This window comes from Aegilops tauschii, chromosome 4 (genome assembly GCF_002575655.3).
Source record: "Aegilops tauschii subsp. strangulata cultivar AL8/78 chromosome 4, Aet v6.0, whole genome shotgun sequence".
NCBI classification, from domain to species: Eukaryota; Viridiplantae; Streptophyta; class Magnoliopsida; order Poales; family Poaceae; genus Aegilops; species Aegilops tauschii.
Genome location: NC_053038.3, coordinates 308,037,182 through 308,108,363, shown reverse-complemented (window position 1 = coordinate 308,108,363; position 71,182 = coordinate 308,037,182). Strand labels below are relative to the sequence as shown.

At 45.1% G+C, this 71,182-nt stretch overlaps 3 protein-coding genes across 8 annotated transcripts; 2 read left to right on the top strand and 1 right to left on the bottom strand.

Annotated features, from left to right (window-relative positions):
- Positions 1 to 21,071: 21,071 nt before the first annotated feature.
- On the top strand, positions 21,072 to 37,254 carry LOC109740601 (ABC transporter B family member 25, mitochondrial). Its single transcript, XM_020299658.4, has 20 exons — positions 21,072 to 23,538; positions 24,110 to 24,322; positions 24,868 to 25,054; positions 25,228 to 25,289; positions 25,607 to 25,650; positions 26,093 to 26,195; positions 26,358 to 26,465; positions 26,603 to 26,686; positions 26,787 to 26,847; positions 26,975 to 27,120; positions 27,494 to 27,610; positions 27,726 to 27,811; positions 28,798 to 28,886; positions 31,233 to 31,288; positions 31,424 to 31,504; positions 34,298 to 34,363; positions 34,477 to 34,569; positions 34,677 to 34,741; positions 36,514 to 36,649; positions 36,886 to 37,254. The coding sequence occupies exons 1-20, from the start codon at positions 23,266 to 23,268 to the stop codon at positions 37,027 to 37,029; spliced, it is 2,214 nt and encodes a 737-aa protein (XP_020155247.1). The 5' UTR covers positions 21,072 to 23,265; the 3' UTR covers positions 37,030 to 37,254.
- An 8,963-nt stretch (positions 37,255 to 46,217) lies between these two features.
- On the top strand, positions 46,218 to 50,417 carry LOC109740595 (uncharacterized). Of its 5 annotated transcripts, none has more exons than XM_045227839.2 (9): positions 46,218 to 46,347; positions 47,089 to 47,425; positions 47,498 to 47,564; positions 48,463 to 48,505; positions 48,610 to 48,708; positions 48,798 to 48,911; positions 49,002 to 49,293; positions 49,378 to 49,517; positions 49,606 to 50,417. In XM_045227839.2, exons 2-9 carry the CDS (start codon positions 47,113 to 47,115, stop codon positions 50,161 to 50,163), a joined length of 1,626 nt encoding a protein of 541 aa, XP_045083774.1. In that variant the 5' UTR covers positions 46,218 to 46,347; positions 47,089 to 47,112; the 3' UTR covers positions 50,164 to 50,417. The 5 variants fall into 5 exon arrangements, with proteins under 5 accessions (XP_045083774.1, XP_073352748.1, XP_045083776.1 ...); XM_073496647.1 differs by lacking the exon at positions 46,218 to 46,347 and having other exon boundaries at positions 46,929 to 47,295; positions 47,374 to 47,425; positions 48,843 to 48,911; XM_045227841.2 differs by lacking the exon at positions 46,218 to 46,347 and having other exon boundaries at positions 46,929 to 47,295; positions 47,374 to 47,425.
- On the bottom strand, positions 50,317 to 54,956 carry LOC109740596 (hydroxyacylglutathione hydrolase cytoplasmic). Of its 2 annotated transcripts, none has more exons than XM_020299653.4 (8): positions 54,717 to 54,956; positions 54,511 to 54,633; positions 52,424 to 52,585; positions 52,019 to 52,097; positions 51,836 to 51,949; positions 51,096 to 51,272; positions 50,699 to 50,800; positions 50,317 to 50,628 (listed from the first exon to the last, which is right to left on the bottom strand). In XM_020299653.4, exons 1-7 carry the CDS (start codon positions 54,911 to 54,913, stop codon positions 50,726 to 50,728), a joined length of 927 nt encoding a protein of 308 aa, XP_020155242.1. In that variant the 5' UTR covers positions 54,914 to 54,956; the 3' UTR covers positions 50,317 to 50,628; positions 50,699 to 50,725. The 2 variants fall into 2 exon arrangements, with proteins under 2 accessions (XP_020155242.1, XP_020155241.1); XM_020299652.4 differs by having other exon boundaries at positions 50,703 to 50,800.
- Positions 54,957 to 71,182: the final 16,226 nt, after the last annotated feature.

Genomic DNA, 71,182 nt, shown 5'->3' with positions numbered 1-71,182 from the left:
TTGCGATCTACTTTTCCTTTGCATTTATTTTCAAATCTGTTAAACCAAAAATACAAAAAATACCTTGCTGCAATTTATTCTTATTTATTTTATTTGGCGTTCAATCTATCAATCTACTACAATTTTATCTCACGTCCGTTTGCCTATCTTGAGGCGCCGCTACCCGAAAGGGATTGACAACCCCTTTTACACGTCGGGTTGCGAGGATTTGTTATCTGTGTTCAGGGGCTGTTTAAGTAGTGTTGCTTGGTTCTCCTACTGGTTCGATAACCTTGGTTTCATATCTGAGGGAAATACCTACCGCCGCTGTGCTGCATCATCCCTTCCTCTTTGGGGAAATACCGACGTAGCTTCAAGCGACATCATCAGTCTTCTTCTTGAAGATCCATTTATTCTCTATGGCTTGCCGATCATCGGGCAAGTCAATCAAAGTCCATACTTTGTTCTCATACATGGATGCCATCTCGGATTTCATGGCCTCAAGCCATTTCACGGAATCTGGGCTCATCATCGCTTCCTCATAGTTCGTAGGTTCGTCATGGTCTAGTAACATGACTTCCAGAATAGGATTACCGCACCACTCTGGTGCGGAATGTATCTCTGGTTGACCTACGAGGTTCGGTAGTAACTTGATCTGAAGTTTCATGATCATCATCATTAACTTCCTCACTAATTGGTGTAGGAATCACTGGAACTAATTTCTGTGATGAACTACTTTCCAATTCGGGAGAAGGTACAATTACCTCATCAAGTTCTACTTTCCTCCCACTCACTTCTTTCGAGAGAAACTCCTTCTCTAGAAAGGATCCATTCTTAGCAACAAATATCTTGCCTTCGGATCTGTGATAGAAGGTGTACCCAACAGTTTCCTTTGGGTATCCTATGAAGACACATTTCTCCGATTTGGGTTCGAGCTTATCAGGTTGAAGCTTTTTCACATAAGCATCGCAGCCCCAAACTTTAAGAAACCACAGCTTAGGTTTCTCGCTAAACCACAGTTCATATGGTGTCATCTCAACGGATTTAGATGGTGCCCTATTTAACGTGAATGCAGCCATCTCTAAAGCATAACCCTAAAACGATAGCGGTAAATCGGTAAGAGACATCATAGATCGCACCATATCTAATAAAGTACGGTTAACGACGTTCGGACACACCATTACGCTGTGGTGTTCCAGGTGGCGTGAGTTGCGAAACTATTCCACATTGTTTCAAATTAAGACCAAACTCGTAACTCAAATTCACCTCCACGCTCAGATCATAGAAACTTTATTTTCTTGTTACGATGATTTTCCACTTCACTCTGAAATTCTTTGAACTTTTCAAATGTTTTAGACTTATGTTTCATTAAGTAGATATACCCATATCTGCTCAAATCATCTGTGAAGGTCAGAAAACAACGATACCCGCCGCGAGCCTCAACACTCATCGGACCGCATACATCAGTATGCATTATTTCCATTAAGTCAGTGGCTCACTCCATTGTTCCGGAGAACGGAGTCTTAGTCATCTTGCCCATGAGGCATGGTTCGCAAGCATCACGTGATTCATAATCAAGTGATTCCAAAAACCCATCAGCATGGAGTTTCTTCATGCGCTTTACATCAATATGACCTAAACGGCAGTGCCACAAATAAGTTGCACTATCATTATTAACTTTGCATTGGCTTCAATATTATGAATATGTGTATCACTACGATCGAGATTCAACAAAAATAGACCACTCATCAAGGGTGCATGACCATAAAAGATATTACTCATATAAATAGAACAACCATTATTCTCTGATTTAAATGAATAACCGTCTCGCATCAAACAAGATCCAGATATAATGTTCATGCTCAACGCTGGCACGAAATAACAATTATTCAGGTCTAAAACTAATCCCGAAGGTAGATGTAGAGGTAGCGTGCCGACGGAGATCACATCGACCTTGGATCCATTTCCGACGCGCATCGTCACCTCGTCCTTAGCCAATCTTCGTTTAATCTGTAGCCCATGTTTCGAGTTGCAAATATGAGCAATAGAACCAGTATCAAATACCCAGGTGCTACTACGAGCATTAGTAAGGTACACATCAATAACATGTATATCAAATATACCTTTCACTTTGCCATCCTTCTTATCCGCCAAATACTTGGGGCAGTTCCGCTTCCAGTGACCAATCCCTTTGTAGTAGAAGCACTCAGTTTCAGGCTTAGGTCCAGACTTGGGCTTCTTCCCTTGAGCAGCAACTTGTTTGCTATTCTTCTTGAAGTTCCCCTTCTTCCCTTTGCCCCTTTTCTTGAAACTAGTGGTCTTGTTAACCATCAACACTTGATGCTCCTTCTTGATTTCTACCTCCATAGCCTTTAGCATCGCGAAGAGCTCGGGAATTGTCTTTTCCATCCCTTGCATATTATAGTTCAAGCCTTTATAGCTTGGTGGCAGTGATTGAAGAACTCTCTCAATGACACTATCATCAGGAAGATTAACTCCCAGCTGAGTCAAGTGGTTATGGTACCCAGAAATTCTGAGTATGTGTTCATTGACAGAACTATTCTCCTCCATCTTGCAGCTATAGAACCTGTTGGAGACTCCATATCTCTCAACTCGGGCATTTGCTTGAAATATTAACTTCAACTCCTGGAACATCTCATATGCTCCATGATTTATAAAACGTCTTTGAAGTCTCGATTCTAAGCCGTAAAGCATGGCAAACTGAACTATTGAGTAGTCATCAGCTTTAGTCTGCCAGACGTTCATAACATCCAGAGTTGCTCCTGCAGCGGGCCTTGCACCTAGCGGTGCTTCCAGGATGTAATTCTTCTGTGCAGCAATGAGGATAATCCTCAAGTTACGGACCCAGTCCGTGTAGTTGCTACCATCACCTTTCAACTTAGCTTTCTCTAGGAACGCATTAAAATTCAAGGGAACGGTAGCACGGGCCATTGATCTACAACAACATAGATATGCAAAAACTATCAGGACTAAGTTCATGATAAATTAAAGTTCAATTGATCATATTACTTAAGAACTCCCACTTAGATAGACATCCCTCCATTCATCTAAATGATCACGTGATCCATATCAACTAAACCATGTCCGATCATCACGTGAGATGGAATAGTTTTCAATGGTGAACATCTCTATGTTGATCATATCTACTATATGATTCATGTTCGACCTTTCGGTCTCAGTGTTCCGAGGCCATATCTGCATATGCTAGGCTCGTCAAGTTTAACCCGAGTATTCTGCAGTGCAAAACTGGCTTGCACCCGTTGTATGTGAACGTAGAGCTTATCACACCCAATCATCACGTGGTGTCTCGGCACGACAAACTGTAGCAAAGTGCATACTCAGAGAGAAAAATTATACCTTGAAATTTAGTGAGGGATCATCTTATAATGCTACCGCCGTACTAAGCAAAATAAGATGCATAAAAGATAAACATCACATGCAATCAAAATATGTGACATGATATGGCCATCATCATCTTGTGCCTTTGATCTCCATCTCCAAAGCACCGTCATGATCTCCATCATCACCGTCTTGACACCTTGATCTCCATCGTGGTGTCATTGTCGTCTCGCCAACTATTGCTTCTACGACTATCGCTACCTCTTAGTGATAAAGTAAAGCAATTGCATTTCATACAATAAAGCGACAACCATAAGGCTCCTTCCAGTTGCCGATAAATTTTACAAAACATGATCATCTCATACAACAATTTATATCTCATCACATCTTGACCATATCACATCACAACATGCCCTGCAAAAACAAGTTAGACGTCCTCTACTTTGTTGTTGCAAGTTTTACGTGGCTGCTACGGGCTTCTAGCAAGAACCGTTCTTACCTACGCATCAAAACCAGAACGATTTTTTGTCAAGTGTGATGCTTTAACCATTCAACAAGGACCGGTCGTAGTCAAATTCGATTGAACTAAAGTTGGAGAAACAGACACCCGCCAGCCACCTGTGTGCAAAAGCACGTCGGTAGAACCGGTCTCATGAACGTGGTCATGTAATGTTGGTCCGGGCCACTTCATCCAACAATACCTCCGAATCAAAATAAGACATTGGTGGTAAGCAGTATGACTATTATCGCCCACAACTCTTTGTGTTCTACTCGTGCATATCATCTATGCATAGACCTGGCTCGGATGCCACTGTTGGGGAACGTAGCATGTAATTTCAAAACTATCCTATGATCACGCAAGATCTATCTAGGAGATGCATAGCAACGAGAGAGGGAGAGTGTGTCCAAGTACCCTCGTAGACCGAAAGCGGAAGCGTTAGTTTAACGCGGTTGATGTAGTCGAACGTCTTCACGATCTAACCGATCTTAGTACCGAACGTACGGCACCTCCGAGTTTAGCACACGTTCAGCTCGATGACGTCCCTCGAACTCTTGATCCAGCAGAGGGTCGAGGGAGAGTTCCCTTAGCACGACGGCGTGATGACAGTGATGGTGACGTGATCCGCGCAGGGCTTCGCCTGAGCACTACGACGCTATGACCGGAGGAGTAAACTATGGAGGGGGCACCGCACACGGCTAAGAGAACAATTGATGTGCCTTTGGGGTGCCTCCCGCCCCCGTATATAAAGGAGGGGAGGAGGAGGCGGCCGTCCAGGAGGGCGCGCACCAAGGGGGGAGTCCTACTAGGACTCCTAGTCATAGTAGGATTCGCCCCCCCTCTTTTCCTTTCTTCACCGGAGGGAAAAGAAAGGAGAGAGGGAGAGGAAAGGGGGGTTGTGCCCCCTCCTCCTTGTCCTATTCGGACTCCCTAGGAGGGGCGCGCGCTACCCCCCGCGGGGGTACCTCTCTCTCCCCTAGGCCCATGTAGGCCCAATACTTCCCGGGGGGTTCCGGTAACCCCTCGGTACTCCGGTGAAATACCCGAACCACTCAAAACCATTCTGATGTCCGAATACTACCTTCCAATATATGAATATTTACCTCTCGACCATTTCGAGACTCCTCGTCATGTCTGTGATCTCATCCTGGACTCCGAACAAACTTCGGTCACCAAAACACATAACTCATAATACAAATCGTCATCGAAAGTTAAGCGTGCGGACCCTACGGGTTCGAAAACTATGTAGACATGACCGAGACACATCTCCGGTCAATAACCAATAGCGGAACCTAGATGCTCATATTGGTTCATACATATTCTACGAAGATCTTTATCTGTCAAACTGTAATAACAATATACGTTTATTCCCTTTGTCACCGGTATGTTACTTGCCTGAGATTTGATCGTCGGTATCATCATACCTAGTTCAATCTCGTTACCGGCAAGTCTCTTTACTCGTTCCATAGTGCATCATCCTGCAACTAACTCATTAGTCACATTGCTTGCAAGGCTTATAGTGATGTGCATTACCGAGAGGGCCCAGAGATACCTCTCCGATACTCGGAGTGACAAATCCTAATCTCGATCTATGCCAACCCAACAAACACCTTTGGAGACACCTGTAGAGCATCTTTATAATCACCCAGTTACGTTGTGACGTTTGATAGCACACAAGGTGTTCCTCCGGTATTCGGGAGTTGCACAATCTCATAGTGAGAGGAATATGTGTAAGTCATGAAGAAAGCAATAGCAATAAAACTTAACGATCATCATGCTAAGCTAACGGATGGTTCTTGTCCATCACATCATTCTCTAATGATGTGATCCAGTTCATCAAATGACAACACATGTCTATGGTTAGGAAACTTAACCATCTTTGATTAACGAGCTAGTCTAGTAGAGGCATACTAGGGAAACTTTGTTTTGTCTATGTATTCACACATGTACTAAGTTTTCGATTAATACAATTCTAGCATGAATAATAAACATTTATCATGATATAAGAAAATATAAATAACAACTTTATTATTGCCTCTAGGGCATATTTCCTTCAAATCGTACTCACTCCCTCCTTCTCGCACTTATAGAACACCCTTCTGGGATGTTTCGGCGAAACGAGGCACAACACCCGCCGCGTGCAGTGGCCACACTTGATGACCGTCAGCGGCGAGCCGATGACCTGCTGAGCGAGTGTTGAGCCCGACCGATGAGATGATGTGGCTGTGCCGCTGGTTGGTCGACAGTGAGATGCGAGCGTCGTGAGGAGGAGGGCTATTGAGATGCGGTGCAGAGCGGTCAAGGGGGTTGCATGGTTTGGTCCTTGTTGAATCACTCCAAAACGCGACGACACCAGCGATTGGGTGCGTCAAATCGGACGACGGCAGCATTGGACGTAGATCAGTCAGTTTTGGCGCCGGCAACGAGAAGCAGCCGAATCGAGGTGATGGGAGAGCGTGGCGACACTGGTTTAACTTGTGCTCAGAAGCACCTTGGATAGTAACATAATTCCTCCTGGACCAGTTTTGCATAGGTTCAATACGGAGTACATCCAAAAGGATATATAAATGTTGATTAAAACAAAATAGTGAACACCAAATTGTACGGATGTGAAAACTGAGAAATGGTTAAAACCAAAACAACATTTTGCTTTCCATGGTAGTTCAGTAGTTGTCGATAGAGCGGATAATATGATATGTATAATTATACTTAAGGTGGCATGGTATCCAACTAGAAAAAAGAGCCTGGAAAGGAATGGAGATGAAAAATGGACAACAGAAGAGAAGGCTTACCTTGGTTTCTATTTGGGTGCTATACATGTTTGTTTTGCTATCGTTTAAGTGTCTTACCATAAGAACAGACAACAAATATATTTATATTTACTATAGTAAGAAGATTGAACTTGCGATAGGTACTATCTATACCAAGCAAGCAAGACTAAGGTAACAATATGATTGTCAATTTGGTAAGCAGAGTAACTTTAGAAATGTATAGCAATTAGGCCTTAGAAGCAAGTGCAAGGAAAATGAAAGATTAGCTCGCACAACAATTTATGTTTTATTGCTGCTATTATATAATTGTATTTGCTGGTTCTCTCATTTGGACAATCTGCTCTCTGAATTAGAATGTACAGATCATTTATAGTACCCAAAAGTATGCCCTAAACTTATTCTTTACAATGAACAACAAAAAATCAAATATCAAGAAGTTATGGTAATGAAGCTAAACCACAACATCACTATGTTCTTGAAAGAACACTTGTAACTACAATGACCGTACAAAGGCATCATTTTAATCTGTTGTAGTACACAAATTAAGATTATGTGAAAGATGTATCCTTGCATACAAATATATACAACTTATAGTCAACACTATAATTTAAATTTAATTCAAATGACACAATAGGTTAACAACCACCAGGAGCAATATGTGGAAGCTGAGTATATTTAGCAATCTGTGTGAAGTTAGGATGCAAACCAGATAATAAGATGATCTGAAAACCTATATTTATAATAACACAATGCAAATCTGCAGATATTTTCTCATAGACTTCAAATAAGACAATCCTAACATATTCAGTTTTATGTAAAACTTGCTAATCCATGTGTTGCAAAGCATGATAACAAACATGCTCAATGATTTTTTTAAAGCACCACAATCAAAATAGCAAATACGACATATACAACCACCACCAACAACAGGTTACAAAAGATTAGGAGATGATTTCCGACATCCATAATCAATAAAATATTAGAATAATCATCAACAATCGGTTTCCACGGTAACTTCAACATCCATCATGGGCAATCTACCTTTTGTAAATAACAGTAAGGATCAACTCCATAAATAAACCAATAGTGCGTAGATATTAAGTGTGCAACAACACAACAAAGTCTTTCCCATGTAGTGATAACTATCTAACTAGAAGATACCCCGCGTGTTGAAGTGGGAAATGTGAGCAAAAGGAGAAAAAAATACCAACTATATTATATACATGTGATAGCAAATAAAAATGTACTAAAGTGGAAGCACCATCTATGAATTATCAGGTGCATCAGACGGTGTTTCGAACATTGACAATAAATTTTCAAGTCATCTAAAAGAACTATGTCTAATAACAGTGAACCTTTCATGTCCATACTTCACGCTAGCTAGGTTGAAAGGTTTAAATTTCATATCATCTTGAAAGTTTAAACGTATGTGAAAGTTTGTACAATCTAGAACACATTACATATTTCTTGCATCACATAATAATAAAATGAGTGTGTTACAACTGTTGATAAACATGCATAAGTAGATTCTGGCCATTACTAAATGTTATTGGTGAAGTATTGTCAGCAACTTGCAAATTTGAATGACAAACGTGAAGTCCTCAATTGGAAAAAACTATTTGGTATATCAAGTTTATTCTCGCTCTCCAATTCAGTCTAACGCTGCCTTTTTTTGGAGCAGATGGATGTCATATCAGACGGAAAAAAATGCTATTACCAAGTGCCTTAGGGAAAGGGGATGGACACTACAAACCAAACTTATTTTCCTACTACGCGTGCTTTATTTATTTGGGATGTGTACGGTTACTGTGATCTCTTATTTATGTATGTAACACTCAAAGGAAGAAAAACTGAAGAACAGAGTATATGACCACTACAACTGCAAGTCGTTATTGTAGTCCGAAGTTGGGTGTTTTGCATGACCACTAGGAAGGAGAGCACCGAACGACCATAATGGCTTCCTCCCTAGCCACAGAAGGTTAGCTTGGAAAAAGAAGGCTACCATTAATGCATCAAAAAGATGTCGTTGGAGGAAAGACAAACATGACGCCAACAACCCTGCTGAAAAGCTCACTGCAAGAGCTGGATCAAGTGCTTCTCTGTGCATTGGTTGTTAATACGTCTCCAACGTATCTATAATTTATGAAGTATTCATACTGTTATTTTATCGTTCTTAGATGTTTTATAATCATTTTATAGTCATTTTATATCATTTTTTGGGACTAACCTATTGACATAGTGCCAAGTGCCAGTTGCTGTTTTTTGCATGTTTTTTACATCGCAGAAAATCAATATCAAACGGAGTCCAAACACCGTGAAACTTTTTGTGGATTTTTTATGGGCTAGAAGACTCCCGATAGGCTAGAGCAGCACCTGGGGGGTGCCCCGAGGGGGGCACAACCCACCAGGGCGCGCCAGGCCCCCCTGGCGCGCCCAGGTGGGTTGTGCCCACCTCGGTGGCCTCCCGTACCCCCTCTTTGCACTATAAATCCCCAAATATTCCGAAACCCTTCGGGGTTAACCTAGATCAGAAGTTCCGCCGCCGCAGGGTCCGTAGCCACCGAAAACCAATCTAGACCCGTTCCGGCACCCTGCCGTAGGGTGGAATCATCTCCGGTGGCCATCTTCATCATCCCGGCGGCCACCACGATGAGGAGGGAGTAGTCCACTGATAACCCACAAGTATAGGGGATCGCAACAGTTTTCGAGGGTAGAGTATTCAACCCAAATTTATTGATTCGACACAAGGGGAGCCAAAGAATATTCTCAAGTATTAGCAGTTGAGTTGTCAATTCAACCACATCTGGATAACTTAATATCTGCAGCAAAGTATTTAGTAGCAAAGTAATATGGAAGTAACGGTAACAGAGGTAACAGTAGCAAAAGTAATATTTTTGGTGTTTTGTAGTGATTGTAACAGTAGCAACGGAAAAGTAAATAAGCGAAGAACAATATGTGAAAAGCTCGTAGGCATTGGATCGGTGATGGAGAATTATGCCGGATGTGGTTCATCATGTAACAGTCGTAACATAGGGTGACACAGAACTAGCTCCAATTCATCAATGTAATGTAGGCATGTATTCCGAATATAGTCATACGTGCTTATGGAAAAGAACTTGCATGACATCTTTTGTCCTACCCTCCCGTGGCAGCGGGGTCCTAATGGAAACTAAGGGATATTAAGGCCTTCTTTTAATAGAGTACCGGACCAAAGCATTAACACATAGTGAATACATGAACTCCTCAAACTATGGTCATCACCGGGAGTGGTCCCGATTATTGTCACTTCGGGGTTGCCAGATCATAACACATAGTAGGTGACTATAGACTTGCAAGATAGGATCAAGAACTCACATATATTCATGAAAACATAATAGGTTCAGATCTGAAATCATGGCACTCGGGCCCTAGTGACAAGCATTAAGCATAGCAAAGTCATAGCAACATCAATCTCAGAACATAGTGGATACTAGGGATCAAACGCTAACAAAACTAACTCGATTACATGATAGATCTCATCCAACCCATCACCGTCCAGCAAGCCTATGATGGAATTACTCATGCACGGCGGTGAGCATCATGAAATTGGTGATGGAGGATGGTTGATGATGACGACGGCGACGAATCACCCTCTCCGGAGCCCCGAACGGACTCCAGATCAGCCCTCCCGAGAGGTTTTAGGGCTTGGCGGCGGCTCCGTATCGTAAAACGCGATGAATCCTTATCTCTGGTTTTTTTCTCCCTGGAAGTGAATATATGGAGTTGGAGTTGAGGTCGGTGGAGCGTCAGGGGGCCCACGAGGTAGGGGGCGTGCCCAGGGGGGGCAGGCGCGCCCCCCACCCTCGTGGATAGGGTGTGGGCCCCCTGACGTGGATTTTTCTTCTAGTATTTTTCTTATTTTCCAAATAGATGTTCCGTGGAGTTTTAGGTCATTCCGAGAACTTTTGTTTCTGCACATAAATAACACCATGGAAAGTCTGCTGAAAACAGCGTCAGTCCGGGTTAGTTCCATTCAAATCATGCAAGTTAGAGTCCAAAACAAGGGCAAAAGTGTTTGGAAAAGTAGATACGACGGAGACGTATCAACTCCCCCAAGCTTAAACCTTTGCTTGTCCTCAAGCAATTCAGTTGATAAACTGAAAGTGATAAAGAAAAACTTTTACAAACTCTGTTTGCTCTTGTTGTTGTAGATATGTAAAGCCAGCATTCAAGTTTTCAGCAAAGATTATGACTAACCACATTCGCAATAACTCTTAGGTCTCATGTTTACTCATGTCTATGGCATAATCAACTAGCGAGCAATAATAATAAATCTCGGATGACAACACTTTCTCAAAACAATCATGATATGATATAACAGGATGGTATCTCGCTAGCCCTTTCTGAGACCGCAAAACATAAATGCAGAGCACTTTTAAAGATCAAGGACTGACTAAACATTGTAATTCATGGTAAAAGAGATCCAGTCATAGTCATACCCAATATAAATTAATACTAATGGATGCAAATGACAGCAGTGCTCTCCAGCTGGTGCTTTTGATAAGAGGGTGATGACTCAACATGAAAGTAAATAGATAGGCCCTTCGCAGAGGGAAGCAGGGATTTGTAGAGGTGCCAGAGCTCGGTTTTGAAATAGAGATAAATAATATTTTGAGCGGCACACTTTCATTGTCAACATAACAACCAAGAGATGGCGATATCTTCCATGCTACACACATTATAGGCGGTTCCCAAACAGAATGGTAAAGTTTATACTCCCCCTCCACCAACAAGCATCAATCCATGGCTTGCTCGAAACAACGAGTGCCTCCAACTAGCAACAGTCCCAGGGGGAGTTTTGTTTGCAATTATTTTGATTTAGTTTGCATAAAGCATGGGATTGGGCATCCCGGTGACCAGCCATTTTCTCGTGAGTAAGGAGCGGAGTCCACTCCTCTTGAGAATAACCCGCCTAGCATGGAAGATACGGACAGCCCTAGTTGATACATGAGCTATTCGAGCATACAAAACAGAATTTCATTTGAAGGTTTAGAGTTTGGCACATACAAATTTACTTGGAACGGCAGGTAAATACCGCATATAGGAAGGTATAGTGGACTCATATGGCATAACTTTGGGGTTTAAGGGATTGGATGCACAAGCAGTATTCCCGCTTAGTACAAGTGAAGGCTAGCAAAAGACTGGGAAGCGACCAACTAGAGAGCGACAACAGTCATGAACATGCATTAAAATTAATAAACATTGAGTGCAAGCATGAGTAGGATATAATCCACCATGAACAGAAATATCGTGAAGGCTATGTTGATTTGTTTCAACTACATGTGTGAACATGTGCCAAGTCAAGTCACTTGAATTGTTCAAAGGAGGATACCACCCCATCATACCACATCACAACCATTTTAATAGCATGTTGGCACGCAAGGTAAACCATTATAAACTCCTAGCTAATTAAGCATGGCATAAGCAACTATAATCTCTAATTGTCATTGCAAACATGTTTATTCATAATGGGCTGAATCAGGAACGATGAACTAATCATATTTACAAAAACAAGAGAGGTCGAGTTCATACCAGCTTCTCTCATCTCAGTCAGTCCATCATATATTGTCATAATTGCCTTTCACTTGCACGACCGAACGATGTGAAAATAATAAGAGTGCACGTGCATTGGACTAAGCTGGAATCTGCGAGCATTCAATAAACAGGAGAAGACAGGGCAATATGGGCTCTTGGTTAAATCAACAATAATGCATATAAGAGCCACTTCAACAATTTAATTATGGTCTTCTCCTATCGACCCCCAAAGAGAAGAAAATAAATAAAACTATTCACACGGGAAAGCTCCCAACAAGCAAAAAGAAGAACGGGAAATCTTTTTGGGTTTTCTTTTTAATTATTATTACTATAGCAAGAAAAGTAAACTAACTAAAAGCTACACTAATTTTTTTTGTTTTTCTTAAGGTTTAACAAACACACAAGAAGAAAGCAAGAAAAAGAAAATAAACTAGCATGGATGTTACAATGAAAGAGTATGAGCACCGACAACTAGCAATGAGTGTGTGAACATAAATGTAATGTCGGTGAGAGATACGTACTCCCCCAAGCATAAGCTTTTGGCCTAAGTTGGTCTATTGCCACGGATGGCCTGGCGGATATCCATACTTGTAGCCGGGGTCGTACTGAGATGCAGCAGTTATCGCCTCCTGAGCTGCAGCGTGGCGGCGAGCTGCCTCTGCCCTCCTCTCGTACTCATCTGCCTCCTCTCTGGTAATAACATATCTTCCTTTTGCCTGATAATCAAAGAAGGCAGGAGCAGGGAGAGTAATACGGACAGCACGACGTCTGTCAAAGATTAAGCGATAATGGAGAGGTGATTCATTCCTCTCAACAAATTGGTGGTGAACCATAGCATTAAAGTCTAGGTAAGCAGGAGGCAATTCAATATCATCCTCACGTATGTCCACACCAAGAAAATTAGCTAAGCGGGTTGCATAAATTCCACCAAAGAAATCTCCATTAAATATATTGTGATGCAACCTACGTGCAACAATGGCTCCCACATTATAAGATTTGTCTCCTAACACAGCACTCCTAAGAATACTGAGGTCAGGGACACACATGTGACATGCTTCATCCTTACCATTTATGCACCTACCTATAAAGAGAGCAAAATAATGTATAGCAGGAAAATGGATGCTCCCTATGGTAGCTTGTGCTATATCTCTATATTCCCCCACAGTTATACTAGCAAGAAAATTTCTAAATTCAGATTTGCGAGGTTCACTAGCACTACCCCATTGTGGAAGTTTGCAAGCAGTGGTAAAATCCTCTAAGTCCATCGTATAAGATTTTTCATAAAGATCAAACGGGACAGTTGGAGAATTACGTGAAGATGAAAATTCAAACCTCCTCACAAATGAACTAGTGAGATAGTGGTATTGGCGGCACTTCTCTGCCTCGAAGCTCACAAGATCAGCATTACGCAAATATGCGTTAAATTCTTCCTTGATTCCCGCTCGATCCATAAAGTTTTCTGAAGGCCATTCACAAGGCCGCACTGGAGCGTCCCTTGGTGGCTCATCGTCAGCATCACGCATTGCAAGCCTGGGTCCTTGCTTCCTTGAAGAACCACCTTGGAACATTTTCCTAAGCATATTTCTTCCTCTGAAAATTTCTGAAATTTTAGTAACTTCAAAATAAAAGTGAACCAAGCTCAACAAGATTGATAGCAACTACTCCTACAAGTGCCTAGAGCCTATATCAAGCATTAGAACTACTTGGAACCATATAAATTTGACATGCAAGCTCAAGAATATGGTCACCTAGGCAGCACAAATTTGCAATGAATAGAGCATTAGAACAAAAACTAATTGGACCAATGGAGGAGTCACATACCAAGGAACAATCTCCCCAAGTAGTTTTGTGAGAGGTGCTTTGAGCAAGGAGATCGAAAATCGCAGCAAAATGAGCTAGAACTCGTGCTTGAGTTGGATGATGATTTTTTGGGAGGAAGAAGAAGTGTGTGGGTGCAGGAATAAGTGGAGGGGAGCCACCGTGGGACCACGAGGCAGGGGGCGCGCCCAGGGGGTAGGGCGCACCCTCCACCCTCGTGGCCAGGTGCTTGCCCCTCCTGCTGTGTTCTCAGTGCCAGATATTCTCAAATATTCCAGAAAAAATCATATTTCATTTTCAGGGCATTTGGAGAACTTTTATTTTCGGGGTATTTTTATATTGCACGGATAAATCAGAAATAGACAGAAAAATACTATTTTTACTTTATTTCAACTAAATAATAGAAAGTAGAAAGAGGGTACAGAAGGTTGTGCCTTCTAGTTTTATCCATCTCATGCTCATCAAAAGGAATCCACTAACAAGGTTGATCAAGTCTTGTTAACAAACTCATTCCGAATAACATGGAACCGGAGAAATTTCGAATAACACTATGTTACCTCAACGGGGATATGCACATCCCCAATGATAAGAATATCATATTTCTTCTTGACAGTAGGAAGAGGAAATTCAAAACCTCCAAAAATAATCGATGGAATTTTTCCAATAGAATTAATACTGTGGACTTGAGGTTGTTTCCTCGAAAAGTGTACCATATGCTCATTGCCATTAACATGAAAAGTGACATTGCCTTTGTTGCAATCAATAACAGCCCCTGCAGTATTCAGAAAAGGTCTTCCAAGAATAATAGACATACTATCGTCCTCGGGAGTATCAAGAATGACAAAGTCCGTTAAAATAGTAACGTTTGCAACCACAACAGGCACGTCCTCATAAATACCGACAAGTATAGCAGTTGATTTATCAGCCATTTGCAAAGATATTTTAGTAGGTGTCAATTTATTCAAATCAAGTCTACGATATAAAGAGAGAGGCATAACACTAACACCGGCTCCAAGATCACATAAGGCAGTTTTAACATAGTTTCTTTTAATGGAGCATGGTATAGTAGGTACTCATGGATCTCCTAGTTTCTTAGGTATTCCACCCTTAAAAGTGTAATTAGCAAGCACGGTGGAAATTTCAGCTTCCGGTATCTTTCTTTTATTTGTAACAATATCTTTCATATACTTAGCATAAGGATTCATTTTGAGCATATCAGTTAATCGCATACGCAAAAAGATAGGTCTAATCATTTCAGCAAAGCGCTCAAAATCCTCATCATCCTTTTTCTTGGATGGTTTCGGAGGAAAAGGCATGGGTTTCTGAACCCATGGTTCTCTTTCTTTACCATGTTTCCTAGCAACAAAGTCTCTCTTATCATAACGTTGATTCTTTGATTGTGGGTTATCAAGATCAACAGCAGGTTCAATTTCTACATCATTATCATTGCTAGGTTGAGCATCATCATTGACATTATCGCTAAGTTCATGTTCATTACCAGATTGTGTTTCAGCATCAGAAATAGATATATCATTTGGATTCTCAGGTGGTTCAGCAATAGGTTCACTAGAAGCATGCAAAGTCCTATCATTTTTCTTTTTCTTCTTTTTAGAAGGACTAGGTGCATCAATATTATTTCTATGAGAATCTTGTTCAATTCTCTTAGGGTGGCCTTCAGGATACAAAGGTTCCTGAGTCATTTTACCAGTTCTAGTAGCCACTCTAAAAGCATAATCATTATTCTTACTATTCAATTCATTGAGCAAATCATTTTGAGACTTAAGTACTTGTTCTACTTGAGTGGTAACCGTAGAAGCATGTTTAGTAATGAGTTTAAGTTCACCTTTAACTCTAGACATATAATCACCCAAGTGTTCAAGCGTATCGGAATTGTATTTCAATTGTCTATCAAAATAAGCATTGAAGTTTTCTTGTTTGACAATAAAATTATCAAACTCTTCTAAGCATTGTCTAGCAGACTTATAGTGAGGAATATCACCTTCATCAATTCTATAGAGAGAATTTACCTTTACTACCTGTGTCGGGTTGTCAAGACCATGAGTTTCTTCAATAGGTGATGGATTAAGATCATATGTTTCTTCAACAGGCGGTAAATTAAGACCATGTATTTCTTCAATAGGTGGTAAATTCTTAACATCTTCAGCTTTAATACCTTTTTCTTTCATAGATTTCTTTGCCTCTTGCATATCTTCAGGACTGAGAAATAGAACACCCCTCTTCTTCAGAGTTGGTTTAGGAATAGGCTCAGGAATTGACTCAGGAAGTGTCCAATTATTTTCATTTGTCAACATATTATTTAATAGAATTTCAGCTTCATCCGGTGTTCTTTCCCTGAAAACAGAACCAGCACAACTATCCAGGTAATCTCTGGAAGCATCGGTTAGTCCATTATAAAAGATATCAAGTATTTCATTTTTCTTAAGAGGATGATCAGGCAAAGCATTAAGTAATTGGAGAAGCCTCCCCCAAGCTTGTGGGAGACTCTCTTCTTCAATTTGCACAAAATTATATATATCCCTTAAAGCAGCTCGTTTCTTATGAGCAGGGAAATATTTAGCAGAGAAGTAATAAATCATATCCTAGGGACTACGCACACAACCAGGATCAAGAGAATTAAACCATATCTTAGCATCACCCTTTAATGAGAATGGAAATATTTTAAGGATATAAAGGTAGCGAGTTCTCTCATCATTAGTGAACAGGGTGGCTATATCATTTAATTTAGTAAGATGTGCCACAACAGTTTCAAATTCATAGCCATGAAAAGGATCAGATTCAACCAAAGTAATTATATCAGGATCAACAGAGAATTCATAATCCTTATCAGTAACACAGATAGGCGAAGTAGCAAAAGCAGAGTCAGGTTTCATTCAAGCATTAAGAGATTGCTGCTTCCATTTAGCTAATAACCTCTTGAGCTCGTATCTATCTTTGCAACCTAAAATAGCTAAAGCAGCTTCTTTTTCAAAAACATAACCCTCGGGGATAACAGGCGATTCACATTTATTAGGGGGAGAGTCTTCATCATCACTTTCATCAATGTTATCAGTTTCAATAATTTCATTCTCTCTAACCCTAGCAAGTTGTTCATCAAGAAATTCACCAAGTGGCACAGTAGTATCAAGCATAGTAGTAGTTTCATCATAAGTATCATGCATAGCAGAAGTGGCATCATCAATGACATGCGACATATCAGAATGAATAGCAGAAGCAGGCTTAGGTGTCGCAAGCTTACTCAAAACAGAAGGTGAATCAAGTGCAGAGCTAGATGGCAGTTCCTTACCTCCCCTCGTAGTTGAGGGAGAAATTGTTGTCTTAGCGTCTTTCAAGTTCTTCATAGTGACCAGCAGATATAAATCCCAAGTGACTCAAAGAATAGAGCTATGCTCCCCGGCAACGGCACCAGAAAATAGTCTTGATAACCCACAAGTATAGGGGATCGCAACAGTTTTCGAGGGTAGAGTATTCAACCCAAATTTATTGATTCGACACAAGGGGAGCCAAAGAATATTCTCAAGTATTAGCAGTTGAGTTGTCAATTCAACCACATCTGGATAACTTAATATCTACAGCAAAGTATTTAGTAGCAAAGTAATATGGAAGTAACGGTAACAGAGGTAACACTAGCAAAAGTAATATTTTTGGTGTTTTGTAGTGATTGTAACAGTAGCAACGGAAAAGTAAATAAGCGAAGAACAATATGTGAAAAGCTCGTAGGCATTGGATCGGTGATGGAGAATTATGCCGGATGTGGTTCATCATGTAACAGTCATAACATAGGGTGACACAAAACTAGCTCCAATTCATCAATGTAATGTAGGCATGTATTCCGAATATAGTCATACGTGCTTATGGAAAAGAACTTGCATGACATCTTTTGTCCTACCCTCCCGTGGCAGCGGGGTCCTAATGGAAACTAAGGGATATTAAGGCCTCCTTTTAATAGAGTACCGGACCAAAGCATTAACACATAGTGAATACATTAACTCCTCAAACTATGGTCATCACCGGGAGTGGTCCCGATTATTGTCACTTCGTGGTTGCCGAATCATAACACATAGTAGGTGACTATAGACTTGCAAGATAGGATCAAGAACTCACATATATTCATGAAAACATAATAGATTCAGATCTGAAATCATGGCACTCGGGCCCTAGTGACAAGCATTAAGCATAGCAAAGTCATAGCAACATCAATCTCAGAACATAATGGATACTAGGGATCAAACCCTAACAAAACTAACTCGATTACATGATAGATCTCATCCAACCCATCACCGTCCAGCAAGGCTACGATGTAATTACTCACGCACGGCGGTGAGCATCATGAAATTGGTGATGGAGGATGGTTGATGATGACGACGGCGACGAATCCCCCTCTCCGGAGCCCCGAACGGACTCCAGATCAGCCCTCCCGAGAGGTTTTAGGGCTTGGCGGCGACTCTGTATCGTAAAACGCGATGAATCCTTCTCTCTGATTTTTCTCTCCCCAAAAGTGAATATATGGAGTTGGAGTTGAGGTCGGTGGAGAGTCAGGGGGCCCACGAGGTAGGGGACGCGCCTAGGGGGGGCAGGCGCGCCCCCACCCTCGTGGACAGGGTGTGGGCCCCCTGACGTGGATTTTTCTTCCAGTATTTTTCTTATTTTCCAAATAGATGTTCCATGGAGTTTCAGGTCATTCCGAGAACTTTTGTTTCTGCACATAAATAACCATGGAAAGTCTGCTGAAAACGACGCCAGTCCAGATTAGTTCCATTCAAATCATGCAAGTTAGAGTCCAAAACAAGGGCAAAAGTGTTTGGAAAAGTAGATACGACGGAGACGTATCATCCACCCTCGGGGCTGAGGGTTTGTACCAGTAGCTATGTGTTTAATCTCTCTCTCTCTCGTGATCTATATCATGGGCTTTGTTAATATAGTCGGATCATATGGTGTTTCTCCCATCTATACCCTTGTTGTTATGAATTGAATCTTTACCCTTTGAAGTTTTGTCATGTCGGATTGAATATTCAGATTTGAGATCACATGATGTATGTCTTGCGGTATGAACACTTGAGGTGACATTGGGGTATCTTATTGATTCACTTGATATACGTTATGGCACTCAACTTGCGGATTCCCGCGGTGATATTGGGGTAATCTATGCATAGGGGTTGATGCACATTTTTATTATCTTTTCTCCGATAGAAACTTTGGGGTCTCCTTGTAGTTCTTTGTGTGGATTGAGTATTATGAATATGAATTTGCTTTGGTGTTATTCTAGTACGAACTCTAGGATAGATCGAACGGAAACAACAACTTTGTGTTATTTTAGTATGAACTCTTGAATAGATCGAACGGAAGAATAGCTTTGAGGTGGCTTCGTACCCTACAAACAATTCCTATCTTTTGTTCTCCTCTCATAGGAACTCGGGAGTGATTCTTCATTGCACTTTGAGGGATAATCATATGATCCAACTATGTTAGCATTGTTGAGAGATTGCACTAGTGAAAGTATGGACCCTAGGCCTCATTTTCAATCATTGCAACACCGTTTTTGTGCCCGTTTACTATTTGCTACATTGCTGTTTTTATTTATTCAGATTATAAAAATATATTTCTACCATCCATATTACACTTTATCACCATCTCTTCGCCGAACTAGTGCACCTATACAATTTGCTATTGTATTGGGTGTGTTGGGGACACAAGAGATATCTTGTATTTGGTTGCAGGGTCGTTTGAGAGAGACCATCTTCATCCTACACCTCTCACGGATTGATAGACCTTAGGTCATCCACTTGAGGGAAAATTGCTACTGTCCTACAAAACTTTGCGCTTGGAGGCCCAACACGTGTCTACAAGAATAAAGTTGCGTAGTAGACATCAGTTGTCATTCTCCATTCCATGTCTGAGGCCCTCACCGGCGTTGCCATGAGTTTGTTCCTTCCAGCCTGAAAAGAAAGCTAGTCTCCCCAGCGACAACGGAGCTAGTTTCTACAACTGGAGACAGAAATGGCAGGAGAAGACGAAAGGCCACCGACGGTTGCCGAAGTCCGAGAGCCGTCAGTGGCGAGGAGGCCGACAATCGTGCCGGAGGATCCATCGGCAAGGGGATGACAACGTGAGAGAATCTCGGCTGAGGCGTTCATGGAGGAATATGAGAGGCATCGAAGGCAAGGCGATCGTGGCGGAGCCGGATGAGCTTTCAGAAGTGAGGCGGCCTGGCAGTCGTGCTGGACCAAGAGAGTGGACAGTGGGCTGGTGGACAGAGCCATACATAGGAGTGCCATCACGCCGAGATCACTGTCCAGTCGCCTCACCTATGATGTGGAGAAGATATCACTTCTTTTATGAGGGGTCCTTGATCTTTTTTTACTTTTAAGGGAGAGAAGGGCCGGTGGTTATTCATAGTTGGAACCATCCACCTCCTCTGCCACAACAAGCACCTGCTGATGAGCCACCCATTCTCACGAGAGCGGCAAGCAAAGGCAGGAAGCTGAGGTTGCGGTCACCACTCAGCACAATGCCCAAACGGGGGCTTTTGGAGGAAGATTTATATGCTGCAATTTGCTAGAAGCTGGGTGGTCCGAGGAAGTTGAAGGGGAAGGGTGTAGGTAGAGAAGGGGATGAAGTATTGGGATGGAAAAAGTAATCTCTATGCCGGTTAAAATAATAATTAATGACATGGGATCATGCATGTAGTGCGCCAAGTAGTTTACCACTGAAAAGGAAATGCAAGAGGGGGCTTGATTTGGCCAATCACATATGAATGGAAACAGAAGGCACGATGTCCCATGTTTACATGTTCAGAGTTGCTGATAGGCCGCATGTCAAGAGAAATAGGTAGTGGGGTGCTCCTATTTAAATATAGTAGATGCCAGCATCAAAAACATTTTTTTTGCAAAATCAAGCACTTTATTCACTAACATCACCACAGAAAAACAAAGTAGAAGAGGAGAAAGGTATGTTACTTCGTTTCACGGCAGAGAGAAGGGGACAATAATCATGATGCTGCAGACGTAGAGTTGTAATATAAATTCCTTAGAGCATCTCCAGCCGTTTGCCCCAGGCATGGAGTAGCAGCAATAGCAGCAGCTCGCCACCGCAAATCCACCTCTTCCGACGCACCCCCGTCCACCGCCGCCGACGCAGGAGCAGCAGCTCGCCAGTCGCCACCGCAAATCCACCGCCGCCGACGCACCCCCGTCCACCGCCGCCGACGCAGGAGCAGCAGCTGTAGCAGCCCGCGGAGCAGAGGATCCGCCATGGGCATGGGCGGGCGGTCGGGCGGTTGGGCGTGGGCGGCCAAGCGAGGGAGGCGCGCGGCGGAGACGAGAGCCGCCCAAGACGTTCGCGCGCGTGCTCGCCCTCGTCCAAGTGCAGTTCCCCGGCCGCCGTGATCGACCACTCCGTCACCCCGCCGTCATGGCCGCCGACGGGCCGAGCCGACTGCGGAAATGGATTTGCCGTGCCGTTCTCCTCGTCCACACGGAAGATCGCGAGCCGGAGCTTCCGTCGCGGACCGGCCGGCGAGCGAGCGAGCAGTGCGTGCGTGCGATGGAGAGGTGCGGGAGCTGGTTTGGGTCCGACGCGGCGGCGCAGGCGGCCGCGCAGAAGGCCGTGCCCGCCTCCCTTCGTCGTCCCGGCCTCCCTTCTTCAGGCCTCTGCACTTCCCGCTATTCCATCCCGGCGTCTTCGTGGCTCATCACCACCAGCAGTTCATGGGCGAGGACGGCACAATGGCCGTGCACGCTGGCATCGGCGTCCCGTTCATGCAGCCGCATTGGCGGGAGCAGGGCGCGCCTCAGTTGTTGGCGCTGGGCAGCCCTGCGCGCCCTCGCCGGCAGCGGAGGGCAACGGCCGTGGCGCCAGCGCGGCGGTGCTGATGGACGAGAACGAGCAGTTGCAGGGTCAGCAACACGACACCGCTGCAGGAGCTCTCCCACATGCGCAAGCTCCACAACGTGGTCGGGAGGTTGTTGGAGGGGCGGGGACGGGGGAGTGTGCCTTGTGCGGCCGAGCGCGTGGGTGGGCCTGGAGAAAAGAGAGGGAGAGAGAGAGGAGAGAGGGAGTTGGGACACTGACAGTGGACCGTTTGCATGCAAATAACAGTGCCGGCGTCCCCAGCTACCCCCGGGGGCTGGGTTTCGCCTGGGATCGCCGGCTGAACTTTTGCTCAAATCCGGCGAAAACTGGGCTCTTGGGGTGACGTGTGGAAAAAAATTCAGTCGCCGGTGCCTAAAAAGTGGTCCTGAGCGGACATATGTAAAGTCATCGAGAGAGAGAAAGATGACTTGCTAGCCTATTCTCACACATTGTCCTGGAGTGTCGTGCTCCTCTCCGTCGTTTACTAGTCCTCCCCATGGCAGAGCTTGCCGGAGGTGACACCTCGTGTTGTAGCTAGTGGAGGAGTAGGTTGAGAAGGGTTGGCTAGAGATCCGACCGGGGTGTGGAGAAGTTGTGGTGTCACATGGGTGCACTGGAGGGAGATCTCGAGTTCCTGTAGGAGCAAAAGGCAATGGCTGCGGCGGTGGACACCAGAGGAGGGGGGAAACTTCAGACAAAGAAAAGAAACTAGGCGTAACTAGACTTGCAGGAGGCGATGCTAATGGCCACTGGACCGCCGCGCATGCGAACCTAGCTTCGCCTAGTGTTTGGTGCGGGGACATGTCAAGAGGGGGTCGAAGGCTAGGCTAATGTAGGAATTGGTGGTGACGGATCGTTGCGAAGCTGGACTGACAAATGGCGGTGCTAATTAGGGGCATAGATGGCCAAAATCTTAGTCAGCGATGCTGAATTTGGAATAAAAGAAAGGGAGAGAAAGAGACGACAGTGAGCGAGAGAACATGGGAGAGAGGCGGCATGAAAGGGTTGTGTTATATCACGCGAAAGAAACCTAGCCAACATTGACTGAGAAGAGTGGTCCCACTCATCTCGCACCCCCACGGTGCACCAGAAAACTCTATTCCCCGAAAGTTTAGAGTTTTATAAGAATTGCATATTCATTTCATATTTACCTACAAATTTGTCTAAGAACCTTTATATATTGTCCAGATGCATTGAACCATGGTGCTCTATTTCATCAAGTTTCTAAAAACCAGTTGAAAAGGGTAAAATAGGAGTAATAAGGAATAAAAATCACACGGAAAGGGGAAAAGGACCCCTACTCTCTCCACAGGGGCCAGGGAGTCCCAACTCCGCCTCCACGCTTGACCTCACCTCCATCCGTAAGCGTCGCCGTCGCAGTCGCCGGCGAGCGCCATGCGGCCTTCCTCCCGCATACTCGCCGCGAGGCACCTCCTACGCAGCTCCCGCTTCCAACCCTCCACGGCGGCCGCCGCCTCCTCTGTTTTCCGGCGGCTCGACGGAACCAATGGGCAGTCCGTGGCGAAGCCTCTCCGTAATCCCCACCTCGGAGAACTCGGACCAAACTGTAGGGTTTTTCCTGGGAGCGGCGCCCCCTTTGCCCACCTCAACTGCTTGCTGCCGGACTCCACCTACCCGCCGCACTGCGCGCGGCCCCTCCGCGACTTGGTAACAAGTGCTTACCGCATTCTAGTTTTTTTTTTTACGACATACCGCATTCTAGTTTCGACGCTGAGATGCATAGATACAGTAGTGCATGATAGGGTCTTACCTTATACGTTATCAATGTTTTACTGAAATATAAGTGGGAATTTCCTAGCAAAACAGTAGGCAGCAGTAAGGTGATTCGTTAATAGCTTACACATAAAAAATGAAGCACGACTGATGGACTTAGCGGGCGCTGTTGATTCGGCTTCAGTTTTGTTCTCTAATTGTTACAAAGGGAAGATACTCGGTCTCCGGCTTAATCTGCCAAAGCACAAAATGAAGTACTAGCGTGGTGCATATGGCAGTGTTGCCTTCTTAATGCTGATTCTGTCTGTGAAGTGTTGTTGTATTTACTCTGCACTTTTCAGTTCCATCTGAAATATGGTTATTCAAGTATCTTCTTGCGGTTGGTTCGTGATGTCAGTGATTGCAGCAATGACGAAAAGTTTGATGCATTTGTCTGTTAATTTTCTTAATAGAAGCTACTGTTTGTTTGTCAAATATGGTTTTGTGATTCTTACTATGTTTGTAGAGAGGGCATGCATTCTCCACAGCTGCCAATTCAGTGACTATTGGGAAGCCGGCTGATGATAACATGCATAAAGATGCCCCAAAAAAGGACATTGATGATCAGATAGCAGACGCGCAGATTCTTCGAAACCTTTGGAAGTACTTAATGCTGAACGATAGCCCTGATTTCCGCTTCAGGCTTGTGCTGTCATTGGGCCTCTTAGTTGGTGCAAAGGTAAATGCTACTCGTGAAAACTCTAACCCATACAAGTATCGTTGATGATAAGAAACATCAACTTTTGTTAGCAAAAACTTTTGTTTCTTTTGTACTCATTAATGACCAGCAATCTGCAAATGTTGGCAATCCCATTTGAGCTAACACTCTTCCCTAGAAGCTACCATTGACCATCATGTTGCAGGCTCAGTATTGATAATCTCTTTACCTCACTTTGTTGGTATGCAGTGCCCATAGTGCACTGATATTCTTCTATATTTTCTTTATACAAATGACCCTTTAACCAATTCTCATGTAATGTGATAAACTCATATACAGCCTATTTGTAGGTGTATTTTTAAATGGAATTTCTTGTTTAATACCTCAAATAGTCGACTATCATCACTCTGAAATCAAAGGAAGAATATTGCCCTTCCAGTTATGATACATCATACATACATGTCATAATGGATGAAGTTGTTACATGAACCTTCCAACTTTGTCACGTGCCTTATCTGTTTAAAATTTTATTTTGACGAAGCTTTTCTGTTTATAATGGACACCAGGTTATAAATGTTCAAGTGCCTTTCTTGTTTAAGCTTGCTATCGATTGGCTTGCAGCCCTTGGTGGCGCTGAAGCCTCGCTGGCATCATTTACAGATGCTAATGCAACCATGCTGGCTCTCTTTGCAAGTCCAGCAGCAGTTCTGATTGGTTATGGTATTGCACGGTCAGGAGTATCAGCTTGTACAGGTACATTTGTTACAGAAGTTGCTTATCATTGTTTTCTTACGCCTGAAAAGCTGTCAAAAGAAACTCCTTTGGTGAGCATGAGGATATGCATTTTTGAGATTCTCTCTTACTGCTCTCCTGTTAAAAGATATATAACTATGATTTAGTCCTCATGGCAAAATTTCTGTTTTCAGAATTGCGCAATGCTTTATTTTCTAAAGTGACTGCGAGAGCCATCCGTTCAGTCTCCAGGACGGTAAATATTGAAACCTTTTCATTTCTATGGTACCACGTTTTAGTGAAGTTGAATGATTATTTTCTGTTTGAAGTCATCCAGAATTTGGATGTTTCAGCACAGTATGGATATATGTTGAATTAAGCATCTTATTTTTCTTGATATCCAATGCTATCGTTCTCCTATATATGTTTATATTCACGGAGAAGAAAAAAAGTTACTATAATGGCATCTGGACAAGATCCACTTGTTGGATGACTGGTGCTGCGCAACTGTTTCGATGTTAAACTGCAGGCACTTTAAGTATTGATTTAGTTTCTTAACTCTTCACATTGCAGGTATTTTTTCACCTGCATGAGCTTGATCTTCGTTATCATCTAAGGTACTTGGGAAATGCTCTGATTCATCCATCATGCTTGTTTCGATGTTTTCCCTCTTTTCATTGATTAACCGCATTATCTGTTGTCCTGACGTACAATACATTTGTGGTAAAAATACCACAAGTAACTTAGATGGTTAAACACTAATTCCTTTATATAAGCTGCACCCATTTTTTTATTCAATCAAACAGTCAATAAGAAGTCTCTGAACCCTAATATCCTCTATCCGTGCCCATGCTACCCTTCCTGCTTACCTGCGTGCCCACACCAGTAAGGTGCGCCAGCTTTTAATCGGCCCTAAGGTCTTGCTTGTATTGCATCCTGTAAATCGGTGTGGAAACAAGCGACAAGAACAACACTTATTATTATGTAGTTGCTGAGTATTGATTTAATGGAGGCTATTTGAATTTTCATTATGTTTCCTTGCCGGTTTATGTGTTTCAGCCGTCAAACTGGAGCTCTAAATCGCATAATTGACCGAGGCAGTCGTGCCATAAATTACATTCTTACAGTGATGGTGTTCAATGTTGTTCCCACAATACTAGAGGTACTCACAGTTACTACCCTCAACTGTTACTGTCCACCAGTTGTGCAAATTGCCTGTGATATTGTCATATTGGTGCTGGTTGCTTTTGGTAATTTATGTCATTTCTTCTTGTGGCCTTTATGTGAGCTCTGTTTGCCTTGTGCTGTTGCTTCTTATTTACAGATTGGTATGGTGTCAAGTATACTTGCGTACCAGTTTGGTTCCACTTTTGCTTGGATTACTTCAGTTTCAGTTGCTACCTACATTGTTTTCACTTTGGCTATCACACAGGTGCGGACACTGTACTCTGTCATCACATATGTAGTCTTAAGATCTTGCTTTCATAAATGCTCAATCTACCTATCTAATGGTATCTTTCCTACCATGTATTACTCTGGTTCTTCATCACTCTGTTTTCATTATGACAGTGGCGGACTCAGTTCAGGACAGCCATGAACAAAGCTGATAATGCTTCTAGTACAGTGGCAGTTGACTCCCTTCTCAATTATGAGGTTATCCCATGGTTGTCCGTTACTCTGGTGTCTGGTCTATATTTTTACCGTTACATATTGTAATTCAACTTCTTACCATTCTTGTTTTGCTTGCGTGCAGACTGTTAAATACTTCAACAATGAGCAATTTGAAGTTCAGAAGTATGATAAATACTTAAAGAGTAAGTACATATATCAATTAATTCGTGGGAGAAATATCATCACAAAATGAAATACACAACTACACTATAAGTTAATTTTGTTAGATATGTTTGATCTTTTAACTACTTTTTCTTACAATGTGCTCAGGTTACGAGGATGCTGCACTGAAAACTCAAAGTAGCCTCGCCTACCTGAATTTTGGGCAAAGTGTTATATTCAGCTCGGCATTATCCACAGCAATGGTTTTGAGCTCATATGGTATAATGAGTGGTGCTCTGACTGTCGGTGATTTGGTAGTTCCTTATGTCAAGTCTTTGTGTTTTATATCTTTTGCCATCTCATTTCTTAAATCACTTTGACACATTGGGGTAGCAATACATCCACATCAAAGTAGAAAGATATTCAACTCAGGTTGAATATATCCTCAGGTTGACCAATATTACCTCAGGTTGTCAACATGAAAGTTGGTAGAAGCGAAAATGTGTAACTGGAAAATAAAATATACTCCCTCCGTCCCAAAATAAGTGGCGACCACGTCACTTATTTTGGGACAGAGGGAGTACTGTTTAACAATGACTTGATATTAAGCTTCAGATCTTTTTCGTTTTCTGCTTTTCTTAGTCTTGCAGTTGCCTTTGATTAATGTGTTGAAATCTTGGCGTCCAGGTCATGGTTAATGGACTTCTATTCCAGCTTTCACTGCCGCTGAACTTCCTTGGGAGTGTCTACCGAGAATCTAGACAGAGCCTCATTGACATGAAGTCTATGTTTCAGTTACTTGAGGTAAAAGCTTTGTAGTTATAGATTCATACTGCTCAATGTCTGATGGCATGCAGTTTAATTTATCATTAATGATGGTCTCAGAAACTTCAGAACTATTATCTGCGTCTTGTTTTAGGAAAAACCTGGAATAAAGGATGAGCCTCATGCACAACCTTTGCAGTTCAAGGGAGGATGCATTGAATTTGAGAACGTGCATTTTGGGTAAGTTTTGTCCTTTGTTAGCTTGTTAAGTGCCGCAAAGTGCTTATATTATTTCCCAAAAGAAAACTGCACATGTAGCAAGTTTGAAAGCAGTAGAGCAACCAAGCAGCTTCTTTTAACCATTGATAGCCAATTAAATGATAGTGTTTTTTTCCAGTATATTTGGTTTCCTTTGAAAAGAATGTGAAAGTATTCCTGCTAAATACATCCTTGTTGAGTGAATTTTTTTTCTTTCCTGAAAGTTCTTTCAGCAGTGAATATATAGTACTGAAGTGTTTATAGGACATCTAAATTTAGTGATTTTCTTTGTCTATGATCTCCCTGTAAATTTGAACTTCTCTAATCATCTCGACTGTCATCTCCAAAGACCTCAAATAGGTGAAATATTAACAACTTGGATCATCTAACAAATAACTCCCGCTTCATGTCATCTGGGTACTCATCACTGTTTCAGATACTATGTTATTAGGGATTTACACATACAGCTAAGACTTTACTAATTTTAACGTTCTTTAATTAGCAAAAATCTGAGAACAGTCACTGTGCATATTGGGATGTACTCCCTCTGTTGTAAATTAAGTAAAGTTCTAGCTTTGTCCTAAGTCAAACTTGTTTAAGTTTGACCAAGTCTACAGAAAAATAGACCAACATTTAAAACACCAAATTATTTTCATTAGATTCTTTATAAAATTTGTTTTCGTACTATCTATATTTGATGTTGTAGATCTCTAACACATTTTTGTATATACTTGGTCAAACTTAGACTTGTTTGACTAAGGACAAACCTAGAACTTCAATTAATTTGGAATGGAGGGAGTACCCTGACTAAACAGAATTTCTTCAAAGTAAATTTAAGAAACCAACCAAGGCTTTAAGTACAACTACGTAAATCAGATCTGTGATGTAGTAGAGGCTGTAAATTAGACAACAGTCTGATCCAGTACCATATTTATTGACGAGTAGCTCAGAGATTTGATTTCTTCCAGGTATGTGCCAGAAAGGAAGATTCTTGATGGGGCCTCTTTCACTGTACCGGCAGGAAACAGTGTGGCAATTGTTGGAACTAGTGGCAGCGGTACACTAATCTTCTTATTTACTAAATAATATTAAAGCTTTCGGTTATCTTATGTTGGTGTAAGCAAAATATAATCTTCGAAGTCATGAGCATCATTACCTCACAAGTTTTGGGGTGTCAAGTAGAACTGTTAGCATCTCATTTTTGTAGACCTGTAGCTGTTTTGTGTTGGATATCATAATAATTTAGGCCACATCTGGAAAATAAAGATCAGTGCGTGAGTTTATGAGAGGTCTTTGAATTAGAAGCTCCTCTTGAAGTGCCCTTGTAGACCTGTACATAATCATACAAGAGTTGATACCCCACTGTTGTTACTATCAACATAACTTCTGTAGGGTTAATTGGATTGTCTATGTCTGCAGTGCTTCTATAGACATGCAATGTGATGATGTATCATATATGTCAGCTGTGATTAGCAAGACCTTAGTGATTTTGGACTTCTAAATATACATAGAACTAAGAAATCCTAATAGGGTACACATCAGCAATCTCTTTTCTGTAAGGTCTTCATATATTTACAATATCAGTAATGAAAGTGCAAACATTGCCACATTGGCCAATGCATGATTTCTTAGCATGTCGTGTAGTCATGGCACATGGACTAGAGTCATTAATGAAGGATATCGAGTTTCCAGTAATGGATGCACAAATTTCGCTTAGGACCTGTAAGAGCATCTTCAACTGGACTGGGGAAATTTGACATCTCATATGTCCGCGGATGCGTCCGCGGACAGCATGGGCTCGAACCCTATTTGTCCGCCCCAGCAGCCGCACCCCTCATACCCAAACCCCCAAATCCATACAAAGCCATGCAACATAGAACAACACAATGATGATAAACACATAGCAGTTTGTCATACATATATAACCGGACACATCAAGTTCATCATAGCTAGTTCATACTTCATATGATAGCACTAGGATAGGACAACCGGGCATAGTTAGTTCATACACATGTGATAGATACGACTACGATCTAGGACTAGATGACATAAAAGTACGCAAATGGACATCACCACTTTGCCTTGCCCTTCCCCTTGTCGTCTCCGGGGCGCCAGTAGTGCATGTCGAAGGCGGCGTAGGCATCATCGTCCGGGGGGCCATCAAAGTTTCTGGAGGACTCGGAGGAGGGGAGCCTGGCGAGATGTCGGGTGGCGCTGGCCTACTCGGCAAGGCGGCGGGCTTTGGTGGCGACGACTGCTTGCCCAGCTGCAAGCCGCTCCGACGCCTCAAGGCTCAGCCGCAATGCCTTCGCGTCTCGCGGTGGCAGCGGTAGTGGGCGTTCGTCTTCGTGTTGGTCAACGACCAGCGTAGAACGCAGTGGAGGATCCGGTCCTCGTCGTTCGATTCGGAGGGTAGGGGGACCGGCGCGGATATGCAAGATCCATGAACGTAGTGGCTGGATCCTGCCCGGGCCGCTTGCTTTGTGCGTGAGCTGCCCGTGCCTCGGACTCAAGGAGCCGCCGCGGGCTCAATGGTGATGGGACCAGCACCTAGCGCAGCCGAAGGTGATGGCCTGGAGCTGCAAGAGCCCCGCCAGGCCGTAGGGGAGGGCACAGACCGCGGTGGTCGGGCGTGGAGGTGTAGGAGCCATTTTGAGCCACAGGGGAGGGCGCGGAGCTCGACGTGCCGCCCCTATCCATTCGCGATTGGCGGATGGCGAGCTTGTCGTGGGACTCCGCTGCGAGGGCGTCCTGGTCAATGGGATCTGGTTCGGATCCGGAGCTGCTGCCGGAGCTGGAGATGGTGGCGAGGAACGGCGGGGACAGGACCGGAGCGGAGAGAGTGAGGTAGGGTTTGGTCCACGGTGGGCTTGGGGTTTTGTGGGGTCGGGGTGGGCCAATGCGGTCCGATCCGACGTGGCGGACGCGCCCCATTTCTGCTCACATATGGGCTGTATGTGGGGGGTGCCGGACAGCCCGGACATATGGGCTGGGTATAGGGGGTCTGGTTGGGTGGCGTTTTTGGTCTGGGCCCTGTCCGGGCTGACAGCCCGGACATATGGGGGCGGGAGGTGGGGGGGGGGGGGGGGGCGTGGGAGTGGGAGTTCCGGTTGGAGATGCTCTAAGCCTCTCCAAATAAATTTTGTTGAAGCCATTATGTTTTTCAGTACCTAATAGGAGGTGTCTTCTAAGGTTTACAAGCCAAAGGTTCATCTCTGCCCAAACATGTTTGAGGGCTTATTTCATATAATTGTGTTTTATAGTTGTTTAACATTTTATTTGAGTCCAAATCTTGTCTACTGGATGGACAACACATATTGTTTAATCTTGCTTTAATGTGAGCCATAGAAGAGCTGTTACTTCTGGGTAAGTGGTGTTCATTAACTAGTCCTTTCTTCTGCAGGAAAGTCAACCATACTTAGACTTCTCTTCAGATTTTTTGAATCTACTTCAGGATCTGTAAGAACAAAGAAGCATGATCCCTACTTTTGATTTCTTGCTGATAAATTGATACTCATGTTATGGTTTCTCAACTTTCTGATGTACTTCACATTTTCCATTCTTGTGATACCTTGTGTTCTTTCTTCCTGGCAGATACGAATAGATGGACAAGACATCCGAGGAGTCACACTGGAGAGTCTTCGGAAGTCTCTTGGTGTTGTACCACAGGACACGGTTACCCCTCTGATACTCTATTCTCTGTCAACGCTTAATATTTCATGCTTCTGTTGGCCTCTTACTGAATGCACTACATTGTGCTGTAGAGTCGAAATGCATTATTACAAGTCCTACTTTAGGAAGACGACAAAATTGTATTTTATCTAGTTCTGGTAGGAACTTGTACCCTACCAGACCTGGGGCGTAAGCAGTAAGGGAAGGATGGAGCGGGGCGAGGCGATGAGCGGGCGCGCCGGCGGCTGGGCGCCGTCGCGTAGGAGGAAGATGGCGGCGGCGGCTAGGGTTCTGGGCGGCTAGGGTTTCCGGCTCCTCTGGGAGCCGGGCAATAGGGATAATAATATTCTTATTGCTTAATTCCAAAAAGAGTCTTACAGCCTATATTTATAACCTAGATAACTTGCATAAGAATTAACCTAAAATAACTTGCATAAGAATTAACCTAAGATAACTTGTGGGCTAAGATTGCCCGGTGGGCCTAGCTAAACCGGCCATAACACTTCTCCCCGCCTGCACAAACAGCTCGTCCTCGAGCTGTAAGGTGGGGAAGCGCTTGCGGAACTCCTGGAGGCGATCAACCAGCGTCAAACACCTTCTCGACAGCTGGGGCGGCCAGGTCGGCGGCGACGGCGTCCTCCGGAATGTAGTCTGCAACCTCCAGGTAGAAGAGTCGCGGGCAGGCATGGCCGGGCGTGTAGGGCTCGTCGCAGTTGAAGCACAACCCTTGGCGGCGACGCTTGAGTAGCTCGTCTGAGGTGAGCCGGCGGAACGGGCGCGCCGCGGTCGCGGCGAGGGGTGCCGCAGAAGCCTGCACATGCCGACCCTGTGCGGAATCCGGCCCGGGTAGCGACCCAGCGGTCCGGGACGGTGATTCCTGCTGGATGGCCACCGCGCGGCGCTCGAACGCGCGGGCGTAGCACATGGCCGACTGGAGATCCTGGGGTCCCCGAAGCTCCACGTCCACGCGGATGTGATCCGGAAGTCCACCGACAAAGAGGTCGGCCCGCTGCTGTGCCGTCACGCCCGACGCATGGCATGCCAGGGCCTGGAAACGGTCGGCGAAGTCCTGCACCGTGGAGGTGAAGGGAAGGCGGCCAAGCTCCGCCAGGTGGCTCCCGCGAACCGGAGGCCCAAAGCGAAGGAGGCAGAGCTCGCGGAAGCGCTCCCAAGGGGGCATGCTGCCCTCGTCCTGCTCGAGGGCGTAGTACCAGGTCTGGGCTGCACCGCGAAGGTGGTAGGATGCCAGCCAAGTGCGCTCCGACGCGAGCGTGCGCTGGCCACGGAAAAATTGCTCACACTGGTTGAGCCAGTTAAGCGGGTCCTCCGTGCCGTCATAAGTGGCGAAATCGATCTTGGCGAACCGTGGCGGCGTCTGGGTCGGCGCACCATGGCCGACCGGCTCGGCGGTGCGGAGCAGTGATGATGACGGCGCCTGGTCAACGGTGGGGAGGCCGTCGTAGGCCCCCGCGGAGTCGGACGAGGCCACAGACTGCAGCGTGGGTACCGGTGGGTCCCCGGCCTCTGTGTAAACTGGCGGTGGCGACGTCCCGGTTAGCCAGGCCGGGATCGGGGACGGTGACGGCGGAAACCGGACCTGCTGGATCGGAAGTCCTCCCGGTGTGGACTGGCCCAGTCCGGAGCTGGGCGGCGGCGGTGGGAGCTGGACCGGCGCGGGCCAATGCGGCCACTGCGGCGCTGGGGCGGGCGCGGGAGGCGCGGGTGGCGCTGCGAGAACCGGCGCGGGCCACTGCGGCCAGGACGGTGCTGGGGCGGGCGGCGGCTGGAGCGACTGGGGCCCCGGCGATCGCCGCGGGTACCGAGTACCAGGGCAGGTGCAGCAGCGGCGGGGGCCCGCCGGTGTAGCCCGCCTGGAACGGCAGCAGGGGCGTCCCGCCCGGGCCCGACACGTTCTGGATCGGCCAGTGCGTCGCCGGGTGGTTGTAGGCGGGGGGCGCAGCCGGCGGGGTGGTGTGCGGGCCGGCCAAGTACAGGGAGATGCCCTGGACGGCCGTCACGAGGTCCCGCAGGGTGCTGGTCATCTCCTCCGGCGTGAAGACGGAGGTTGTCGGCGGCGCGGAAGTGACGGGGGCCGGCGGCGCGGAGGTGATCGGGGCCGGCGGCGTTAGGGACCCGGCACTGGTCATCGGGGCGGTGGTGATGATGGGCAGCGGCGGCGTGGGTGTTGATGACGACATGATCGAACCCGAGTCTCTTGATACCAAATTGGTAGGAACTTGTACCCTACCAGGCCTGGGGCGTAAGCAGTAAGGGAAGGATGGAGCGGGGCGAGGCGATGAGCGGGCGCGCCGGCGGCTGGGCGCCGTCGCGTAGGAGGAAGATGGCGGCGGCGGCTAGGGTTCTGGGCGGCTAGGGTTTCCGGCTCCTCTGGGAGCCGGGCAATAGGGATAATAATATTCTTATTGCTTAATTCCAAAAAGAGTCTTACAGCCTATATTTATAACCTAGATAACATGCATAAGAATTAACCTAAGATAACTTGTGGGCTAAGATTGCCCGGTGGGCCTAGCTAAACCGGCCATAACAAGTTCTCTTTTGGAAACCCAGCTTTCTATGTAAACCTCTCCTACAAAACAACAGCTTCCCCACCATAGCTGCTTCTGGTGCAGCCACAAACCGCACAGATGGGGAAAACATATTGAAGTATCATTACATGTGGGATAACAAGTTTATTTATATTTAACAGAAGAAAAGTTCCAATAGATGATCGAAATAATGTGGTTTGTTCTGTTGCAAGAGAATCAGGTTAAGCTTACAGAATTAATACCACTGCAGGTACTTTTCAATGATACTATTAAGCATAATATACAATATGGGCGGTTATCAGCAACTGATGAAGAGGTGAGGTGTTCTTCCAATACACAGAGGAGCTATAGTGGTGGTGACGAGAAGGCAGCTTAGTCATGTTTGTTGTAGAAAAGTAATGTATTTTTTTCTTCCAAATTTCCATACAGGTTTATGATGCTGCTCGACGTGCTTCTATCCATGATACAATTATGAACTTTCCTGACAAGTATGACACAGTCGTGGGAGAGCGTGGATTGAAGGTAAGATAATGTCTTATTTTGTGCAAAATCAGGAAATGCCGTAACCTGTGACATTGAAATTATTAGCTTAGCATATCTCAAGAACTGTTGTTTGGCCGTTTTTGCAGTTAAGTGGTGGTGAGAAACAACGAGTGTCAATTGCTCGTGTATTCTTGAAGGAGCCTTCCATTCTGTGAGTCTCTCTCACCCATTTGTATTATTGATGGTTGTCTTGTTTGTATCGAGATATTAGGTAGTATCCAGTGGGCAGAGCTACTTAGCGGCCATACTGAGCCATGCCACCCTGCCCCTGCACCTCTTAAATCTATGCACAATAGTTAGTAAACCATATATATATAGAAAGTCTATTCATCACCCAGGGTGCAGAATAAGTTATTCTTCACCCGAGGTAATCTTACGATCATTTCATAAATAAATTACATTTGAAATACAAATAGTTACTCCCTGCGTCCCAAAATAAGTGTCTCAACTTTGTACTAACTCTAGTACAAATTTATACTAAGGTTGAGACACTTATTTTGGGACAAAGGGAGTACATTCATATTGATTCACTGCATAAAATTTGACATAAGAAAAAAATATAGGTCATAAGACCAGAAAAATTACATTTTATGTACATTTTACACTATGTTTTTACATTTATAATTTTACGAAACATAGAATATTTTTTACGGCGATTATATATTTTCTTACGTTCTCTTTTTATGTCTGAAATAAGACAAAATTTACGGAACGTAAAATTACGACGCATTGATGTTAAAATAGAGGGGGTGAAGAATAACTATTCCTCACCCAGGGTGATGAATAGTCAATCCCTATATATGTGTGTGTGTGTGTGTGTGTGTTAGGCTTAAAATCTATTAATTTGGGTTTCTCTAACCTGTTATGTGGTCATGATCCACTCGTATTGTTGGCACTATCTTGATTTTCTGCCTATCTCCACCACTGGTAGGTATTGTTTTCTTGTCAGCATTATTGAAGTATCATGATACTGTATGTTTACAATTGTTTCGTAAGCATACTCAGCTTGTGTTTTGTAAGAAAATACCCAAAGGATTGTCCATTCACCAACCTAATTATGTAGAGGGTAATTGGCTAGTATCATTACTTAATTACGGACACATGAAGTACTCCCTCTTTTCATTAACACAAGACGTTTTAGGGACTTGCATGTTCAGTCTAAAACGTCCAATATTGGTGAACAGAGGGAGTACTTATTAATTGAAAATGCATAAGCAAGTTCAAGCTGTGACCTGTGACATTGAAATTATTAGCTGTTTACTCTAGCGTAGGTCACTGGGAGTTTGTGCATGGATAGTAGATAATGGCATTGAGCTTTCGTGCAAGTAGAAGCTAATCGGGCTTTGAACTCCATTTATGCATGCATGCAGCATGCCTTTTAAGATTGCATGAGCAGCTATTTTACTGTCAGGAGGCAATAGGCCTCAAGCTTTTAGTACCTCATTGAACACGGAACGAGGCAATGACTTCGTTTGTAAGCTTTTGCGTGGCTAGCTGCACATGCAGACCATTTTAGGGGAGGCCCAGGCCCAGTTGTTTCCGTCCTTGGTGTGTGATCCTGATCAGTGTCACGACTCCAACAATTTTACAAGTTGTATTGTGTTCCCACCAGGTTGCGATCCATCGTATGATCCGTTCTAGTCAGGCAGGGTTGTACCAGCGCGTGATACCATGCTCCAATTGCAGTACTGAAAACCAGGGTCTTATTGTTCTCAATCTTTAGGCAAGCCGCTCTGTATGTAGAATCTATTAACGCTCTTGTATGATGGCTAACATGAGTCAAAGTCAGACCTGCTAAATGGTTTTGAAGTTTGAACTAATTTCAGATACTTATCAAACAATATTTTGGAGTTATTTTGTGTGCAAATAATGGGCTTAACCAGTTCCTCGTGCTGACATAATTTCTTCTCTGATTTGTACCAGATTATGTGATGAAGCTACAAGCGCACTCGATAGCACTACTGAAGCATCGATTTTGAATTCTCTGATGTCCTTGTCCGTCGATCGTACCTCAATTTTTATCGCTCACCGACTCACAACTGCAATGCAATGCGACGAGGTATTGAGATTTGTGCACATACTTAGTATGGCGTACATATGTGGAAATAAATAGCGTGGCTTGTTGCTAAATTGACAACACGCAGTCCAGATTAACAACCAGAGGTTGCTATCGCAACTGCTCATGATATGAATTTTCTAACTGCATGGGAGTAAACCCTATATGCTTTGTATTCATCTATAAAAAATCATCACTTCCTTGATACCTATGCAAGTCATGTTTCAATTGATTTTCAGATCATCGTCCTGGAGAATGGAACAGTAGTGGAACAAGGACCACATGATTTTCTTCTGTCAAAGGGCGGGCGGTATGCTGAACTGTGGTCACAGCAGAACAACAGTGAAGCCAGTGATGCTTCTGATGTTAGCTTAGAAGTTTGATAGACTCGATACAAGTTCCCCTTTGCAAGGGAAAATTACACATCCATCTCTCACTGAAAGCAGGTTTCTCCTTGGCCTTGTAAATGTGGTGCTTAAGATTTCATACTGGGGGAACATAAATATACAGTTGCGGGAAAAATTCTCCATTTAAGAGAGAGCCGAGAGGCAAAAAAGTTTCTTCAGAACCATTTGACGATCCTAGCATATGTCCATGTCAATGTAACACTTTTTTTTGTTACATGGAGTAAGTAAATACTCCCTCCGTCCCAAAATTGTTAGTACAAAGTTGAGTCACTTATTTTAGAACGGAGGGAGTATTACTAACCGCCCGTTCATGACCCTGGCAGGTAGTTTAATGTAGTACTACCTTCCTTTTGGTTTATAAGGCTTGTGTGTATTAGATCTATAATTTAACCAACATAAGATGAGCTGTATTGTCTAAAACTTATACCATTAGAAAGTATATGATTTGAAGTTTCTAATGATATATTTTTTATGATATATAACTTGTATTACGTTGGTCTATTGGTCAACCTAGATATACATGTAAGCCTTATAAACCGGGACGGAAAGGAGGTAGCACTATCAAAACTGCCAAGACGTCTTACATTAGTGGACAGAGGAAGTAACATTCAAATGTTAATTTATTTCCATTATGGACATGTAAGCCTTGCGTATGCCATTTGGCCATTCTTGTGTAGTCAGACTTCATTGCAGTTATGGTAGATACCCAGCTGGACGGCATTGGAGCTTCTAATGCAAAACACACGAGACACGTAGTGTGTTATTGAGTTCTTATTTGTTGCGTAGAAACTTATTCCTTTTGCGTTCTACAGTTGTGGATGAGTATACACTGTTATATTATAGCCAATCAAGTTAATGACAGCTAAATTCTTTGATGTGGACAACGATTTGCCCCCATGCTAAATTGGAAGGATGCTTGGTAGCGGTATTAGTATTTTTTTTTTGCCCCTTGTTGCTTTGCACTTGGATAATTTGCCACTACTTACATTGTAAATATTTGATAATTTGCCACTCTTTACTTTGCACTTTGATCTTTTGCCCCCTGTTAGATGAGACCCATGCGAAATCCCTAAATTACTCTTTGCACCTGATTGACCATGCACGAGATGAAGTCGATCCCCATCTCCCGTTCTCCTCTTTGTTCCCACAACTTTAGGACATGGGAGGCGGCTAGGCCTTTGTCGTGAGTGTCTACCTCCCGGCGATGGCCAACACAAGGTAGGCTACAAGGGCGGTGGAGAGTAGCAAGGCTGAGGGCAACAAGGTGCAAATGTGGTGAACTGGGGCTCTTCTCCGTGCCGCTCGAGGAACTCCACCAGTAGGTACTCCCCCACCATCATTGCCAGCAGCAGTCGTTGCTCACCCAACATGCTCGTAGGTCGGAGCAAGTTGGGCAGGAGAGTGCAAGCTCATGACGACTTCATCGCGGGCTTGCGGGCTCGGGCGTCACACCATCGCTGAAGAAGAAAATGGGCTCCACAACCCTGACCAAGGCGCGACCGAGCTGCCCAACCTAGGTGGCCCGTGACAATGCATGTGTGCCCGCTGGAGAAGATGTCGTCATCGAGCCGACGTCCACCTGAAAAGCAGAGGAGACAACAATGGCGATCTTGCCTTCTTCTTTGGCATAGAAGCAGGCGTCACCGCTGCTCATCCAAGCCACCCTTCTTCTGCTTGGCGGCTCGATCGAGGGCATCACGGATTTTGCACGCCACGACTTCGGCTTGAGCTTTCGAGACGAGTGTGCGCCTCCTCCTTTGCACAGGCAGTGTGATGGGCACCACACAACTCCGAGTAAATCTGCATGGAGTGAGGAGCGGCGAGCGCCTCCTCCTTCTTTGCTTCGGCAGCCACACGAGCGTCACCCGTCTCCTTTTCCTTGGCAGCGGCAACCGTGTAGTGCCGTGTAGACTGCCAGTGGAGGTACGACCACTTGATCTTGCGTGGTGGAGATGGGGAGGACATGGCGAGGGTAGGAACGCGACGTGGGCGCGGATGGGTGAGGACGAGGAAATGGGTGGGCTAGGATTTGGGGGTCGCCGACCGGCCAGACATCAATGCAGGTAGTCGGAGCGTTGAGCAAGGCAGGGTTTTGGATGGTACTGAGGTGACAAAGTCCGACGTGGTGGACGCTAGAGCTCCCATGATTTGGGTCGGACGCCCAAATCGATCAGGCCCAATTTGGATGGCCACTTTGGAGGCCTAAAAATATCTAGACCGCCCGTCCGAACATGCATATAGTGGAGGTTTGGGCATCCGCGTTGAAGATGCCCTTAAGGAAGGTTATGAAAAAAAAAGTATTAGGAAGGTTATAGAAAAAAATATTAGGCTATCTCCAACATGGATCTAAAGATGGACACCCTTATGTTTCAACGGACCCGCATGGACGTGTTCGTGGACATCTGGTCGGAAGGAGAGCATCCCATGCTATTTGTTTTTTGATAAAAGTAATTGTTCACATACACTTAGCATAGAAATATAAATCTAATCTCTTATCACGATGGCCGGAGCCTGGGAAGACACCTCGTCTTACATATTTGACCGGGCGTCTTCAATAACTATGGTCGGAGCGTTGACTGGTGCGGCGGCTGCGACCTTGGCTTCTTTGGCATAGAAGCAGGCGCTGCTGCTGCTCATCCTGATCGAGGGCATCACGGCTTTCGCACGCCTTGACTTTGACTCAGAGCATGTGACCGGTGGCGAGCGCCTCCTCCTCTTTTGCACAGGCGGCGCGCGACTCCTGAGTAAGGCCGCGTTCGGCTCCTCTCCGCTCCTTTCACACTGCTCTCCGGAGCGGACGAGCCTCTAGTTCATTTTTACGGAGCGGCCTAAACTGAGCTCCACAACTCCGCGGAGTCGGAGCGGATGTGATGAGGAACACTAGATGAGAAGAAAGAAAACACATGCCAGATCTGTTTGGCTACTTCTAGATGCTTCCACTCCAGTGTAGTATTTCTTTCCTTTTCTTTTCTATCCTACTTACCGTTTTCTAGAGTCTTCTAGTTGTGAGTAGCTATGAGTAGAATGGTGAAACTTACATAATGTTTTCTAGAGTATTCCAGCTATAAGTAGAAGTATGTGAAGGCTTTCCAAAGCCCTATAAATAGAGGTCCTCGCCTCTACTTTAGAGGCAGACTATGTACCCCTACCTATAATAGAACTTGTTGTTCTTATCTAAGATCTTGGAGTAGATCTTGTGCCCTAGGAGTTCTGGATTGAACTCTTGCTGCCCTATCAACCTACATTCGCCTCTAGAGCGATATCTAGCGCAGCACGTTGAAGCTGTTCCTTCAACACTTGTGCTGTACACATTAGCAGCAAGGTGGAGTTGCTCCTCCACAAACTTTGTGTTGCTTCAGGTGGTATCAGAGCCTCGTTGACCCATACTAGTTCTTGCTGTCCTCTTCGAGAGTAAGTTGCAGCAAGCAATGGAGCAATTGGAGAAGAGGATGGATGCTGCTGAACAACAAATCAAAGAGCTGCGTGAAGATCTTAATAGGAGATTTGACCAGCTGGTTGAGATGATAAGAAAGGGTGTCCCCCCCGCTACCAATGAAGGAGATTCATCTAAAGAAGAGGAAGATGTTCATCAAGGAAGGAGAGGTAATCTTGGAGCAAGACCGCCACGACAACATGTTGTTCAACGTGCTTCAAGAAGGCCAATTTATGTTGAGGCTTCTGAAGGTGAAGAATATGATGATGCCCTTGAAGAGCCAAATCTCTACGCATATCGGAGAGCACCCAACCCTACATATGCAAGAGATACATACAAGGTGAAAGCTGAGATCCCAAGTTTTAATGGAAATGATGACATTGAAGGGTGCCTGGATTGGTTATATGAAGTGGAGACTTTCTTTGAGGTCATGGAGGTTCCGGAAGATCGTAGAGTTCCTTTGGTCGCATACAAACTGAAAGGAGGAGCCGGTGCATGGTGGCATCGCGTTCAAGAGGAGCGTAGGCTCAGAGGAGAACCTCGTGTTAGAACTTGGCGACAAATGAAAGGCCTCTTGAAAGGGAGATTTTTGCCCGCTGATTATGACCAGATCCTATTTATCCAATTTCAAAATTGTGCTCAAGGAAATAGGACTGTTTCAGATTACACGGAGGAGTTTCTAAGGCTACAAGTGAGGTGCAACCTTGCTGAAACTGAAGAGCAACAAGTTGCAAGGTACATCAATGGTCTCAATGATGCTATTCAAGATCGATTTATGATGCAACAAATCTGGTCCGTTGATCAAGCACAAGCTCTAGCCTTAAAGGCCGAGAGGTTTGTGAGGATGAGAAAGACAACTAAGGCTCCATATCCTCCATATCCTCATACCGAAGGCTCATCTAGGAGCCAACCTAATAGAGTGGAAGAAAAGACCACTCCACCAAAGACAAAACAGCCCATCCCGAAGCAAACTAGAGGCAAGGGTAAGGCAAATGAAGGCCCAAAGTGCTATAAATATGGTAAAGAGGGACACATATCCAGCGGCTGCCCACTAAGGAAATTTGTTAACACGACTATCCATGATGGTGAAAGCGATGAGGAAGAATACGAATCTGAAGATGTAGACGGACAAGAGGTTTGTCAAGAAGAAGGTGAAGAGGTGGTATGTGTGATCCAGCGTGTCCTATGTTCCACACCACAACTCGATGACACACAACGGAAGAAAAAAATTGAGAGCAAATGCACGGTGAATGGCAAGGTATGCAAACTAGTGATTGATAGTTGCAGCTGCGAGAATCTTATCTCCCGGAAGTTGGTGGACCATTTAAAGCTTGAAACCCATGATCATCCAAATCCCTACACTATTGGATGGATCAAGAAAGGAGTGAATATGAGGATCACCAAACAATGCAACCTGCCACTTTCTTTGGGTAAGCATTATCGCTCAAATGTGTTGTGTGATGTGGTTGGCATGGATGCCAGCCATGTTCTTCTTGGGAGGCCTTGGCAATTTGATGTGGATACTACACACAAGGGCAAGGAAAATTCTTACTCTTTCATTTGGAACAAGAGAAGGATCATTATCTTACCAAACAAACCCGAAGGTAATACCTCTAAGGAGGAGGGGAAAACTATGTTAACTATCTCCCATACCTCTCATGAGTTTATGGAAGACTTGAAGGAGGCAGATTTGTGTGCTGCACTTGTTGTAAAGGGAGAAGAGCACCTGACTGTTGAAATTCCAGCAAAGGTACGTGGTTTATTGGCGGAATTTCAGAACATACTTGGGGAGCCACATGGCTTGCCACCGATGAGAGGAATTCAACATAGAATTGACTTAATTCCGGGAGCAAGTCTTCCTAATCTTCCACACTATCGAATGAGCCCAAAGGAGCATGCTATATTGAAGGAGAAAGTGGAGGAATTGTTGCAAAAGGGGCACATTCGAGAAAGTATTAGCCCATGTGTTGTACCAGCCCTACTCGTGCCAAAGAAAGATGGATCTTAGCGCATGTGTACGGACAGTAGAGCCGTTAACAAGATCATCGTAAGATATAGATTCCCTATTCCCCGTCTGGATGATATGTTGGATCAGCTTAGTGGAGCAAGAGTGTTCACAAAGCTATATTTAAGAAGTGGATATCATCAAATCCGTATAAGACCCGGGGATGAATGGAAGACCGCCTTCAAGACAAAGGAAGGGTTGTTTGAATGGCTAGTCATGCCATTTGGACTCTCAAATGCACCAAGTACCTTTATGCACTTAATGAATCAAGTCCTTAGACCCTTCTTATCCCACTTTGTTGTGGTCTATTTCGATGACATCTTGATCTATAGCAAGGATGAGGATGAACACTTTGATCACATTCGGAAGGTGCTAGAAGTACTAAGGGAAAATGAGCTCTACGTCAACTTGAAGAAATGTGTTTTCCTGCAAACACAACTTCTTTTCCTAGGATTCGTCATAACATGTGACGGCATTCGTGTTGATGATTTTAAGGTTGAAGCAATCCGAGAATGGCCAACTCCTAAGACCATTTCTGAGGTAAGAAGCTTTCATGGCCTTGCAACTTTCTATAGGCGATTTGTTAAAAATTTCAGCACTATCATGGCACCAATTACCGAGTGTTTGAAGAAAGGAAAGTTCTAATGGGCTGAAGCTAGCTTCAATGAGATTAAACAAAAGCTATCACAAGCTCCTGTCTTGGTACTACCTGATTTTAACAAGACTTTTGAGTTGGAGTGTGATGCAAGTGGAGTAGGCATTGAAGCTGTCCTATCTCAAGAAAGGAAGCCCATTGCTTTCTTTAGTGAGAAGTTAAGTGAAGCTAGACAGAAATGGAGTACCTATCAGCAAGAATTATATGTCGTTTTCAGAGCGTTGAAAACTTGGGAAGTCTATTTGCTGCCTAAAGAGTTCATTGTTTATAGCGACCATCAATCCTTGAAGCATTTTAGAAATCAAAAGCATGTTGACCGCATGCTAGCAAGATGGGCAACATATCTTGAGAGGTTTAACTATCTCATCGTGCATAAATCTGGAATAACTAACAGAGTGGCCGATGCTTTGAGTCGTCGTGCATGCCTCTTGACTTCTTTTGAAGCTGAACTTCCGGCCATGGGTCAAATAAAGGAGTTGTATGAGGGTGACGAAGACTTTGGCCATGTTTGGGTAAAGCACGCAAGGGGCCAACCATTAGGTGATGACTATTTGATGCAAGATGGATATCTCTTCAAAAATGATCGTTTGTGCATTCCAAGAAGTTCTCTACGTGACAAGCTGGTCAGAGAGCTCCATTCAAGTGATCTTAGTGGCCATGTTGGACGGGACAAGACTATCGCTAACCTGGAAGCTCGCTACTTTTGGCCACAACTAAAGAGAGATGCTGGAAAGTTCGTTCAACGGTGCCCCGTATGTCAGACCTGCAGAGGCCAAGTCCAGAACACAGGGTTATACATGCCTTTGCCTGTTCCTGTTGCTCCATGGGAGGACATTTCTATGGACTTCGTCTTGGGCTTGCCAAGAACAAGACGAGGAAGTGATGCTGTATTTGTGGTCGTGGATAGATTCTCTAAGATGGCTCATTTCATCCCATGCCGCAAGACAACGGATGCTCATCATGTGGCAAACCTATTCTTTCGAGAAGTGGTTAGACTTCATGGAGTTCCAAGGTCCATTGTCTCAGACCGTGATAGCAAGTTTCTTGCTGCATTTTGGCTCACTTTGTGGAAGCAATTCAACACTGAATTGAAATTTTCTAGCACTGCTCATCCACAAACAGATGGACAAACGGAAGTGGTGAACAAGTTTTTGGGTAATCTGATCCATTGCATTTGTGCAGAAAGAAAGGGGCAATGGGATTTGGCTTTATCTCTTGCAGAGTTCTCCTACAATAACTCCAAGCATAGATCCACAGGAAGGAGCCCTTTTTCCATTGTCTACACTAAAGTTCCAACACATGTGGTGGACCTGGTGAAGCTGCCATCAAGGGGAAACTCAAAATCATCATTGTCCTTTGCTGATAATTACACCGAGTTATTTGAAGAGATTCGCGGCGCTTTGGAAGCACAAAATCAGAAATATAAACAACTAGCTGATTGCAAAAAGAGGCCAAAATCATTCCAAGTCGGTGATAAGGTGATGGTCTACCTCCGAAAAGAGAGGCTGCCTTTAGGTGTTAAAGGAAAAGTTAGGTAGCGAAGGTATGGGCCCTTCTCTATCATGAGGAAGATAAATGATAATGCTTATGTGATAGATCTTCCAAGTGACATGGGTATCTCCAACACTTTCAATGTTGCGGACTTGACTCTCTACCATCCAGAAGAAGCGCTCTATGAAGATAACTCGAGGGCGAGTTCCAAACAACCAAGGGAGAATGATGAGGAACACTAGATGAGAAGAAAGAAAACACATGCCAGATCTGTTTGGCTACTTCTAGATGCTTCCACTCTAGTGTAGTATTTCTTTCCTTTTCTTTTCTATCCTACCTATTGTTTTCTAGAGTCTTCTAGTTGTGAGTAGTTGAGTAGAATGGTGAAACTTACATAATGTTTTCTAGAGTATTCCAGCTATAAGTAGAAGTATGTGAAGGCTTCCCAAAGCCCTATAAATAGAGGTCATCGCCTCTACTTTAGAGGCAGACTATGTACCCCTACCTATAATAGAACTTGTTGTTCTTATCTAAGATCTTGGAGTAGATCTTGTGCCCTAGGAGTTCTGGATTGAACTCTTGCTGCCCTATCAACCTACATTCGCCTCTAGAGCGATATCTAGCGCAGCACGTTGAAGCTGTTCCTTCAACACTTGTGTTGTACACATTGTAGCAGCAAGGTGGAGTTGCTCCTCCACAAACTTTGTGCTGCTTCAGGATGAGATGGATTCCGAACACGGTCTAAATCCGCATGGAGTGAGGGGCGGCGAGCGCCTCCTTTTTTCTTAGGCAGCCACACGAGCGTTGGACGCCTCCTCTCTCTCTTGGTGGCGGCGGCAGTGTAGTGTCGTGAGAGACATGACCACTTGATCTTGCGTGGCGAAGGTAGGGAGGACATTGCGAGGGGAGGAGCGTGATAGCGGCGCAGACGTGTGAGGACGAGGAAATGGGTGGACTAGGGTTTAGCGGGGGGGGGGGGGGGGGAGGGGGTCGTCGGCCTGCCGGGCATCAATGCAGGTAGGCGGAGCAGTATGCTGTGCAGGGTTTTGGACGGTACCAGGGTGTCAAGTCTGAAATGGCGGACATCTGGACTCCCTCCCCGATTTGGGGTTGGGGGATTTCAATGCCCGGATCGATCAGGCCCAATTTGAACGGCTGTGTTGGTGGCCTAAAAATGTTCGGACCGTAGGAGATTTGGGCGTCACAGGTACGTTATCTTAGTCGCGCGCTGAAAAAAGCCGCTCTTTTGCGCGCGCGTAGCCGAAACGGGCGCTCCAGCAGCCGCGCAATAATCGCGCGCGCGGAAGGAAACGGCACCGCGCGCGGTGTATTTGCTGCGCCCGCCCCCGCGCGCTGGACAGCGACGATTCACGCACGACTTCACCAATCGCCAGATCTGAGACCTCCAGGCGCTGGCGCCGCCGCCGGCACCTTCCCCATTCGCTTCGGTGACCCGTCGGCGCTTCCCCTGCCTATCCCCGCACGCCGCCGCTACTTCCTCCACCTCCTCTCCTCGCCGCCGCCCGCACCTTCCCCATTCGCTCCGGTGACCCGTTGGCGCTTCCCTCGCCTATCCCCGCGTGCCGCTGCTGCTTTCTCCACCTCCTCTCCTCGCCGCCGCCCCTCCAGCACACCATTCCTTCGACGAACAGCGCCCGACGGCCATTTGCAGCTCGACGCCCACAAGGTGTTTGACAAAACGCTTGCAAGGTATGTATTGCTTCAACTTTATATTTTGTAGATGAATTTGGTGAACTATTTGTTGTGCTGAAAGATAAACTATTTGTTTGAGTTGTAATAAATTGAACTATTTATTGTTGATTTATTTTGTGTGTGTTCGATCTTCTTGGTTCTATTTTGAGTGCGAAATGGTGTTTGTGCTAGGGGCGCGCTGTGTAAATTTAGCGCGCCTGCTGGAGCTATAGCGCCGCGCCATATTTTGCGGCGCCTGCTCCTGCTACGAGCAAAAAAAGGCTATTTCGGCACTAAAAATAGTTTAGCGCGTCGCGCGGTTACGCGCCTGTTGTGCTCTAACCAGATTCTTTTGCGTGCTACACAATGTACAAGGATTAATTTCAGATTGCAGAAGGTAAGTGTTCACATATGGGAAGCAGCTACTAATGGTAAGTTGGCAACACGCGGGCACAAGCTTTTACAGCCAAGCTGTAACTGGCTGAGCCATTCTAAGATGATTTCAGAGGCAAACTCCAGATTGTTTCCGTTTCAATGCAATTGCTGCTATATTCACAATCTGTCAAACAGGATTGGCAACCCTTTAAAGCGCCCACGTAAAATAAAAATTTCCATGTCAGGAACAGCATTCAAAGATTTACAGGGCCATACATACATGCTGGAAAAGTAACTACAGTAGCATGGTACATAAGTTATAGCGCATCTCAGGCTCACATCACCTATTCCTCTTGTTGTTTATTGGATACAACGACCATGAAGGAAGAAGAAACCAACAAGAAGAAGATGCCTGCAAAGAAGAGATCCATGTCTGGAAAAGGGAAGAGGCGAAGCGCCAGGTTGCTCAAGCTCGAGGAGCAGAAGAATGATGACAAGGATGGTGGCTGCATCCTAGATCCCTGGCACATCATCCGGAATAGCTTCTCCTGCGCCGCGCAAGGGAAGAGAAAAAGGAATGACGAAGTCCAGGTAAAAATTTCCATCAAAGCTATGAATTTGTTTTCTCCCTCCCGGTTGATCTGTTCATTCATCTACATCTTTCTTCAGAAGTTGCAGGGAGAAGCTTCGTGTGGCCAAGAGATCGATGCGGCATATACCGGTACGTGATCACCGCCTCGTTTTCTGATGCTGCCTGTGTGTGCATGCGTGAATCCAGTTAATTTTGTTTCAGATAACATATCAGGCAAGGGCGCGACGTCGGAGCAGATCATCAACTACATTCTCAACATGCTGGAGCTGTAAGCTTGGGACTATGTGTATATCTTTTCTTTTCCGGTTTTGCTACATCACAAGCGAGGTTGCGTTGATGAGAGAGTGGCCGTGGATAGGGGAGGAAAGGGCGGCGGCAAGAGAGCTAGAAGACGAGGATGTGATAAGGAAAGTTAGGGTTAGGTGACGAAGACGAATTATAACCATTGGATGGAAAGCATGCGGCTAAAGGAGGTTACTAGGATTTTAAGAAGAAGAAAATGCAATTGTGCTATAGCAAGACCCCTTTCGGTTTGAATAGAGCTCATGTGACTGGAATTTTCTTAAATTTAAATCACCTTGCTTCTTCCTCCTCCTCTCTAGTGGCATGAGGTGGAGCTCATAACCGGCGCTAAGGAAGGAGATGGCCATGAAGAGAGGCCTGGGGCAGGGGGCATTGGCGCGGGAGAAGAGCTGCCGCCACCTGGACAGAGAGATGTTTGTGTGCGTGTGCGGAAAGGGGGGGGGGGGGGGGGGGGGGGGGGGCATGTAGAGAGGAGGGTGAAGTGGGGAAGGGGGCAGCGCAACTAGCTATGGGATGGGTGGGGTCAAAGAGAGGGTTGAGGAGCAAATGATGCGGCGACAATGAGAAAGCGATCGGATATTGGGAGAAGAGGGCGACGGTGGCAACCGGAGAGCTGAATGACGAGGACAGGAAATATAGAAAGTTAAGGGTTTAGGGGGATAAGGCCAAACATAGCCATTGGATGGAACTTATGTGAAGAGCAAAAAAGAGAAATTGTGGAAATCATGTGGCTGGGCTAAAGAAACGGACCAGGCAACTATGCTCTAGCATATCTTTCTTGTTGGTGTCCTGTGGAAGCATCGGGAGCACAAGCGCGAACCTGGAAGGTTTTTTTTACATGCGCTTTCTTTGTCCTGTTGCAGGAGAGACGGACTCGAGTTGTTCGCGATGCCGGATGACATCCAGGTAAAGCATGCACGCATGAACAAGACACGTCTGAAATTTCCCCACACGATTTATAGATGGAAACGTTGACACATTTCTTGTTTCATCTTGACATGGTGGTGCAGGTGGGTGATTGCGCGGAACGGGTAGAGAGGCCCGGCGATTTTGCGACGTTAAGGCAGAAGAACACAGATGGCACGTACAAGACACTGGAGCAATTCGAGGTCAGCCCGTCTCATTCATTGTTCCTGTTGTTTCTTTTCTTTCTTTCTTTATTTATAGATGGATCATGGATGGATGGATGGATGGATAGATGGATAGAGAAATGAAGATTTGGTTCCATGATCTTCATGTGCAGAAGGATGTGTACATGGTGTTCCAGAAAGCAATGTCCATAAACAGCCAGGACACCATACCTTACAAAGAGGTTAATCGGTCGTTCATTCCTCCTCAATTAACCAACCATACTATACGTTGCATGCATGCCAGAATGAATGAATGTTTGTTTTTGGCTCAGGCCGTGGCGTTGCTGGATCAAGCCAAGCAGGTTTTCCTGTCCCTCAAGAAGAACCGGATGTACTCCGAGTCGGACCTCCTGGCGTGGCGTCACAAGCAACTCGACGCTGGGCCCAGCAAGGCAGCGAGAGATCAACAAGGCGGCGATGCTGCCGTTACACCTGCACAGCAGCGGCACAGCATCACGCCGCTGAAGAAGAAGGCCGCCGGCGTCGGCGTCGGCGAGAAGAAACACCGGATCGGCAAGGGAGGAGTCAGAAGCACGCCATCGCCGGTAAAGAGAGCAAGAAAAGGTAATGAGTCGAGGAGACGACATCGATCCAATGCACATCCAAAGAGACCATTGGTGAATGCTGACGTGATGGCGCTGGCCACAGGGTTCGCAGCAGCGACAACGGAACCTGGTGGCGCCAGGGAGCTCAAAAGGAGGCTCACTTACAACGATGGCGCTGGTCGGGCAACGCCGGTGACGCCGCCGCCGCCTGCCTTCCGAGATGGGCAAGCTACCGTTGTTTATGTATGTAAAATAAAAGCCTCTCAACTATAGGAGTAACAATCATGGATGCATGCGTGTGCGTGGAAACTGAAGCAAAGTTTTGGTGCAGCAACATCTGCAGGTGCAGGGGGGGCACACGTACCAGGAAAGCCTCCGGCGCTTCGTGCGGGACGCAGGGCTCAAGGCAAGGCTGGCCACCGAGTTCAAGATCCTCGAATGTGACACTCGGGGCAGGCACAACCCCTCGCCGGCGTCCTACTGGAACGGTTTCGCCCCCAACGCCGGCACCTACTACCCCTCAAGTGCCGCGACGTCACCGGCGGCCGGTGGCGAGCGGCCTTTTCCGGATTGCAAGCCGGGGACGGACGACCTGCTCAGCCTCGTGATGCTGATGGGCACGCCCGCCTTCTTGGAGAGAGCCAAGCACATGTTTGGTTACACGGCCTCTGAGGACAGCTCCAAGGTGACCAAAGCTGCCAAGGACGCAAAGGTCACCATCACAGAAGCGCCGCAGACAAGTGACGCAGGCGACCCCGCTGCCACTTTCGGACCATTCGCTCCGCCCAAGTTGCCCCTCAGCCGGCTGGGCTTCAGCCAGTTCGCCGCCTCTTCTGCCCAGCCGTTCACAGTGAAGTCGAAATCTCCTGGAGAGAAGAGACGAGAATGAAGGACGAACCCAGCTCCAGCAAGTTCACTCCGTACATTTTGTGTCGTGTCCTCAACTCCCATTGTATCGCTCAAAGTCAGCGGGAAATGATAGTATTATTTTAGAATAATTGCAACTAGCATCTCTTTTCTATCTAAACTTAGTCAAACATAGTTTATCATACATAATTGCAACTAGCACCGAGGTTGCTCATAATCAAATGTATGCGAGTTCCAACCATCACAGACTTCAGATATACACAAGACATTCTGCCACAGGCCAACATAGTTTTTGTTTGTTTTGCCAAGAAATAACATACCAGTAGTAATTAACATGCCACAACAGTTGTATTCTGATTGATACCAAAGCATATTAGCAGACTGGACTCCTTTCTCTTATGTTTTTCTTAAAGGAAACACTGGCATATTATCTTCTTAACACGTACGTAGCTCTCAAAGCATCGCACGGCTGTAAACGCCACCTACACTGTAACAATTACTGCATCAGCCAACTTTAAGAGGCCTCGCAAACTTAAAACAAGAAGCAGCAGCAGGACCTACAGTATGAGTGGCAGCTGCGTTTATCAACCTTTCCAGGTATCCTTGATGTTCCTGACCGTCCTCAGCGCTTCAACTGCCGACTTGGCACCAAATTTTGCCTGCAGAATCAAGGATACAGTCACCAAATGTGTGCCGTTTGTGTTACAAGAAACTGTCTGAGATGGCGCAAGAGTACAATGCAACGGAAAAACCAAAGAGACCAGATGAGCAGAAACTGGTGAGGAAGAAAAGAAACGACTGAAACTGTACAGCTAATAAAATTGAAATTAAGAGACTCCTGATGTGCTAGTTCTTATTTGTGAGGCGACAAGTTACTATCTAAAACTGGCGCTACGAATTACAGAAGATGGTATCATCTAGAAGCATAGTAACTAGCGGGTGTGCTTTACGGACCTGTATTTCAGGCAGATCAACACGCATGAAGGTGTTTATCTCAAGCTCATCTCCTATAGTTGAGGGAACCGTCGGTTGATTTGCTTCACGCTGCTTTTGAGCCCATTCCAGTTTCTGCTTCATTTTTTCGTTCTCTGGCTCGACTGTCAGCATGAATTGTAGGCTCTTTACAGTGTACTGTGAGACACGATGAAATAATAAGAGCAGAGTATACATCACTTATCTGTTCAAGCATATCATATTAGCAACACATAACACAAATTATTGTTGGGCGCACACATGGAGTTAACAGCAAAGGTGTTTTCAGGATGTTTTTTAGAAAGAATAGTGTGACACTGTAACATGAACACTTTTTACATAACATAGGAAGCCAGATTGCAACAATTTGAGCCAGACAGAAAATGTATAAGATATTATATTTTAGTTAAGGATCCGTATGCTAACCTCATTCAGAATTCATGTTTTCACATGCATCCAGAATCTAAAGCATACGTCATCTTCTATAACTCAAGTTTAAAAGGAGGCCAAAACAATCAAGGGAATAGCATAGAGGATGTAGAGAGTGGCATGATAGCTAAACTACCACTTGTCGATGTTGAACACATGTAACAGAAACACACAGAACCGAACAAATAATTAAGGAATATATCTGCTACACTTTTGAGTATATAAGTTTCACTGAAGATTCATATTTGTCAAAAATGAAGGCCTGTTATTCCAGAAAGAGCTAAGAAACTTGCCTCATGGCCACAGTAAACACGAGTTGACTTAGGCAGCGAGCCCAGTGTAACACAAAGGGACTGGTACATTTGCTCTGCCGTACCCTCGAAAAACCTCCCACAGCCAGCAATGAACTGCGCTTCAAAAAATGGTCAGGTATTTAACATGGAGAAGAGCAATTATTATGTGATGTGTATACTAACCAAGGTGTCTCCAGTAAATACTGCTGGGTCTTCCTCCTCTTTGCTAGTAACGTAGTAGCTAATATGACCTTTTGTATGACTGTTGGAAATATAAAAAGGGTAAGGACCACCAAATCAAGAAAATAACAAAGTTGATAATTCACAGAGCAAACATACAAAAGGTTCCAACACCATTCAAATCAGTAATACTAGCAAAATCCATGAAGTAGTTGTGCTATTATATGATTTATTTATTCAAGCGGATGCACATCTGTAAATAATTCAGTGTCCTTATACACAAAAAGGTTTTATTTCTTATCTTTTAAAGCTTACGTGATACAGAAAATAGAAACCATACTAATCATATAAGAAAACTAATGAGGAGGTGAGAACTATGTTACATGGCAAGAAGGTAACAACTCATACCATGGCGTATGTAGGCACAGTATGTCAATTTCCTTCCCAATGGATAACTTAGTTCCGTTTTCCACCTGATCAGTGCAGCCTTTAACATTGTCCATGGATCCCCCATAGACCTTAATCCCTGGCACCAGCAGCCTCATCTTCTCATTGCCACCAGCATGATCCCTAGAACCATAAATAATCATTACCAGCTCACTACATGATTGCAACAATACCTGACGATTATAGCACATATGAAGTAAATCATCATTACCAGCTCCCTAGATAGTTCCAATAACACCTTTTAGCACATATTGAGTACTCTCTCCATCCCGTAATATAAGATGTTTTTGCAAGCTAACACAGCTTGCAAAAACGTCTTTATTGTGGGACGAAGGGGGTACTACTTATTTTCTACCTACTGCCAGATAGCTACCTTGAAAGCATCAAAATGTTTTCTTCATCAGTCTTTATTTGTATTAGAAACGCCACATGTAGTATGAATGGAATACACCAATTACTTAGACTGCATATTCAGTGGAGTGCCCACATAGCTCTTTCATCATTGTGTAATTTATTACTTCATTTCTCTTCAGCCATTTCTTATGTATGATTCTACTTTGTATCATTCTCTACATGATTGCTAATGAGTACAAATATATGTTGGTTTAGCACATACTAATATTCTGTTCCCCTTAGGCATGAAAACGGAGTGGAAACTTTCCGGATTTTCCATGGAAAAACGGTGATGGAGAAGAAATACGTAAACGAAATATTGTGGAATGGAAACGGAAATGGAATTTCTTACGCGGAACGAAACGGCGTTTTCCGGCAGAAATTCCATTTCCGTAAATACGGAACTTTCCGTTTCTCCATGGCTATTATGTGGCTCAGTCCAGCACTCAATAAAACACATGTTGTGGCCCAACATCCAGATCGCTAATACCTAATGTAGTCTCCTTATACGTGTCACTATCCCCAGCAGACCAGCCTACACCCTCCTGCCCATCTTCGCTGCACTGTCCAGGCGCCTCCATGTAGTGCGGCTGGTTTAGGAGATCATCAAAAGACGTTGTAGTCATATAAACTGGAATAGCTTGTTAGTTTGCTTGTGTTTTTCGAAATCGTTCAACGGGTCTTTTAGTTCCGGCGAACATAGTATTTGTATCAGCGCCCGCACCGTATTCATTACCGGTAGTATCTCTTTCCGTATTCGTTTCCACTTCCGGAAAAAAAAATGAAAACAAATGCGGCAACACTCAGTTCTGTCTGTTTCCGTTTCCGTTTCCGCTTTGTTTTCTTTTTGAATTTTCAGGGGGGCGGGGGTGTCCCACCTGAACATTTCATTAAAAGAACAGGGGCAAGCCCCGTGGGGGCAGAATGTTTACATCATTTTGGGAGAGACAACAGGCAGAGAGATTTTTTTTGGGGGGTGGGGGGGGGGGGGGGGGGGGGATTTCAGCAACAGCACGGGGTTGACAGAGCACAAGGTAAGCTGCAAGGGCGATCAGCCACGAGTCGGCGTCTCCCTGTCTATCACTCTTCAGCCTTCCACGCCACAGAGCAGCGTCCTCGCGGCAGCACTTGAGGAGAAGCGAAAGAGATGGCCGCAGGCCACGGAACACCACACCGTTCCGATGCTTCCACAAGTGCCAGCAACACAGCAACAGGAAGGTGTCAACCGATGGCCGGAGAGACGTCCTGCAGGTGCAGCAACTTGACCGACGCGCCGAGGAGCAGGACGCCCAGCTTGGTCCAGAAGGAGACGGCGAAGGGGCGGCCGAAGACAAGGTGTTGGGCGGACTGAATTTCTGCTCCGTTTACATCCCTAATTCACCTTGTAGTTATCCTCAGAGCAATAAGAGCATCAAGCTATTAGCTTTATCTTTCCTTTTCCATTTCTCAATCTCTATCTTCGAGTTTTATAAGAACATGTAGCATGATTGCACGAGTGACGTTTTTGCAATTATACTTGGTTTGTTCTGCAAGAACTATAGAAGCACGAAGCAGAGCACATCCCTATTCTAGAAAGTAGTGGCCCTCTTAGCAACCAAGGGAAGTAATAAGCCGATGAATTACTAGGCTGGGATGGGATGGGATGGATGGCGTACCAGTGGTGGTGGGTGGTGAGGACGCAGTCGATGTAGGCGCCGACCTCGCTGGCCGCCGCCAGCACCTTCTCCGGCTCCACCGGGTCGACGGCCGCCGCCGCCTTGGTGCTCTCGTCAACGATCCTTGAAAAGAGAATAAACAGGATCTCAAACGGATCTCCGAGCAGAAGCTAAGCAAGAAAAGAAGCAAGATTCAAGATTCGTACAGGTAGGCATAGTTATCCTCCAAGCAAGCCACCGGAATGATCTTCATCTTTCGATTTCTGGAACGAAATCCTGACGGAGAAGAGTGGAAGCAGGCCGGAAGGGAGGAGAGGGTCGTGGAAGGTTTAAGAATGGGGAACAACCGCTTTGGGGAACCAGGATCCTCTCTACCCGTCAATTGGTGAGCCAGGCCTGCCATCGTTTTTTTTCCCTCTGTCTCTCTCTTTTCTTCTGAAAAATCTACGGAACCAATGCGATGCTTAGAGCAACTCTAGCAGACCCGCATCCCGCCGACCCGCAAAACGCTTGCAGTTCGTGCAAAACAGTTTTTACGGGCCGACTCGGGCTGGCACAGATGCAGACCCCTAAATGGATCGGTAAAAATGCATATTCGCGAAATATGCTATTTTACGGGTCAGCTATGCGGGGTCTGCTCTTTGCGCCGCTGCATCCCGCATATCATCAGCCCGCAAAAATCAAATCCAGCATAATTCAACAATCGAAAACAAACTGAATTATTCAAATCAAACATAAAACAATAATCATCCGCATTATAATTAATTATTCAAATCACCGTAGCAAACTTAAATAATGCAAATACAAAACTTAGTCACTTGTCATGAATACAAATACAAATGAATACAAAAATTAGTCACTGTCCAGCCTTTTGCCAGTGGTGCTCAATGAGATCTTTCTGAAGTTGAAAATGTGTGTCTGCATTTTCAATCTCCTTGTATGTCTGAAGAAAAGCTCTAATACGGTTTGGGTCTCTAGCTGGTTTGCGACGGCTACCCACATTGTCGTAAAAAAAATCTAAGTTAATTCCTCTCTCATCTTTAAGAATCATATTGTGCAGAATAACACAGCATGTCATGATGTTCTTCAAGGTTTTCTTATCCAAAAACGAGCAGGACCACGGACAATAGCAAACCTAGATTGCAAAACACCGAATACTTTTTCAATGTCTTTTCGGGCTGCCTCTTGCACCTTTGCAAATTCACATTGTTTTTTTGTTTTGGGTTCTTTGATGCTCTTGACAAATGTGCACCAAGGAGGGTATATACCATCTGCAAGATAGTACCCCTTTGTGTATTCATGCCCATTGATAGTGTAGTTGCAAGCAGGAGCATCACCACTAGCAAGCCTAGCAAACAAATGAGCGTTGCAAAACATTGATATCATTGAGAGTGCCCGGCATACCAAAAAAGCAATGCCAAATCCATAAATCCTCGGATGCAGCGGCCTCTAGCACAATTGTTGCATCACGAGACTTGCCATAATACATTCCTTGCAAAGCCTTGGGGCAATTTTTCCAATTCCAATGCATACAATCAATGCTACCTAGCATGCCAGGCCAACCTCTCCTCTCATTAGCTGCCATCAATTTCTTTGTGTCATCTTCATTGGGTGCCCGAAGATACTCAGGACCAAAGACACAGACGATTACTTTCGCAAATCTACGCACAGACTCAATTGTGCTATCTTCACCAATGCGAAGATACTCATCGGCATAGTCAGCCGGAACGCCATATGCAATCACCTGCATCGCTGCGGAGATTTTTTGATATGCACTAAATCCCTTTAAGCCCGCCACATTTCTTCTTTGGGATAAAATACCGGCAATTTGCCTCGCAAGTTTCACAAAGAGGGATCGGCGCATTCGGTACCTTCTGCGGAAGAGGTGTGCAGGATAGGTAGGATTCTCCGCAAAATAATCTTGCATCAACATCTCGTTCCCAAGATGGCGATTCCAAGGAATGCACAGACGCCCGACAGTAGATCCTCGCCTCCTCTTCCGGTACTCGTCTTCATGCTCCTTCACGGCAAGCGCCATGACTAATGTTTGCCGCCGAAAGGTCGCAAGCATGGTCTCCACATCCGAGTCGTCCGAATCGGATAGCAAGAACTTCTCGCACGGGGTCAACTCCATCTACACGCACACCGGCGCGTCAATCTACCACACAGCTCGCAGAAATCACAAAAAAGAGACTAACCGGTGGCGGGTGATCCCGGGCGGCGACGAGGGGGGTGCGCTCGACGGTGGTCGATCCCCAGCGGCGGCGGCGACGGGGGGGAGGGGGAGGCTCTTCTCGCCGGATCCGGAGGGGCGGTGCAGCGGACCGGCGTGGGAGGGTGTGGGCGGCCCCGCGGAGCGATTCCGCCCGCAGATATGACCGGAATCGCCGGCGGCGGGCGGGCGGAAGCAAGGGCGGGCAGCGGCGAAAGGAGGGGGAAAAGAGCGCGGGGCTGAAATGTCCCTCCCGCCAACTGCTTCTCTGTGGTGCAGGGCACCGCAGTCGCGGGGGCGAAACCCGCGTTTTCCCGGGTTGGGGTCGGGAATTTGCCGCGCCCCTTAAAAAAATTTGTGGGACGGGGCGGGATGCGGGGTCTGGTCGGGCAGGCTTTCCGGTCCGTACCCATATTTTGACGGTTATTTTGCGGGTCGGGGCCGGATGTGGGGTCCCCTAGGGTTGCTCTTAGGGCATATACAATGGTATACAGTCAACAGTGATAGGATTTTCATTGACGTTGAAGAGAAAGATAGAGGACAGAGAAGATGCCCGTCTGTAGAAATAAAGACGATCTGTTGCCATAAACTTCGCTGCTAACCAACGGCCTTTTTGCCATTGTATGGAAAGTCCGTCTATTGTTCTCCAGAAAAATCTCACGATCTGTTTCCCTTGCCTACAAAACTCACCACGCGCACGACCAGAAATTTACGTCGTGAGTATGCTACAGATTGTCCAATAGACAGACTACTGTACAGGGCGTCTTTTATACTATCTGTAAAGTGATGTGTACGTAACCTATAAATAGCAGCTATCTAAACAGATGCACATGCCCTTAGCACGAGACGTGCACCCTCCGATTGGCCGGTGAACGACAGGCGCCTACCGCCTGTGTATCTGTGTTCCACGGCATTTTTTTTATAAATAAAATATATTAATATCGCGAAGATATCAATTACATTCAGCCTTACCAAAGTGTGTTTCACGGTATGCCCTAGAAAAATCTTTAAACTACCCCTCTATCCCCTACTATAACATAAATAATACAAGATGCAATACTATCTAGTTATAATAACATCTTAGCATATTATAGGACGGAGGAGTAATTTCTTTTTTTACTACTAATGAGACGTACATCAATTTACTTTAAAGATACCAAAGCATTCTTTGACCCGGTCATTTTACTGGTTTGTCTGTTTTACTATCATCGACGAGGGCTTTGGAAGTGAAACCCATTTCGACATATTTTGGAGCATTTAGACTCTTAGTTATTTACCATCATATTTATAATGAGTTTTCAAAAATTTGAACATTGTTGTGCACCGACTAGTGTATACTAGAGATTAAAATTTTGTAATGTGTACTAGCAATCCATCTTTACAATGCAAGAGAATACAATCATATAACTCTCATCCAGCAAAGTGACATCACATGGGTATTGTTGTCCATTATAATCCTTCATCTTTCGTCTTTCGTCAACATCAATTACGCCATCTTATTTCTCAAGGCCAGTAAGCATAACTATTTCTTTTCTTTTTGAGAGGTGGTATCCCTTCCCGCCTAGAGCTTTAGGAGAAGAGCACTGGGCCAGTATAAATATAGGTTAGGTGCCACCATAGAGAGGGATCAATCTTTGCGCCCTCCCGAGGTAGCTCACCCTTGTACCAGTTCATACTCATCCTCCTCGCGAGGCAATCCACCACAAAGCAGGAGTAGGGTCTTACACCGCAAGGTGGCCCGAACCTGGATAAATCTCGTGTCCCTTCCCTCATTCGCTCGCTCAAGCACGACGGAGGAAGGCCGTGGGGCGGTGAGCAGCAAGCCGTAGGCTAGCGGAGTCCTTCGCGCACGCCCCAGAGTTCGAACCTTATTTTGGGTCTGCGGAGCCCCGATTCCGACATTTGGCGCGGTAGGTAGGGGCGTGCCGAAGTTCTTCCGCAAAGAAGAAGCAGCTCCTCCCAAAGATCCGACCTGACGCCAAGAAACGCGCCGGCGACGCCTCAGGTGCTGCGCTTGCCGCCGGGCGCCCCTTCCTCCCGCATAGGAAGGCGCGCCCGGCGCCTCCCTCAGGACGGGCTCGGGGGCTTCCATCTAGAGAGCGTCTGACCTGACCAGTGGAACGAGGGAGGTGTTTGGGCACCACTTGGAGGTGTGCCTTGACGCGCGCCCCCACAAGCAAGGAACGAGGCACAAGGCGCCAGGAGCACAAGAATTCATCACCAAGGCGATCGACGAGCTTCAGGAAGTGCGGGCCATGCGCGGCGAGCGTCGCCCCACGTGCCCCACCAACTTAGCTGCCGCTCTCGACGCGGGCGGCGAGCTGCGAGTCTGCGTCAACATCCTGGGCCTCAACAGGGCCGCTTCTCAAGACCTCTTCTGGCTGTCGCGTGTCAGCCGGAGCGCGGGTTTCCCCTGCAACTAAATCCGCATGCCCTTCGGCTTGCTCAACGCGAGCACCACGTACCATCGGTTCGCGCAGCTCGCGATGGCGTCTCATGAGGCCCGGCGCTTGGCGCCGATGCCTCACGAGGCTCCAGACCCCCGCGAGCCTCCCGGACCTTAGTAGTCGTCCGGCTCGTGAGGAGCGAGCCTCCGCGGCGCACTTCATCGACTCCCTCGATGCTTCCGCAGCATTGCCATGTGACTTTTTGGTTTGTTCAATTGAGGGCGCCCCACGGGCTGCATTATCCTCAGGCTGGCTAGGGTCCGTCCCTGCAGCCGCATCGTTTTGCTCATGTATCAGAACTGGCCATGCCTTGATGAAATTTCCTTGATGATTTAATCTACTTGTCCGGTGCTTCGTCACCATGAACGTCGCCGCGCCCTCATGAACCCACTCTCGACCGCCTCATGATTAAGGACTGGCACAACGTCTATGCTTGGGTCCGTCCCTGCAGCGTTGTTAAATCCAAGCGACCGAGCTCTGTCTCGCGGGCCAGCTCCCATGCACGTCACCTCCCGGGGTCCTTGGTGCCTTGTCCTTGCATGAGCTCATCGAGGGTAGGTGAGTAAGGGTGCGCGGCTCAGTTCATACAACCACGATCTTGGTGCCTCACCACCGCGGGAGCCACGCGCCGGGTGTTCTTCCTTAGATTGTGGCATGAGAAGACGTGGCACGACGTCTGTGCTCGGGTCCATCCCTCCAGCGTTGGCAAACCCAAGTGATCGAGCTCTGTCTGGCGGGCCGGCCCCGTACACGTCACCTCCTATGGGTCCTTGGTGTTTAGCATTCTCATGCAATGACCTCTGGACGTTCATTCTGCGCAGGTCGCCCTCATAACTCAGGTTCCGCAAGCGCGCTCCACGCCGAAAACTAGGCGCAACCCTCCTGAGGTAGGACCTCCTGAGCCCCGCGCTGGCTCACGAGCGTCTAAAAACACCTCCTCAAAGTTGTGTCGTGCCAGCCACACATACAAATGAAATAGGGCTGTACACACCCCGGAGACTCTAGTGCAGAGCTCCTGCCCACGCCCAGTAGAAGCTCCATGCTCAACGCTGGTGGATACGATCACAGTTCAGCCATGCCCATGCCCAGCGGAAGCCCCATGCTCCGCGCTGGTGGACAAACAACTGAGGGCGCCCGACGAGCAGCGTTAACCTCAGGATGGCCGCTCCGCTCTTCAGCGACACTTCTAGTAGCCTTCCCCCGGGCCTCACGCGAGCGGGGGCTGGACACAGTGCCCGTGCTTGGGTCAGTCCCAGCAGAACTGAGAAACCCAAGGAACAGGGCTCTGGCTCATGGGCCCACTCCCGCGCACGTCACCCCACCAAGGTCCTTGGTGTCTGGTCTCCTCGTGTGACCCCCAGGTGTATCCTGACGAGAGAAAGGTAGGAAGGCCCCCGAGTTAACCTCGTCGTCGCCCACATTTCCTTCGTGCGGGCTGCTTGCGCGTCAAGGGGGGGCCCTGAGCATCGCGACTCAGGAGCCTCACTAGTCTCGTAGCCCCTCACCCCTTGGCTTTGTCCAGGCATCGTGACCTGACATCCCAACAGCGGCCGAGGTATGCGCGGGGCTGGGCCCTACCGACGCAGAGCACAAAGGCAAGTAGAAATGAAATCAAGCGCGGAACAGAGACTACGAAGTTCAAATAGTCATTACAAGCATCAAATGTATCTCCAATTTAAACAAAGTCTTACGCCTCTGCGAGGCATGATCGGTCTGTTGTAGGATAACGAAAAAGCTTCAGGAAGAAGGCTCGTCGCCGCTGTTGCTGCTGCCTACCTCAGCCTCGATGGGCCCGCTATCACTACTGCAGGTGAACTTCTCAAGCAGCGCGGCTACATGGCCCTCCACAGCTTCCGCCGTCGCTTCACGGGACTCACGAGGGACGGGCCCTATCACCATGCCGAAGTCGAAGCCGGGGTGGTGGAGGTAGAGGTGGCTGAAGACACGCGTCGCTGCCACGGAGAAGAGGTAGCGGCACTCCCCCTCCAAGATGCTGTCCACCTTATGGGCAGCGCCTTCGAGCTCGTCAGTGATCTTGGAGGAAAGCTCGGCGTAGCCGGCATCGGGGATGGCGAGCGGAGCCTTGAACTCCTCCCTGCATATGTAGCTCAGTGCCTGGCGAGCCTTGAGCTCGAGAGAAGAGAAGGCGGTGCGGTCCGCCGCCGCTCATGCCTCGGCGTTGGCCGAGATCTTCTTCTCCCTGGCGTCTAGTCAAGCGTTTACCTCGGAGACATGTTCGGCGTAGGCCGCTTTGGCTTCGGTCACCTCCTGCTGCAGCTTGCCTAGGCGCTCGTGCTCCGCGGCCTGCTCGACGCCCACCATCATCAGCACGGAGTCATGATTCGTAAGCTTTGCCTCGCGAGCCTTGAGGTCGTCCTCCAGCTGCTGGAGTTGCTGCGTGCGTGCAACCAGTTCCTCCCGAAGCGCCTTCAGGCTGGCCTCCGCCTCGCCGCAGCGCTTGGCGGCCGCCGCTTGCTACCTCTTGAGCATGCGTTGGTTTTCCCTTGAAGAGGAGAGGGTGATGCAGCAAAGTAGCGTAAGTATTTCCCTCAATTTTTGAGAACCAAGGTATCAATCCAGTAGGAGACAACACACAAGTCACCTAGTACCTGCACAAACAATCAAGAACCTTGCAACCAACGCGATAAAGGTGTTGTCAATCCCTTCACGGCACTCGCAAAAGTGAGATCTAATAAAGATAGTAAAGTAAATATTTTTGGTATTTTTGTTGTATAGATTGGAAATTAAAGATTGCAAAATAGTACACGAGATGCAATGTAAATAAAAGAGATGCAATATAATAAGAAAGAGACCCGGGGGCCATAGATTTCACTAGTGGCTTCTCTCAAGATAGCATGTATTACGGTGGGTGAACAAATTACTGCAGAGCAATTGATAGAAGAGGGCATAGTTATGAAGTTATCTAAGGCAATGATCATGAATATAGGCATCACGTCCGTGTCAAGTAGACTGAAACGATTCTGCATCTACTACTATTACTCCACACATCGACCGCTATCCAGCATGCATCTAGAGTATTAAGTTCATAAGAACAGAGTAACGCATTAGGCAAGATGACATGATGTACAGGGATAAACTCAAGCAATATGATATAAACCCCATCTTTTTATCCTCGATGGCAACAATACAATACCTTTCCTTGCTGCCCCTAATGTCACTGGGAAAGGACATCGCAAGATTGAACCCAAAGCTAAGCACTTCTCCCATTGCAAGAAAGATCAATCTAGTAGGCCAAACTAAACCGATAATTCGAAGAGACTTGCAAAGATATCAAATCATGCATATAAGAATTTAGAGAAGAAACAAATAATATTCATAGATAATCAAGTTCATAAATGCACAATTCATCGGATCTCGGCAAACACACCGCAAAAGAGTATTACATCGAATAGATCTCCAAGAACATCGAGGAGAACTTTGTATTGAGAATCAAAGAGAGAGAAGAAGCCATCTAGCTAATAACTATGGACTCGAAGGTCTGTGGTAAACTACTCACGCTTCATCGGAGAGGCTATGGTGTTGATGTAGAAGCCCTCCGTGATCGATTCCCCCTCCGGCAGATCGCTGAAAAAGGCCCCAAGATGGGATCTCACGGGTACAGAAGGTTGCGGCGGTGGAAAAGTGGTTTCGTGGCTCCCACTGATGTTTTTAGGGTATAAGAGTATATATAGGCGAAAGAAGTACGTCGGTGGAGCTACGAGGGGCCCACGAGGGTGGGGGGCGCGCCTACCCCCCTGGGCGCGCCCTCCTGCCTCGTGGCCGCCTCGTGTCGTTCCAGACTTCAACTCCAAGTCTTCTGGATTGCTTTCAGTCCAAGAAAGATCATCGCGAAGGTTTCGTTCCGTTTGGATTCCGTTTGATATTCCTTTTCTGCGCAACACTAAAATAGGAAAAAAAAACAGAAACTAGCACTGGGCCTCCGGTTAATAGGTTAGTCCCAAAAATAATATAAAAGATCATATTAAAGCCCATTAAACATCCAAAACAGATAATATAATAGCATGGAACAATAAAAAATTATAGATACGTTGGAGACGTATCAAGCATCCCCAAGCTTAATTCCTGCTCGTCCTCGAGTAGGTAAATGATAAAAACAGAATTTTTTTATGTGGAATGCTACCTAACATAATTATCAATGTAATTTTCTTTATTGTGGCATGAATGTTCAGATCCGGAAGATTCAGGACAAAAGTTTAATATTGACATAAAAATAATAATACTTCAAGCATACTAACAAAGTAATCATGTCTTCTCAAAATAACATGGCCAAAGAAAGTTCATCCCTACAAAATCTTATAGTTTGGCTATGCTCCATCTTCGTCACACAAAATGCTCAAATCATGCACAACCCCGATGACAAGCCAAGCAATTGTTTCATACTTTAGTATTCTCAAAAAAAATTCAACTTTCACGCGATACATGAGCGCGAGCCATGGACATAGCACTATAGGTGGAATAGAATGGTGGTTGTGGAGAAGACAAAAAGGAGGAAGATGGTCTCACATCAACTAGGCGTATCAATGGGCTATGAAGATGCCCACCAATAGATATCAATGTGAGTGAGTAGGGATTGCCATGCAACGGATGCACTAGAGCTATAAATGCATGAAAGCTCAACAAAAGAAACTAAGTGGGTGTGCATCCAACTTGCTTGCTCACGAAGACCTAGGGCATTTTGAGGAAGCCCATCGTTGGAATATACAAGCCAAGTTCTATAATGAAAAATTCCCACTAGTAAATGAAAGTGACAAAATTAGAAACTCTCCATCATGAAGATCATGGTGCTACTTTGAAGCACAAGTGTGGAAAAAAGGATAGTAGCATTGTCCCTTCTCTCTTTTTCTCTCATTTTTTTGGGCCTTCTCTTTTTTTGGCCTTTCTCTCTTTTTATTTATTTATTTCCTCACATGGGACAATGCTCTAATAATGAATATCGTCACACTTCTATTTACTTACAACTCAAAAATTACAACTCGATACTAGAACAAAATATGACTCTATATGCGTGCCTCCGGCGATGTACCGGGATGTGCAATGAATCAAGAGTGACATGTATGGAAAAATTAAGAATGGTGGCTTTGCCAAAAATACGATGTCAACTACATGATCATGCAAGGCAATATGACAATGATGGAGCGTGTCATAATAAACGGAACGGTGGAAAGTTGCATGGCAATATATCTCGGAATGGCTATGGAAATGCCATAATAGGTAGGTATGGTGGCTGTTTTGAGGAAGGTAAATGGTGGGTTTATGGTACCGACGAAAGTTGCGTGGTACTAGAGAGGCTAGCAATGGTGGAAGGGTGAGAGTGCGTATAATCCATGGACTCAACATTAGTCATAAAGAACTCACATACTTATTGCAAAAATCTACAAGTCATCAAAAACCAAGCACTACGCGCATGCTCCTACGGGGATAGATTGGTAGGAAAAGACCATCGCTCGTCCCCGACCGCCACTCATAAGGAAGACAATCAAAGAAACACCCCATGCTTCAAATTTGTCACACAACGGTTACCATACGTGCATGCTACGGGACTTGCAAACCTCAACACAAGTATTTCTCAAATTCACAATTAATCTAGTAGCATGACTCTAATATCACCATCCTCATGTCCCAAAACAATCATCAAGCATCAAACTTCTCATAGCATTCAACGCACTTTATATGAAAGTTTTTATTATACCCATCTTGGATGCCCATCATATTAGGACTAATTTTATAACCAAAGCAAATTACCATGCTGTTTTAAAAGACTCTAAAAATAATATAAGTGAAGCATGGGAGATCAATAATTTCTATAAAATAAAACCACCACCGTGCTCTAAAAAGATATAAGTGAAGCACTAGAGCAAAATTATCTAGCTCAAAAGATATAAGTGAAGCACATAGAGTATTCTAATAAATTCTGATTCATGCGTGTCTCTCCCAAAAGGTGTGTACAGCAAGGATGATTGTGGTAAACTAAAAAGTGAAGACTCAAATCATACAAGACGCTCCAAGCAAAACACATATCATGTGGTGAATAAAAATATAGCATCAAGTAAAGTTACCGATAGACGAAGACGAAAGAGGGGATGCCTTCCGGGGCATCCCCAAGCTTAGGTTTTGGTTGTCCTTGAATTTTACCTTGGGTGCCTTGGGCATCATCAAGCTTAGGCTCTTGCCACTCATTATTCCAAAATGCATCAAATCTTTACCCAAAAACTTGAAAACTTCACAACACAAAACTCAACAGAAAATCTCAAGAGCTCCGTTAGTATAAGAAAATAAACCACCACTTTAATGTACTGTAATGAAATCATTCTTTATTTTTATTGGTTTTAAACCTACTGTATTCCAACTTCTCTATGGTTCATACCCACCGATACTACTCATAGATTCATCAAAATAAGCAAACAACACACGAAAAACAGAATCTGTCAAAACAGAACAGTATGTAGCAATCTGACTAAATCGAATACTTCTGGAGCTCCAAAAATTCTGAAATAAATTGGTGGATGTGAGTAATTTTTCTATTAATTATCTGCAAAAATAATCAACCTAAAAGCACTCTCCAGTAAAAATTGGCAGCTAATCTCGTGAGCGCAAAAGTTTCTCTTTTTTTACAGCAAGACCGCAAAGACTTCACCCAAGTCTTCCCAAAGGTTCTACTTGGCACAAACACTAATTAAAACATAAAACCACATCTAAACAGAGGCTAGATGAATTATTTATTACTAAACAGGAAAAAAAGTAAATAACAAAAATAAAATTGGGTTGCCTCCTAACAAGCGGTATCGTTTAACGCCCCTAGCTAGGCATAAAAGCAAGAATAGATCTATGTATTGTCATCTTTGGCATGCAATCCATAAGTGGATCTCATAATAGATTCATAAGGCAATTTAATTTTCTTCCTAGGAAAGTGTTCCATGCCTTTCCTTAAGGGAAATTGGAATCTAATATTTCCTTCTTTCATGTCAATAATTGCACCAATCGTTCTAAGGAATGGTCTACCAAGAATAATAGGACATGTAGGATTGCAATCTATATCAAGAACAATGAAATCTACGGGCACATAATTCCTATTCGCAACAATAAGAACATCATTAATCCTTCCCATAGGTTTCTTAATGGTGGAATCCGCAAGATGCAAATTTAAGGAACAATCATCAAATTCACGGAAACCTAGCACATCACACAAAGTTTTTGGGATCGTGGAAACACTAGCACCCAAATCACATAAAGCATAGCATTCATAATCTTTAATCTTAATTTTAATTGTAGGTTCCCACTCATCATAAAGTTTTCTTGGGATAGAAACTTCTAGTTCAAGCTTTTCTTCATGGGATTGCATTAAAGCATCAGCGATATGTTTAGTAAAAGCTTTATTCTGATTATAAGCATGAGGAGAATTTAACACGGACTGCAACAAGGAAATACAATCTATCAAAGAACAATTATCATAATTAAATCCTTGAAATCCAAAATAGTGGGTTCATTGCTATGTAAAGTTTTTACCTCTTCAATCCCACTTTCATTAATTTTTGCATCAAGATCTAAAAACTCTGAATCATTGGGACGCCTTTTAACTAAAGTTGACTCATCTCGAGTCCCATCTTTATCAAGATTCGTATTGGAAAACAAAGATTTAATAGGAGACACATCAATCATGTTTAGATCTTCATTATTATTATCATGAAAACTAGAAGAACACGCTTTCACAAAGCAATCTTTTTTAGCACGCATCCTAGCGGTTCTTTCTTTGCACTCATCAATGGAAATTCTCATGGCTTTGAGAGAATCATTGATGTCATGCTTAGGTGGAATAGATCTAAGTCTCAAAGAATCAACATCAAGAGAAATTCTATCCACGTTCCTAGCCAACTCATCAATCTTAGGCAATTTTTCTTCAAGCAAAGCATTAAGATTCTTTTGCGAATTCATAAATTCTTTAACACTAGTCTCAAAATCAGAGGGCATCTTATTAAAATTTCCATAAGAGTTGTTGTAGGAATTACCATAATTATTAGAGGAATTACTAGGGAACGGCCTAGAATTAAAGTTTCCTCTATACACGTTGTTACCAAAGTTGTTCCTACCAAAAAAATTCACATCCACAGATTCATTATTATTCTCAATCAAAGTGGACAAAGGCATATCATTAAGATCAGAAGAAACACTTTTATTAGCAAACAATTTCATAAGTTCATCCATTCCACTCAAAACATTAATCTCTTCAATCGCATGAACTTTTTTACTAGTGGATCTCTCGGTGTGCCATTGAGAATAATTAACCATAATATTGTCTAGGAGTTTAGTAGCTTCTCCTAAAGTGATTTCCATAAAAGTGCCTCCCGCGGCCGAATCTAAAAGATTTCTAGAAGCAAAATTCAATCTGGCATAAATTTTTTGTATAATCATCCACAAATTCAAACCATGTGTAGGGCAATTACGTATCATTAATTTCATTCTCTCCCAAGCTTGTGCAACATGCTCATGATCAAGTTGCTTAAAATTCATAATATCATTTCTAAGAGAGATGATCTTAGCGGGAGGAAAATACTTAGAGATAAAAGCATATTTGCACTTATTCCATGAATCAATACTATTTTTAGGCAAATAAGAGAACCAAGTTTTAGCACGATCTCTAAGCGAAAACGGAAATAGCTTCAATTTAACAATATCATTATCCACATCTTTCTTCTTTTTCATATCACACAAATCAACAAAGTTGTTTAGATGGGTAGCCGCATCTTCACTAGGAAGGCCAGAAAATTGATCTTTCATAACAAGATTCAACAAAGCGGTATTAATTTCACAAGATTCAGCATCGGTAGTAGGAGCAATCAGAGTGCTAATAAAATCATTGTTGTTGGTATTGGAAAAGTCACACAATTTAGTATTATCCTGAGCCATCGTGACAAACAATCAATCCAACACACAAGCACACAAGAAGCAAGCGAAAAGAGACGAAGGGGAAAAGGGCAAAGAAAAAGGCAAAGGTTTTCGAAAATCTTTTTAGAAGTGGGGGAGAGGAAAACGAGAGGCGAATGGCAAATAATGTAATGCGAGGAGAAGAGTTTATGATGGGTACTTGGTATGTCTCGACTTGGCGTAGATCTCCCCGGCAACGTCGCCAGAAATCCTTCTTGCTACCTCTTGAGCATGCGTTGGTTTTCCCTTGAAGAGGAAAGGGTGATGCAGCAAAGTAGCGTAAGTATTTCCCTCAGTTTTTGAGAACCAAGGTATCAATCCAGTAGGAGACAACACACAAGTCACCTAGTACCTGCACAAACAATCAAGAACCTTGCAACCAACGCGATAAAGGGGTTGTCAATCCCTTCGCGGCCACTCGCAAAAGTGAGATCTAATAAAGATAGTAAAGTAAATATTTTTGGTATTTTTGTTGTATAGATTGGAAAGTAAAGATTGCAAAATAGTACACAAGATGCGATGTAAATAAAAGAGATGCAATATAATAAGAAAGATACCCGGGGGCCATAGGTTTCACTAGTGGCTTCTCTCAAGATAGCATGTATTACGGTGGGTGAAAAAATTACTACCGAGCAATTGATAGAAGAGTGCATAGTTATGATGTTATCTAAGGCAATGATCATGAATATAGGCATCACGTCCGTGTCAAGTAGACCGAAACGATTCTGCATCTACTACTATTACTCCACACATCGACCGCTATCCAGCATGCATCTAGAGTATTAAGTTCATAAGAACAAAGTAACACATTAGGCAAGATGACATGATGTAGAGGGATAAACTCAAGCAATATGATATAAACCCCATCTTTTTATCCTCGATGGCAACAATACAATACGTGCCTTGCTGCCCCTACTGTCACTGGGAAAGGACACCGCAAGATTGAACCCAAAGCTAAGCACTTCTCCCATTGCAATAAAGATCAATCTAGTAGGCCAAACTAAACCGATAATTCGAAGAGACTTGCAAAGATATCAAATCATGCACATAAGACTTCATAGAAGAACCAAATAATATTCATAGATAATCAAGTTCATAAATCCACAATTCATCGGATCTCGGCAAACACACCGCAAAAGAGTATTACATCGAATAGATCTCCAAGAACATCGAGGAGAACTTTGTATTGAGAATCAAAGAGAGAGAAGAAGCCATCTAGCTAATAACTATGGACCCGAAGGTCTGTGGTAAACTACTCATGCTTCATCGGAGAGGCTATGCTGTTGATGTAGAAGCCCTCCATGATCGATTCCCCCTCTGACAGATCACCGGAAAAGGCCCCAAGATGGGATCTCACGGGTACAGAAGGTTGTGGCGGTGGAAAAGTGGTTTCGTGGCTCCCCCTAATGTTTTTAGGGTATAAGAGTATATATATAGGCAAAAGAAGTACGTCGGTGGAGCTACGAGGGGCCCACGAGGGTGGGGGGCGCGCCCTCCTGCCTCGTGGCATTCCAGACTTCAACTCCAAGTGTTCTGGATTGCTTTCGGTCCAAGAAAGATCATCGCGAAGGTTTCATTCCGTTTGGATTCCGTTTGATATTCCTTTTCTGCGAAACACTAAAATAGGCAAAAAAAAAACAGAAACTGGCACTAGGCCTCCGGTTAATAGGTTAGTCCCAAAAATAATATAAAAGAGCATATTAAATCCCATTAAGCATCCAAAACAGATAATATAATAGCATGAACAATAAAAAATTATAGATACGTTGGAGACGTATCACCGCTGCTTCAGCAAGCGCATCGTCACGAGCCGCCCTTGCATTGGCGGCTTCCTCCCTGCTCTCTGTAGCAGCGGCCTCGGCCTGGCTCCAGGCCTCCTTGGTCGTTGTCTCAACCTGGAGCCAAGCTGAGGCGAGCCCCAGACGCTCCCTGGCGAGGCAACGAGGTGAAATGGATACCCCTATCCACACGAAAAGATAGAAAGAAAACAGTTACTGGTCAATAACAAGATACAAACATACACGAAACGAAAAGAAGCATCTTCATTATCACTACAAAAAAACACTTCCGTGATGATACGTGTTTGTCACAGTAGGTCACGTTTTTTGTCATGCATGTACATCCATGACGATTTTATGACAGAATCAAGATAGTCATACCTGTGCTGTCGTAGAAGTGTTCCATGACAATACCAAAATTATCATCACGAAAGTGTCCACTTCCATGACGATAAATGGCACGTCATGGAAGTGCTTTTGTCAAGGGTAACCGACATGTGGCATCCACCGTAACGGTCACCGTTAAGCTATCGGGTTCCGGTTTGGATCCGATAACCCATTAATAGCCCGGACCAATGGGTATTTTCCATGTGTAAAATCATCATTGGCTGGAGGAAACACGTGTTGGCTCCTCGGTGGGCCAGATGTCGTCCGTCCAATGGAGGAGACATGCCTATGATATGTCAACATGTGGCAGGGCCCAACAAAGGCCCATATAGGTTAAAAAGGCTGGCCCAGTCAAAGGCCCATAATATTTACTCAGGTACTAGTGGGCCAGCCCAATAACGGCCTGTTTGAACATGGCCCATTTATGGTCCGAAGCCAGATCTGGCCCGTTAATTGTTCGCCGAATATTTGGGCCCAATTACGGCCCAGAGACATTTCGGCCTGTTAGAGGCCCGATGTAGACATGGGCCCATTTCAGCCCGGTGTGTCTTTCGGCCTAGGAATGGCCCGTGCTGCCCATGGGCCGTATATGGTCCGACGCGACATCCGGCCCTCCAACGGCCCATGATAAAGGTGGCAACAGTTCACGCCAATGTGACTTTGGGCCTGTTAAAGGCTTGTCGTATAATTTGGCCCGTTGATGCCTCTACTAAGCTTTTGGCCTCTTAAAGGCCCATGATATCAGTGGGCCAACTAAGGCCCGAGATATGTTTCGACCTGGTAATGGCCCGTCATATAGCTGGGCCAATAATGGCCCGGTCTACATTTCAGCCTGCTGAAGGCCCGTCGACGAATAGTGAAAATTGAGGCCCAACATGCATTTCAGCCTGCTAAAGGTCCATGGTTCT

Excerpts from the sequence above, each read along its gene's own strand:
- LOC109740601 (XM_020299658.4), top strand. The coding sequence starts at position 23,266 with ATGCGGCCTTCCTCCCGCATACTCGCCGCGAGGCACCTCCTACGCAGC. Across the intron at positions 27,812-28,797 it reads TTTGAGAACGTGCATTTTGG|GTATGTGCCAGAAAGGAAGA; the intron begins GTAAGTTTTGTC and ends GATTTCTTCCAG. Across the intron at positions 28,887-31,232 it reads TGTTGGAACTAGTGGCAGCG|GAAAGTCAACCATACTTAGA; the intron begins GTACACTAATCT and ends TTTCTTCTGCAG.
- LOC109740595 (XM_045227838.2), top strand. The coding sequence starts at position 47,083 with ATGAAGGAAGAAGAAACCAACAAGAAGAAGATGCCTGCAAAGAAGAGA. Across the intron at positions 48,709-48,797 it reads AGACACTGGAGCAATTCGAG|ATGGATAGAGAAATGAAGAT; the intron begins GTCAGCCCGTCT and ends ATGGATGGATAG. Across the intron at positions 49,518-49,605 it reads GGCAAGCTACCGTTGTTTAT|CAACATCTGCAGGTGCAGGG; the intron begins GTATGTAAAATA and ends GTTTTGGTGCAG.
- LOC109740596 (XM_020299653.4), bottom strand. The coding sequence starts at position 54,913 with ATGGCAGGCCTGGCTCACCAATTGACGGGTAGAGAGGATCCTGGTTCC. Across the intron at positions 51,950-52,018 it reads TATTTACTGGAGACACCTTG|TTCATTGCTGGCTGTGGGAG; the intron begins GTTAGTATACAC and ends TTTGAAGCGCAG. Across the intron at positions 50,801-51,095 it reads TTGATCTGCCTGAAATACAG|GCAAAATTTGGTGCCAAGTC; the intron begins GTCCGTAAAGCA and ends TTGATTCTGCAG.